Source organism: Athene noctua, chromosome Z (genome assembly GCF_965140245.1).
Source record: "Athene noctua chromosome Z, bAthNoc1.hap1.1, whole genome shotgun sequence".
NCBI lineage: Eukaryota > Metazoa > Chordata > Aves > Strigiformes > Strigidae > Athene > Athene noctua.
In genome coordinates this window covers 91,001,158-91,065,339 of record NC_134077.1, presented here as the reverse complement: position 1 = coordinate 91,065,339, position 64,182 = coordinate 91,001,158, and the positions used below count along the sequence as shown (strand labels likewise).

At 53.8% G+C, this 64,182-nt stretch overlaps 3 protein-coding genes across 6 annotated transcripts; 1 reads left to right on the top strand and 2 right to left on the bottom strand.

The window, feature by feature from the left end:
• Nucleotides 1-11,026: 11,026 nt before the first annotated feature.
• On the bottom strand, nt 11,027-27,725 carry POLR1E (RNA polymerase I subunit E). 2 transcript variants are annotated; one of them, XM_074932835.1, is made up of 12 exons: nt 27,597-27,725; nt 27,383-27,486; nt 24,719-24,795; nt 22,419-22,504; nt 20,779-20,834; nt 20,274-20,418; nt 17,962-18,069; nt 17,410-17,506; nt 16,612-16,745; nt 15,397-15,478; nt 13,929-14,060; nt 11,027-11,648 (listed from the first exon to the last, which is right to left on the bottom strand). In XM_074932835.1, the coding sequence occupies exons 1-12, from the start codon at nt 27,658-27,660 to the stop codon at nt 11,489-11,491; spliced, it is 1,245 nt and encodes a 414-aa protein (XP_074788936.1). In that variant the 5' UTR covers nt 27,661-27,725; the 3' UTR covers nt 11,027-11,488. The 2 variants fall into 2 exon arrangements, with proteins under 2 accessions (XP_074788936.1, XP_074788937.1); XM_074932836.1 differs by having other exon boundaries at nt 27,383-27,481; nt 27,597-27,684.
• Nucleotides 27,726-28,005: 280 nt separating this feature from the next.
• On the top strand, nt 28,006-41,721 carry ZBTB5 (zinc finger and BTB domain containing 5). Of its 3 annotated transcripts, none has more exons than XM_074932465.1 (2): nt 28,006-28,139; nt 36,915-41,721. In XM_074932465.1, the coding sequence occupies exon 2, from the start codon at nt 36,919-36,921 to the stop codon at nt 38,941-38,943; it is 2,025 nt and encodes a 674-aa protein (XP_074788566.1). In that variant the 5' UTR covers nt 28,006-28,139; nt 36,915-36,918; the 3' UTR covers nt 38,944-41,721. The 3 variants fall into 3 exon arrangements, with proteins under 3 accessions (XP_074788566.1, XP_074788567.1, XP_074788568.1); XM_074932466.1 differs by lacking the exon at nt 28,006-28,139 and adding an exon at nt 30,854-31,172; XM_074932467.1 differs by lacking the exon at nt 28,006-28,139 and adding an exon at nt 36,341-36,530.
• Nucleotides 41,722-49,302: 7,581 nt separating this feature from the next.
• On the bottom strand, nt 49,303-56,751 carry GRHPR (glyoxylate and hydroxypyruvate reductase). The gene is made up of 9 exons (XM_074932407.1): nt 56,644-56,751; nt 56,432-56,562; nt 56,035-56,107; nt 55,559-55,675; nt 55,001-55,089; nt 53,676-53,780; nt 52,760-52,895; nt 52,362-52,492; nt 49,303-49,560 (listed from the first exon to the last, which is right to left on the bottom strand). The coding sequence occupies exons 1-9, from the start codon at nt 56,706-56,708 to the stop codon at nt 49,439-49,441; spliced, it is 969 nt and encodes a 322-aa protein (XP_074788508.1). The 5' UTR covers nt 56,709-56,751; the 3' UTR covers nt 49,303-49,438.
• Nucleotides 56,752-64,182: the final 7,431 nt, after the last annotated feature.

Here is a 64,182-nt window from a genome sequence, read left to right as displayed (position 1 = left end):
AGTTGTGAATCTAGGAGTTGAAGATGTTTTGTCTACATTTGTACCAGAAGACTCAGAGACTGATAACATGTCCCATGTGGTCTGAGTCAGTTTCTGTTTGTGACCATTCCAACCTTGAAGGGGCAGGCAGATCCGTGCAGACAGACCTACACAGAGACAGACACACCTGCAGTGCGGGTCCTTTCAGCAACTGGGCTTGGACATTGCCCAGTACCAGCCCCTGGGTCCCAGTGTCCCCAGTTCCTGGCACCAGGACGTACGAGCCCCCAGAAGCTGCAGGCCCCACAACAGACAGACAGACAGAGTGCCTGGGCTCCCAGACCGTTTCGCCTCCTTGTTGGTAGCAGCCCCAGGCCAGTGCAGACCTCCCCCGCAATGCTGGCACCACACTGAAGGGAGAGCACACCTCCTTGGCCACCAGCCACCTGTTCACACACAACAGGCCACTTCTTATCCCTCTATTTCCCCACGTTTGTTGTCCCAAGTCACACTGATGCCTGTGTTTCCTCATGTGTGGTTCCTCCCCAGGACATCCTGTAACAACACTTGTGCAATTCCGGGATGCTCTTCCCCTGCACCCCGTAGTGTGTTCTGTACCCTGGCAGTGACCCTGGGTCTATGCGGTGCTCAGGAGGGGGTGGGTGTCCCCCAGCCCAGGGAGCTGAGATCCCCTGGACAGGGGGCGAGCTGGGCAGGGGCTCATGGCTCTGGGGGTGTCACTGGGGATCCCCCCCTGACCCCAGGGCTCTTGCTGTGGGGAGATGCAGGCCTGCACGCCCTGACCTTATGTGAACAGCTACCGGCTTCTGCCCTGTCACCCCCCCGCCTGGAGCTGGCCACTGTTCCCAGCTGGATTTTCTGTGCCGTTCACATAACAAGCTGTCCGCGCAGGTTTCTTCTCTGGTACAATCTGTTGCACTGTCTTGTGGCGTCTGTTACTTCTCCGCAGACTGATGCTGTAAGATGGAACAATCCACCTTTTTTTTTAAAAAAAGAAGTAGCATTTTCTGTAATTTCTAGCACAAATAAAATCCTATATTTTATAAGTTGTCTACATTTTAGTAACTGAGTTCCTACAACAGGGTGGAAGGCCTGTGGCTCCTGGCTGAGACACGCCCCCCCCGGCTGGTAACAGGGTGGTCGGGTTGATGGACCGTCCTGGAGCTGGGGTAGAGTCAAGCACTGGGGGCCGCAGCGGGAGGGTGATGCGCACGGCCATGCTGCCAGCACAAGGGTGAGCGGCAGGAGAGCCACGGCTGCGCAGGTTGGCAGCAGGGATGGGGCTGTGGGAAGCATGCGGGAACACACATTCAGGCTGCGGAGCAGGAAGCTGAAGTCCAGGCTCGGTGCAGCTGCCCCTGCAGTAGGGGCTGTCGCACGTCCCCGGGCATGTAGCCATGGCCTTGGCATGCGGGGTAGCACGGCTGTGGGGAACGTTTAGAGATGGAGACCAGGTGGAGGACGGGTGGGCAGTATAGCAGTCAGTGGGGAGCCAGCGGCCGGCTGAGGCAGGGCTCACGGCAGCGTGTTTAACATGGACGGTGCCAGGTGGCTGGCGCCCCACCAGAAGCACCTGGAAATGCTCAGTACTACCATGAAAATTCCTGTAGGGACTTAAGTGTCACAGCTGCAATAGATGTTGGAGCTCAGGCTGTTCCCAGAGGTGGTTCCCAGCACACAAGGGGCTGAACGGGCACATACGCCAAAGTCAATGCTGAAAACTTCAAAGATGGGGCCCGCAGTGGTAGTACAGGTTCTCCACCATTCCGAATCCCATCAGACAGACCCCGCAAAACCCAACAAAAAACACTGAGATTTGGGATCTTTACAGTGACTTTAATATCTTCTTAATTCTGTGCTTTTTGCACTTCGGAGCAGCAAAATGGCCCATGGGGGAGCCACACGCTGTCAAACAGACATACAGAAAATTGTTCACAAATCTGGGGAAGTAGTTTAACTCACTTCACATTGCAGAACGTGAGCAAGCTCTTAATTTCAATATATGGAGTAAGAGGTAACGTGATCAAGTATCCTGAAACTCTCCACAGGTTGAACTGGAAGTACAGAGTACAAATGTTGTCTTACAATATTAGTATTTGTACTATTAATCACTATGGAGAAATCAAATATTCATACTGGCTTCATCTTCACAAGGAAAGCAAAAATAAAGTTTGCTTTCCCCATTAATCTTTCAATTTTATGTTAAATATACTTGAGACCCTGACTGGTCAGTACAGTTGGGACTTTCAGACACAAAGTCAGAAAACAGAATCCTCCCCTTGTCTGGGGAGAATTCAGTGAGCATTCATTAATCAGTTTTCACTGGTGTTGCTTAATCACAGAATGTTTCATGTTCTTGCGTTAACGTGGATAGTTTCTAGAGCGTAACGGCAGCAGCATGGGGTGCTGCTGTACCGGTGCAAAGCCCAGTTCAAGTGCTTGTTGTGGCATGGTGGGTGTCTGTTGGGAGATAATGGACATGTGAGCAATCCTACACATGTGCACGCCTCGGCAAGGACATAGAACAAAGAACTCAGCAACCAACTCCAGGAGATGGGTTGGGTGGAGAAAGACAGTGAGTGTGGCACTTATCATCCAATCGTGAGAAGGCTTGAAGCGCATGGACAAAGCCAACTATCCAGTCATAAGGATTGTACCACATATCGTTCACGTGCACAAGAGAAACCTATGAAAAGGCTTGCTTACCTTCAATAAATGGGCATTGCTTGATCATACTGGTTGTGTGTGTGTCCATATCTCCTGCATCTGGCGCCCAAACAGGGACCCTCAAGATTGGCACGAGTCTTCGCTGAGGACTCTATGGAGGTGCAATCAAGGGTGGAAAGCTGGTCAAAACTGATACAGACTCTGCCCCGGGGTCTGAAGGTGAGAAGCAGTGCGCTGTAATTTGGGTTGAAGATCCGCGAAAAGAAGTGGCAGCCAGGGAGGAATGGGCTCTGTTTTCGGCAGGGACGAGCAAGAAGTGGTGAAGGTCCTCCAAGATATCCTCTCCATGAGAGGCATAAAATACGGTAAGTCCACCCTGAAAGGCTTGGTGAAATGGAGCTGGGAAAAAGGACTTATCTCCAGTGCAGGTCTCATATTTGAGATATCTACCTGGGAATCCATAGGAAAAAAGCTTTGGGACACGATCAGTGAGGGGGGAAGGTTGGCAGAAGAAGTGAGAGACTGTTCCGTGCTCTGGAAGCTGATCCGCGAGACAATAGAGGAGCTGGGCCACGACCATGCGGCTGGGGACTGCACGGCTGGGGACCGCGTGGCTGGTACTTCCGCCTTTGCAGTGGTAGAAGCAGCTTCTGGCTCTGATATGCTGCCTCCAGTGCCTGCGCCGCTGGCAGATCTCATCGTGTTATGTCAGCCGAAAAACCCGTTTGCTTCATCGGTCGCGCTGGTGGGGCCGCGGCAGGCAACAGGGGTTAGACCGGGAGCTGTGCAGGTGGGAGTGGGAGATGTCAGAAGTGCGCCTGGCGCCGTGCAAGAGGAGAGTGAGGGGAGAGCGGGGAAGTCACTGGAGCCCAGCGGGGGGCAGGGCGCGGATGGGAACGTGGGCAGAACCAATGTATCGCCGCCTGCGCCTTCCTCACAGGGAGAGAAAACCCCCACCTCACAAGTCAGCGTTTCAAACAAAGAAACTTACTCTTGCAACTTATAGACAAGCTTGAAAAACTGGCTGCAACATGGGAGGAGAAGATGGAGCACAGATCTATACCTTTTCATCTGGCACAGAACCGCAACCGTCTGCTCCTGATCCGCCACCTGACTATTCAGTTCCAGTACCTGCTTCTAATCCATTCTTGCTATCGTCACAGGCGGAGGCTGCGCTTCCTTCATCTCACCCTACAACTTCACATCTTTTTTCTTCACAGGTGCAGAGTGCCTCTGTGGCCACATGCCGATGGAAAGGGATTATTAGAGATGCTATAGTGGAGGGGTCTTTTATTCCTGAAAGCGTACAAACGTTTCCTGTTTCTATTAATAGTGTTAGTGGTACTAATGAATGGGATCCTTTAGACTGGAAATTGCTTGAAAAGGCTAGAGCTTCAGTAATGCAAAATGGTCTTCATCATCAATTAAAAAAACAAATTATTAATGATATTTTTTTCATCATCACTGTTAATTCCAAAAGATATTGATCAAATAGCAGCAGTTATATTAACTCCATCTCAAAAAATGTTGTTTGAAAGTGCATGGACTAAATTAGCTAATAATGAGCAAGCTCAGAATCAGGGACAGGAGGTGGTTTCCTGTCCAATCTCACCTCTGCCACAGCAGGGAGTGCTGGAGTGGACGTGGAAACAGCAGCAGACATCACAATACAAGATCAGAAGGTCCACTTAGTGGATAGTAATGTGAAAGGACAATTAGGATTTGGATTAAGTGCTTTCTCAATAGGGAGATCATCAACAACTTGCCAAGGCATTCAAGTATTATTGGGAGTAATTGATGCGGATTATACTGGTGTTGTAAAAATAATGTTCAAACCCTAACCCCACCTGTGCTTATTCCAAAAGGCAGCAGAATTGCCCAGCTTGTACCGTTTAAAGCCTGTGTTCCAAATATAGGAAAAGGTAATCGATGGACTGGTGGATTTGGATCAACTGGACAACCGCAAGTATATCTGTCTCTTGATATAAACCAAGGAAAACCAGAATGTGAAATGGTTATCCAATCCCTTGATGGGACTTGGAAAAAAATGAAAATGTTGGTAGATACAGGGGCTGACATTACAATTATATCAGCCCAACAATGGCCTGCTTCATGGCCTACCATTGCAGCGGCCACAGGAGTGTTTGGCATTGGGGGTTCCCAAGCCACCAGAATTAGTAAAAATCCCATTGTAATTAAATTCCCCAATGGAGCTCAAGTCACCATAAAACCTTATGTGATGCAAGTTCCTATCACATTACTTGGACGAGTACTGTCCTAAGCCAGGTCAGAACAACATTGGTTACACAGCCTTTTCAGTGATGGCCCTTGATGAGCAGCCTATACTCAAACTTAAATGGAAAACAGAAACACCTGTGTGGATAGATCAATGGCCATTGAAACAAGAAAGGCTGCAAATTATCCATCAGTTCGTTGAAGAACAATTGCAAGCAGGACATATCATTCCATCACAAGTGCCTGGAATACTCCAATTTTTGTTATTCCTAAAAGGAACAACAAATGGTGATTGTTACATGATTTAAGAGCGGTCAATGCAGTAATGGAGTCTATGGGATCTCTACAGCCAGGATTACCTTCTCCTTCCGTGATACCAGAGTCTTGGTCAATATTAATCATTGATCTAAAGGGTTGTTTTTTCACCATTCCACTTCATGATGATGGCAGGGAAAAGTTTGCATTCTCTGTACCATCTATAAATAAGGCTGAGCCAGCAAAATGGTATCATTGGGTAGTGTTACCTCAAGGGATGAAGAATTCCCCCACTATGTGTCAAATCTTTGTTGCCTGGGCATTGGATCCAGTCAGAAAAAGGTTTCCCCAACTAATTATTTACCATTACATGGATGATATATTAATAGCTGGGGAACACATGCAAGCAGAAGTTATATTAAATCATATGCAAAAGGAACTGTCCAATAGAGGTTTGAAAATAGCCCCTGAAAAGGTACAGTCTACCTCTCCTTGGAAGTATTTAGGGTGGACAATAACCAATGCCACTATTCGTTCACAGAAATTAAAAATTAACACAGAGGTTCACACATTAAATGATGTCCAAAATATCATTGGAGACATCCAATAGGTTAGAAATTTATGTGGTATTAACAATGATGATTTAAAGCCATTAATGCCATTATTGAACACTACTGTTCAAGCTGATAGTAAAAGAACCTTGACACAGGAACATAAAATTGCTTTGCAGAAAATTACAGATAAGATAGAGTCGTGTCATGCACAACGAATACATTTGGAACTCCCAGTGCAACTGATGATTATCAGTAGTGGAGGAAATAGACAATATCCATTAGCCATCATTATGCAATGGAACTCAGAACAAAGACAGCCATTGCGAATCCCAGAGTGGGTTTTTACAGCACATACCCCTAAGAAAACCATAACTACAAGAGCAGAATCAGTATCACAGTTAATTATGAAGGGCAGACACAGAATTATTGAAATTACAGGTACTGATCCTCAAACTATTATTGTTCCACTAATACAAGAGTATTTAGAATGGCTGCTTAGACATTCTGAGGCATTACAAGCTGCTCTTGAAGATTATACTGCCCAACTGTCTAATGTTTATCCAACACATCGATTACTACCGTTGTTAATGAACCAAGTAATCGAAATTTTCCCAATGCAATCAGAAGTGCCAGTTCAAGGGTTAACAGTTTTTACAGATGCCGGGAAAAAAAATCAAAGCAAGCTGCATGTACCTGGTTAGAAGGACAGGAATAGAAATATCACCTCATTCAAGGCCAAAGAGAAGATTCCTTGCAAACATTGGAACTCCAAGCAGTTTTGTGGGCATTTTTGTCCTGGCCAAATTTAGGATTAAATGTAGTGTCTGATTCACTCTATGTAGTAGCAGTAGTAAAAAGGATTGAACGAGGACAAGTAAAAGAAATAAAAAATAAACACTTAGGGAAACTGTTGCAACAACTAGTTCACACTCTTGATCAGAGAAGCGTTGTCTACTTTATTACATCAGAAGTCACCAATCCAAAGAAGGATTAGGGTATGTAAATGAACCAGCTGATCAATTGGTTGCTCCAGCCTGGTCTGGGCCCTCTCCAAATTTGTTTGGACAAGCTAGAGAATCTCACTATTTTTTGCATCAGTCAGCAAAAATGTTGCCTAAACAATTTAAAATTCCTCTTGCGGATGCGAAGGGCATTGTTGCCTCTTGCCCATCCTGTCAAAAAATAGGGTTTGGCCTGGGAACAGGAGTTAACCCACGGGGTCTATCACCTTTGCAATTATGGCAAATGGATGTTACTCACATAGCAGAATTTGGTAGGTTAAAATATGTACATGTTGTTATTGATACCTTCTCCATGACTATTTGGGCTACAGCTCAAGCTGGAGAGACAGCCAAACATGTTGAAAAACACTTACATAGTTCTTTTGCTGTACTTGGAGTGCCAAGAAAGATCAAAACAGACAATGGTCCAGAATATATTTCTGGACGCTTCCAACACTTCTGTATCTTATGGGGCATCAAACACTGCACAGGAATTCCACACTCTCCACTGGCCAAGCAATCATTGAACGGGCTCATCAAACTCTGAAGCAAATGCTTCAAAAACAAAAAGGGGCAATGTCAGGTATGATGCCAGCTGAACGATTATACAAAGTTTTATATGTTTTGAATTTTTTGAGGCTTACAGGAGAATGTCAGGAACCACCAATGATGATTTACAGTTTAGCAATAAAGGGTGATGCTGAACAATCTATGGGCACATAGCAACCATTAGTTATGTTCAAAAACTTAAATACTGGGCAATGGGAAGGAACTGTTAAAGTACAATTAACAGGCAGAGGTTATATGTGTTTGCTTACAGATCATGGCTTACAGTGGGTTCCATCTCGCTGGGTGAGGCCTTGGAAAGAAGGTCAAGCTCACAATCCTAAGCCTTGCAATGGTTCTGACAGTGATTAATGCTCATACATTCTGAATGTGTTTATTGAAATCCCTTCCAAACCAGTAGTGGCCCAAGTTACATAGGAAAGTTAACTATGTTCACCGGATAGTTGAAGAAGTTGTTACAAGGGGGAATTGTTGGAATTGTTGTAATTGTTATGTTTGTTATTATTTTGCCCTGCTTAGTTTGTTGCATTAACAATCGTTGCAAAAAAGCCCGCAAGGAATGTGGATTGCTCAAAAACAAAAAGAGGGATATGTTGGGAGATAATGGACATGTGAGCAATCCTACACGTGTGCACGCCTCGTCAAGGACATAGAACAAAGAACTCAGCAACCAGCTCCAGGAGATGGGTTGGGTGGAGAAAGACAGTGAGTGTGGCACTTATTATCCAATCGTGAGAAGGCTTGAAGCGCGTGGACAAAACCAACTATCCAATCATAAGGATTGTACCACGTACCGTTCGCGTGCACAAGAGAAACCTATAGAAGGGCTTGCTTACCTTCAATAAACGGGCATTGCTTGATCATACCGGTCGTGTGCGTGTCCATATCTCCCTCAGGTGTCAGCCCCCCAGCCCCCCTGACCCAGCAGCTTCCATGGCTTTTTCACCCCTTGGACACTGTGAAAAGCCAGGGTGCGTGTGTGCCCTGCACGGCCCCTGGCCACAGCACAGACCTCGGATTTCGTTTTGCTCAAAGAGCGCGTTTGTCTGCCTGTAAGTTAATTAGAGCTCGCCGTTTCCAGGAGGGCAGCGGTGGTGGAAGCAGAGTGCTGCTTCGCCTGTCCTGCCAGCACTGCTGGGCGAAGCTGACTCCAACCCAACGCCATCCTACACAGCCCCACGCTCTTCTGTGAGAGGGAGCCTGTGCCCAGCCTAATTCATGGAACCTTTTACCTGGTGGCAACACCTGACCAAGCGGACTGCGATGCTGTCAGTGTGAGAGCAAAGCACTGGAGTGATCTTGGGGCGGTGGCAGAGGAGCAGTGGGGAGAGCTTCTGCCCGCCGTCAAACCAGGCAGCCATGGGAGTCCCTGCTCCCATCGGACCCCCCAGAGATGATGCCACGGGTCCTGCCTCGTCCCCTGCGCTGGCCCATCCGTGATGGTGCTGCCCGGCTGCGGTTTGCACTCGCTATGGCAGTGCCTGTGGGCAGCGTTTCCACAGCCCGGGCTGTGAGCTGTCTGGTGGTGGCCCAAGGAAAGCCACAGCTGCAGCCCCCCTGCTTCCAGCCAGCCTGCCCCAGTCACCGGCCTCCACCCTGCAGCTGCTGTGCCCATGCCCCTCACGCAGGACAGCCCGCTCACAGCGTGGAACCGCGGGGTGGCTCCAGCCTCACCTGCACTCTCCTCGTCCAGGATGTGCTCCCAATAAAGGCAACCCCAGGAAGCTGAGCAAAGCGTTACTAAACCTCTCCGTTTCCAGCAAAGCATCTTTCTCCACTGCTGCTGGACTTCTCCTTTCAGCCCTTCCTGCTGTCTCCCAGGGACAGACCCCACCTCCTCACACCCCTCTGTGGTGCTTGACTGGGGGCTTGAAGTCCCTCCACTACCCACATCCTGCTGCTGCTCTCCTTTGGCAAGAGCAGCCCTGTCCTGCTCCCGTGGGGGCTGCCCGGGGTGGGGGGCATCTCTCTGGCTCCCAGGTGGGATCCCTAGTCCCACTCCCCCACTGCCACCTCCGTGCCTTGGCATCTCTTTCCACCTGGCCAAGAACTCCACCTTGTTACCGGCAAGGCAAAGAGCTGCTTTCCACGGTGCAGCAGCTAATAGTGAGGCACAGTGCCGATGAGTCATTCTCCCCTTTGGACTAAATTAACACTCATTTTCCCTGAATGGGGGGTGCTTCTCTCAGAGTGGTCAGAACAGCTTCTGCTGCACCCAGCGTGATGTCAAGAGAGGCAATTAACAGCCTCATCTCTGCTGCAAGCGGCTCCAAATCATGAAAAAGAGCATCACTTCTCACTTGGTTGGTTGGACAACCACCTCCGCTTTCTACTCTTGCTCGCCTCGACACACAGAATCAGCTTTATAACAGCAGTTAATTTTCTGTCCAAAACCCTGTGGCACTCTCAGGGCAACCCATGCCTGCCCCCTCCTCATGCCCCGTATCAACCATCTGAAGCACAGCAGCAACCAGCTAGAATCAGATCAAAGAGGATAAACTAATTACATATCTCAGAATAGAGCTCCGTGCCCGTCTGAGTCAGAGCTGCTGGCTCTGATATGCAGAAGACCGGATCCTAATGAGAATTTAGAAGAACCACAAAAAGTGATTTCAGGCAGAACTCCCTGGGCAAATTCACTGTACCGAGGACTCGAGAACAAGGCCACGGTCAGTCAGAGGCTTCCCAAGTTCAGTGTGGGGAGGTGCTGAGTCCTGCACCTGGGGAGCAGCAACCAGGACACGCCGGGGCTGCCCTGAGGGAAAACACCAGAAAGGACCTGGAGGTCCTGGCGGACACGGGGGTGACCCTGAGCTGCAGCAGCTGACGGTGTCCTGGGGGCATCAGGAGGATCATCCCCCCTCTCTGCTCAGCGCAGGCCATTGCTCAAGGCCCCCCAGCACAAGAGGATGGACACACGGGGCAGAGCGAGGGCCTGAAGGGGCTGGAGCTTCTGTGAGGAGTCTGAGCTGGGACGGCTTGGCCTGGGGATCTTATCCCCATCTACAAACTCCCGAAGGGAAGGACGAGCCAGGCTCTTCCCAGTGGTGCCAGCACTGGCACCACAGGCCTGGGCAGGCACAGAAACACGAGCAGGTCCCTCTGAAGATCAGGAAACACCCTGTTGGGGTGTGGTGACCTTGCCGCACAGGCTGCGAGGGACATTCAGAAGTCACCTGGACACGGTCCTGTATGAGGAGGGGGACTGGGCCAGGTGACCCCAGAGGTGCCTTCCAACCTCAACCACTCTGCATGAAATGATAAAAACATCCCTGTTTATTATCTGCAGCTTCTCACTCCCATGGCATTCATCATCCCCCACCTGGAAAAGATGACATTTGTGTCACTCTGAACGAGAGCTGAGCAATGGGCCACTGAGGTGAGTAAAGAGTTACCCTTAAATCCCAGATTGATGTTCTAAACCCAAACTACTACCAAAGCAATGACACCTCAAAGAGAAGACTGCTCTTGACATCCCGTGCTCCTGTCTCACATAAGCATTTTCTCTTGGAGGTGATCCTCAGCTTTTCATAAGCCCCAGATTCCCACAACCTTGCCTAACTGACACTGCAGTGAGGCTTACAGCCCAGGACTAGCGTGAAAATGCAGAGAAACTAGCCCAGAAGTTTCTCTCCCAAGGGCTGGGACACCACAGCTCCGGATTGAAACCCACTACCCTTTCCGATGATGACACCAGCTCGCAGACAGCTGAATTCTCCCTCCTCCAGACAAGCAGCCAGGCCAGGAGAAGCAGCAGGAAGATTTTATTCATGTTGCATCTTTATACCTTCTGAACACAGACTACACTGAAACTGTGGAGAAATAAGCACACACAGAGCCCAAAAGTTGTGTGTAAGTAATGCTTTGCTTAGTCTCTCTATTCTTATGCTTTCCACCCTGTGTGTCTGAAAAAGAAGCAAAACGGGCCATGAGCTGGCAGTTCGCTGCCAGGACCAACCGGAGTCCTCAGCGGAGGCCCCGTAGCTTCCAGCTGTGTTCTCTGGCTCCGGCACAGTCTGCATCTCTCTGCTCACACAGGGAATTTTTACACAAACACAAAAAAAGAAGCAGTTTAGTGAGGTAAACATCTGTTCCAATTCAGCCTGGATAGAGGGTTTCAGCGGGGTCCAGCAGCCCCCCGAGGCTCTGTGCACAGAACAGCAGCCGAGACAGGAACCGTTGCGCCTCTGCTTGGGCCTCTGAGACATTTTAGTTCATTTTCTTGCGCTTCTGACGGTTCCCTGATGCCTTCTGCGCAGGCAAGGGGAGGGAGAGAGTGCCCAGCTTGTGGTCGTGATTGTTCTCAAGTCCCGGCAGTCCCTTCGCCTTGGAGATCTTCAACCTCATGGCCCTGGCGATGTCCGTCATCCTGGAAAACACCAGAGACTCTGTCCATGCGGCACACGAGCCTCCCACACCGGGACCCTGCACTGGGGACCAGCAGCCTCTTGCCTCAGGGGAGAAGCTGGGAGGCAGCAGTGCATGACTCTGCAGCTCAGGGATACCAGGGACAGGAGTTGGAAGTATTCAACAACTGCAAGGTCATGCACAGCCTTTGTGGGGAGGCCAGAATGCTGCTGAGCTGTGCACCACCACCTCGGGGAGCATTATAAACCCAGGCTGCCCTACTCCACGGCCAGCTGACTGCAGAAGAAATGATGTTGCTCTCCACTTCCCTATGAAGAGGAGAACAGGCATCAGTGCACTCATCTCCCATGTTGGTACAATGAATGAGACCTGGCACAGCCAGAACACCTCCTCTTAGCCACCAAAATTCAGCATCCTGAACTGTAAGAAGAGGGGCCTGGCTGAGATCTGTAGTGTGAAGAGCTTGGGCACGACGATGCAAGCCACAACACACCTGGAGGCTCAAACAGAGGGAAGAAACCACATCTGAAGGGAAGCTGGCAGGGAAACAGGTGTCCCAGCCTCAGCGAGGGTCCCAAGGACACCGCTCCCAGAACTCTCCCAGCTGACTTTATATCTTTGAAATACAAACAGATTCAGTTGGGAAAGGTTCTTCAGTCAGGCCTCCCACTCCAAGCAAGGATCACACCATCAGGTGGCTCAGGGATATGTGTCCCTCCCCAGTTCCTCCAGCAGGTCCCAGCCTCCTCCACCCTTTTCTCATCCTGTGCCCTGTGTTCCCAGCTACGGTACAGCAGTTAAGAACAAAACCTGGGCGTCAGCTGTGAAAAACAACATGGATCCTTAATCCTCAAGCTTAGTTCGAAAAAGAAAAAAAAGGAAAGAAAAAAAGGCTGGAAACCAACAGCAAACACCGCTGCTAAATCCACCATCACCCGTCAGTGAATGAAGAGCGCAAATGGAGGCAAAATCAGAAGTAACTGCGTCAGGACTAATTAGGGAGCTTGCCAAACTAAGTGACTTAATTGCTCCGACAACCTCCATCACCACCAGACCATCCCATGACAGCCCTCAGCCAGAAATCCCGGGACAGCCGCGACGCTGCCCCCACTGCAGCGCAGGGTTTGTGTCCCCCCACAGGCCCCACCCTGCCCCTCGAGCACGGACCATCCCAGGCAGGAAGGACCGACGTGACCCAGTTAGGAAGCACATGTCCTCGGTGCCACATCCCCCCCCACAGGACAGGGGGGAGAGACACTATGGAGCGTGTCTGACCTAATGGCCCCCCCCCTTCCCCACAGCGATAACCAGCCGCCTGCGGAGCCGGTGTCTGTGCCCTGGCTGAGCACTTCCCATCAATTCTCCGTTTATCCCAGCGTGCCGGACGGATGGTGGGGGAAGAGCTCACGGAGCCGGAGGACGGGCAGCAGGCTCCGGCTGACACCTTCTGGGAAAAGCAGGTCTTGCAGCTACAGCAGGGGCACGACGCTCCTGTATTCCTCCCTGGAAAATTAGCCTAGGGAACAACTGCCCCCAGAGCTAACACAGCAAGGGTTGATTGCCCCCAAGGTTATTCTGTGAGCCGTTTTCTACCCGTTCCCCTTCACCAACCCTGATTTGGCACATCCTTATTTCAAATACTGTCGCCAGGAGTTCCGCCTAAAACCTCTCCCCTTTGCTGCAAAGTCCCCAAGTTCATCAGTATCTCAGAAACAATCTCCTCAGTGCCAAGCCCAGAGCGGGTAAATTTTAGGGGCCTGGGATACCTCCACGTAAACACTAACTACCTGCTCACAGTGTGACTGTGAGGAAAAAACCCCTGTTGCTAGTTCTCCTGTTGCAGTCAGCTGCAAACCTGCGCTTGCAGCCAGACTGGTGCTTGACAGGGATGGGGGCCCCGCAGGAAGAGGGGGCACAGAGGACAGGAAGGTGAAGAGGGATGGGATTTATCAGCCAAGGAACAGAGTGGGGCGGCAGTGGGCAGGGATATGCGCTGGGCGGCCGCTGCGGCACCACCTGCCCCCCTTCCCTCCCTGCAGAGCAGCTGAAGAGCTCTCCACGCACCCTCTTCGCAGCCAGTGTCCTTTCCAAGTCTGAGATACACATCCACCCTCCTTTCGCAGCACCAGGGCCTTGAATCAAAGCTTTAACACACTCATAACAGACAGAGTCCGATCACAGCAGAAGGGAGGGGCTGTCAGGGGTCACTGCACCACACCAGAGCACTCTGCTCTCTGCAGGGGCTCACTGCAGATCTCCAGGGTGAACAGACACCACTCACCTGCTCTCCTGGAGCTTCATGTCGTTCTGCAGGACGGTGAGGTCTGTTTGGAAGTTGTTGATGTGCAGAGCTAACACAATGACGTAGGCTGTGATTTTAGTCTTCATCGATGCAGAGATTAAATTCTGGACACTGCACGGCAAAAGGGAGAGCACATGAGATGTGGAGTGTGTGTACACACACAACACAACCTCTGTGAGGTGCAGACACAACTGTTCGACATGACTGACTTTTCCTAGACACCGAAAAGAGCTTAAAGCACCACAGGCCTCTGAACACAGGGTCCAACAGGCTCCTTTGTTGCTCTCACATGCCTATTTCTGTTCAGAAGTTCAGCCCCCTGAGGTTTTATGGCTACAAAGCCTTGACAAAACCAGGAACTCAGGGCAGTTCCATCGCTTTGGCATGCTGGTGCTTTGTGCAAGGAAAGCACAGGGAAGCTGTTTTGAGGGCATCTGGAGGTGCTAGTGGCACCTCAACACACAACCCACAGAGCTGGCAGCCCTCTGTGCGATCTGACTGCTCGTCACTGGTTCGGCCCTCAGACAGAAGCTGGCCTGTCTGGATTCTGTGCTCAGGCTGGATTCACAGCAGCAGTGCACAACCTGCACCGCACCCCTCCCAGGCCATGGGCTCCCCCAGCATGGGACGGTGCTGTGGCAGGGGCGAGGACTGTTCACTTCTGCCCGTAGTTTGGTGCCTCCCCTCAAAAGCACTGCTGAAAATGTTCCTCCAGATCTGCAGAGGTTTAGTTGAAGTGGCACCTACCCAAAGGCTGCAGTCAAGGGCCATGTGGTCAAGGCAGCCGGCTCTGACCCTGCCTGTGGCCAGGGGCCCTGCCCCACCTCCCCACGGCCCATCGCTGCAGGCAGGCAGGGCTGGGGCTCAGCCCAGGCACGACGAGGCGCGGGCCTCAGCACAGGGTGAGCTCACCACTGCAAAAGCTTTACAGACTTTTGTCTGCGGAGGTTTCAGCAGAGAATCCGAGCAAGTCACACGCACATTCTTTAAAAGCCCCATTAGCCAATTAGGCTACGTGGGTGTGAAAAAAGCACCGTTATTTGGCCACTGCACTACCCCTGTCCCGGCAGGCTCTGTGGTGGCAGAAGAGCAGGCACGTTCCTTGGACCCCTGCAGCCACCAGTGGCCAGCACTATCCTGCCCCCCGCCCAGAGACATCAGGCAGCTGCCTGCACACCCTGCCTGGTCACACGGGATGAACCTGCAGGCTCAGGCCTGCTCTGCACAACCACCCAGCTTCTCCCACCACACTTTAGACCTGCACTGTCTAAAATGGACCATCACCAGCCACCCCCAGCGTTCTACTGGGCTGGGGCTGCAAAGCAAGAGGAGCTCCTACTACTTTCCATTTTGGCAGGAGATTTCCCACTAACGTGTCTGTGGCCCTTCAAGCTGAACTCTGCCACGTCTCTGCCTCAAGAACGTCAAAGCACACACGGTTCCTTACCTGCCATTGTTGTAGGTCAGTGAAGTGAAATTCTTCATGAGTTTCCTGCTAATGATGTGTGGGCATTCAGGGCCCATTGGATCTAGGACAGAGAGGGGTTTGCAGTGGAAATGAGAAATGTGTTCTTCCTTGTACTGCCAACCTCCAGCCACCACAATACCACATTTATTAACACAACATTTATTGCCTCTTCCAGGAACACAGAGAACCTAAAAGGAGCCTGGGCACTTGATTTCTAGGTCTCAGAATTTTTCAGGTCTGAGAGAGGCTCCTAACAGCTTTGATTTTTTTACAAATGTGATCTCCCACTTCAGAACTACACAATCCACAACGTGTGCCTGTGCACCTACGCAGGTATTTAATATATTTCTGCCTTTTAACAGATGTTCCTGCCAGAAAATATTATTAAAACTGAAACCATGCTACCAAATTCCTACTAGCACTTTCACACCCTCCCTGACGGCAGTGTCTCCAGCAATGCAGGGTATTTCCAGCCAGCTTGCCCCTTCCTCCTACGTCACCCCCTGCCACTGGAAAGGCTGACAGTGGCTGTTTCAGCACTGACAAGGAGACCCAGACACACAGGTTCTATGAAAGGCGGCAAGTCTTGAAAATCTCAACCAAAGTATTTTGTGCAGTGCTTTTGAGAACAGCAGTTGCTGACATTTTAAAACCAAGAACCTGAATGAAGCAGAGGTATGATCACTGTGACCCACACCCTGAGCTAATAAGCCAAGGGTGATGGAAACATTCTCAAAAGCACAAGAAGAGCTCTAAAGGATGTATCATGTACTGTCTGTCTCTTGCACCTGGAATGTAGAGCCTAGAGAGAGGGAGAGACCTGACAGTTTCCAGCCTTTTGGCTTAGGACTAAAGTGTGAAAATACAAAACATATTTGTAAATGCAGAACTACTGATAAACTAGAAAGAATTTCAAAATTTCCAATCTAAGCTACCCTGTGTCCTACCAAAAGGATCTCACGGTGCCATCCTGATGCACAGCGGTTACGAAGAGATGGAAAAGGTTTGGACATACACCTCCCAGCAGACACACATCTAACAATCCTCAACAACACGGAGACCCTCAACCTCGGCACAAAACAGACCGAAAGCAAGTGCTGCAGCTGTTTGACCACACAGCTCTTTCTGGGCAGCTTTACCGTTTTCTACCACAGTCAGACAGCTTAAAAGTGGAGGAGCTGAAAAGTCTCTTACGCTTCTTCTTGATCACTTTCAGGTAGCTGAACTTAATAAGGGTGTCCAGGAGCCAGAGGCATCGGGCTTTGTGATCTCTGCTCTTCTCGTCAGTAGGCAAGAACTTCAGCTCCTCTAAAACAAAGGAGCAATGGCTGGAGGAGAGAGAGGGGAGGACGAGGAATGAGTTTACATCACCAGGAAGACAGAACACACCTCTGAGCTCAGCACTCAGCTGTTCAGAAGAGCTCCCTGGACACCCCTGGAGGACAGCCCAGGATGCTGCTTTGTAAGCACTTCCCTGCCAGTGCCCACCCCGTTCAGCCACCCCCCTCCAGCAAGCAGCTGCTAAGAAGGTCCCTGCACTGCAGCAGCTGTGGGCCCCGGGCGCAGCACATGGACGCTGCTGCTTCAGTAGAGGCAGACAGGAGGAGCCCAGGGTGAGGGCAGCTTGTGCCTTCCTGCTGCCTTCACCCCAGCACAAGGGCTGCACAGCCCTGAGCCAAGCTGCAGCACCCCCGTGCAGTCAGTGCCCAGCACGGCCCCACGCCCACCCTGCAGGCGCCCCCCTCAGACCCCGCTCTCGGTTTCTCCACACTCCTCCTCCGCCACCAGCTCCCCGCAGGAAACCTCCTTGCCCACACAGGGCTGCACCCGTGCTCCTCAGGGCAGCAGCTGCTCAGCCACACGCAGCCTAAACGCCCTCCCTCTGCTCTGGGGACAGCGGACATGGCAGCAGGAGCCGTCCTAAGCCACAGAAAAACTTCAGCTTCACAGGGCCCACCCCAACTACGACGAGGCTGTGTGCAGCAGTGTTACCTTTTATCTTCCGTTTTCTTGGCAATTTCCTCTGCAGTGATGTTAACAAAGGCTGCGGCTGGCGCCTGCAATGCCTCATACTCTGCTGGTGACAAAACTGGAAGGGTTTTAAGGAAAAGAACAAGAATGTCTCTGCTCTCCCTTCTGGCCTGAAGAGCCCGCAGCAAGATGAGCTCCATCCACTCTCACTTCAGGACGTGTGGGGCAGGGAGCGAAATTATAAGTGGGCAGGACGTAACGACAGGGCGTGGGAGCCGGCTGGTACCGCAGGTGTTCGAAGGACTGTGGCTCAACCACAAGCACTTCCCCCGCACAGCTGACCATGTCGCTGTCCCATCAAACCGCTGCACCCTGCTCTCCGCAGGAAACAGGCAGTATACAGGACTTGCAGTCACCAAAACCTCCATACAGCACGTTCCTGCTCTCAGTTTTCAGCCTGGGAGGGGAGTAGGGTCGGCTCAATCACACACCCAGCAGCGCTTGCTCTCATGTGCCAGAGCACTGACATCAAGGCTTGCAGGTGTGGGAAACCACTCTGCCAGAAAAAGATACTGTCCTCAAACTTGTAAACATCTTCTGGTTTGTCAGCATCTTCATTACATGGTGGGAGGATGGTGGAGACATTCTGTACATCATCTTGGGCCACATCCTGGATCAAAGCTTTGGAGGGAAGCAGGAGAGAGTATATGGACCATGCAAACAAAACGACAAAGAACATGACACATCCCAAATCCTTCCTTTAAACACAAGTCTACTCAGTGGTGGTTCTTGAGTCAACACCAGTTTTAAAGCTTTAAAACCCCGTTCAGTTTATCTCACATAGGAGAGCAGTAAGGAAAACACTACAGCTCTTCCCTATTCCGTTTTGTTACTGCCCCATGCGGGTGCTGACTGCACAGAAAGTGTTCCAGCAGGCACAGAACAGCCAACAGCTTCTGATAAGCCTGCTACGTGTTCGGCATGCTGGGTTCTGGACCGGTGTCGTCATTTCTGCTGAGAATTTTCTGCTCCTTAAAATTTAGAAAAGCCACTCCAGACTAGACTAAAATCTAGGAAAGAAGAGCACCAAGACAAACTGGTTGCTGCTGCACCTCTTGCCTGCAGGGGGGCAGGAGGTGGTTCTGGCGCCCTGGGTTCCCTTGGACCTGGCACAAAGCAGCTTGAGAGCACAGTAAATACCCAACCTGGAACAGACAGGTCTGTAGTTGTCCTGGTGTCAGCTGGGATTGAGCTAATTCTTTCTTCTTAGTAGCTAGAACAGCGCTGTGTTTTGGATTCATCATGGGACTTGGCCTGAGAAGGATGCTGGTAACACACTGATGGTGTCAGGTGTTGCTGAGAAATCCAGGACTTTCCAACTCCCCGTGTCCTGCCCATGTGCGGGTGCACACGAAGCTGGGGGGGCACGGTCAGAGCAGTGGGCCTGGACTGGCCGAGGGCATGTTCCAGATCACGCAATGTCACGATCAGTGTGTAGAGGAGGGTGATCTGGGAAGCTCGCTCTTTCCTGGAATTGCAGTTTTGGGATTTTCTCTCCTCTGGTATCACTAACTGGGAACGGGCTGGGTGTCAGAGGGCAGGTGGCGAGCAACTGCACTGTGCATCACTATTTCTATATGCTATTATTACTATTAAGATTGTAATTATTATTTAATTCTATTTCAATTATGAAATTGTTTTTATCTCAATCTACGAGTCTCCCTTTACCTGTCCAAATATACTCCCGCCCCAGGGGCACAGGAGGTGAGCGACTGGCTGTGTGGTTTGGCTGCTGCCTGGGTTTAAAAAACAACAGTGAACAGACATCTCTCCCACTCATAGCCACTGAAACTCAGAATCCCAGAAGTGCTGGTGGAACAAAGCCCTGGAGGTCCCCTGTGCAGCCTCCTGCTTGGAATAGAACTGTCTGCAGGAGTGGATCAGGGCAGGCCTGGCTCTGTCCTGCCAAGGCCTGGAAACCCCCAAGGATGGAGACCCTGCGCTGCTCTGTGGCCTGTCCCAGGGCTGCGCCACCCTCCAAGGCAAGAAGGGTCCTCCCAGGGCGTAGGGACCACTGCAGCTTGTGCCCTTGGCCCTCGCTGGCACTGCTGAGGGGGGTCTGGCTCCAAGTGCCCTTCGGCAGCTGCAGGCTGCCCTCAGATCCTCCCTGGCCTCCTCTCTGCCTCTCCTTGTCAGCCATGTGCTCCAGGCCCTGCCCATTCCTGCTGCCCTGCCCTGACTCCTCTGTCATTTCTCCACCTCCTTCTTGGTCAGGGCAGGGGAGTAGGGGGGTGGCACAGGCTGGACAATGGAATACAGACACGCCCAGTAGCGGGGTTATCAACTCTCCTTAAACATCACCTCAGCGTGATGCTTTGATAATGAAGGTTCCCCACAGCAGGGACAGCAGCTGAGGCCAGGGCAGACTCCCTTTGCTGTGGGTTCCTCCACAGCAGAAGCCAGAGGCCATGAGCCTGGCAGCACGAGGGGGGCACTCGTTGGGGCTGTGACCTGCTTTCAGGCACAGGCCGTTTCCTGCAGACGTGAAGCAAGGTGTGGCTCCTCTTAAAGAACGTTCAGCGCCTCGGTTCAGATTGGGTGAATGTTCTGTCTTTACCCCAGTAAACTGGTATCCAGGGACTCCTGGGAGAGCTCCCAGCCACAGGCAGGGAAGGACACTGGCATCACAGGGACCTGCCCTCACTCAGGCAACTCCCACACAAGCAGTTCCTCTCCCAGCAGACAGATCTGAGAGTTCCTCCTCTCAGAGCAGGTGCTGCCTCTGTCAAAGAAACCCCTTTCTTTTTCCTACCCTACTTGGCAAGGAGCAGTCAGAAAAAGGCACTTCTGGTTGCCTCCATTAAACCCCGAGACAGCGTTCTTACCTGCCACTCCCTTGGCATCTATAACGTCCGCTGCTGCTTTGGTCACAGCCGTGTTCAGGGTATCGCTGCCCACGGCGTTCATGCGCCGGGAGTTCAGAGCTCGCTTCTGCTTGCTGGTGCCAAAGGCCTCAATGCACAAATCCATCTGCAAAAGATAAATTAAATTAAACCATTGTGCTGAGCCGAAGTCACCCCACACTCAGCTAACCACCGCCTGCTCCACATCCACGTTCTCTGAGAAAACTTCAAACATTTCACTGGCCACGACCCAACCAGGCAACAAGCACTGATCTGCCAGGGGGAGGGAAGCAAGCCTAAAATAATTACGAAAATACTGCCAAGTTAGGCACTACTAACACACTGTCTCCTAGAGGTCCAAGGCACAGGGAGTGCTGAGCCCGCTCAGGCTTACCCTGTGTAAGCCAGACATCAGTCTTAGACAAGCACCATCTACCACTGTTAGCTGGACAATCACAGCAGAATATGATATGGGGCTTAACCTTACCTTCTCCCTGAAGGATCTCTTCTGATAATCCTTCATGTCATCAGGTTTTGAGTTATCTATAAAAGAACAAAAGTTAAGTGTGTTTGGCTCGCAGCAGCCAGGACAGCACAGGTATTTGGTATCGCTTTGGCTCTGATCAGTTACCGAAGGACTCGGCACATCACTGCAAGTTCTCCTCCACAGGACTTTGTCAGTTAAAGAACACACTGAATATGAGCGTATGTACCTAGAACAAAAAAAGAGAAGGCTGGCCACTTTTTGCTATAAAGGCTATGAGCACCTATAGACTGTGGCAACACCCAGATACTGCTGCACAGGGAAAACATTTGCTCCCCTAAGACTGAATTCTTCAAGCTATCCTCCTGTGTCCAGCAACAAAAAGCCGTTCCTTTGAAGAAAAGGGGTTTTGGTTGTCAGTGATACAGTCCCTTGACCTGACAATCTCTAGGCTTCCCTCTGCATAACACACCTTGGCAAGGCTGCACTCACTCTGGACAGTGACGACATCGTTACCGACTGGGCTGTTCTGGGTCAGAATGTGGTGGGTTTTGGTAACGGGGGACAGGGCTACCCGAGAGAAGCTTCTGGAAGCTCCCCCGGCCCCGAGTCAGAGCTGCCTCTGGGCGAGGCCGAGCCGATGGGCGGCCGCGCCTCTGGAATAACGTATTTCAGACGGGGAACCTGGGAGGAAGAGCAGGAGCTGTGAGGGAGACGCCTCTGCAAACCCCGAGGGCAGTGGGAGAAGCAGGGGGAGCTGTGCCAGAGCAGAGCCCCCCCAGCCCGTGGGGCGAGAGCAGGCTGTCCCTGCGCCCATGGAGGGCACCGGGGGGGCAGATGCCCTCCTGCAGCCTGGGCAGGGCCCCGCACCGGAGCAGTTCGGGAGGAGCGGCAGCCCCTGGGAAGGACTCGTGTCAGAGGAGTCCATGGAGGGCTGTCTGCTGCGGGAGGGAGCCCACGCTGGAGCAGGGGAGAGTGTGAGGAGTCCTCCCCCGAGGAGGAAGGAGCAGTGGGACTGACCACAACCCCATCCCCTGCCCCCCTGCGGGGACGGAGGGAGAGAAATGGGGAGCAGAGCTGAGCTGGGGAAGAGGGGAGGGGTGGGAAGGTGTTTTCACGACCTGGTAACGCTCTCCCTGTCCTGCTCTGTCTGTTAAGTGGTGGTGGTGGTGTTTGAATTAAATTGATGTTCTTTTTCTTCCCCTAATGAGCCTGTCTGTTGCCCGTGACCAAAATAGGAGTCTCATGCCTCCCCTCCTCATCTTCGTTCCTCAGTCTTTTGTGTTATTTCCTCCTTCCCATTTCTGAGGGGGAAGGGTGAGTGAATGGCTGGTGGTGCTTGGTTGCCCTCTGGGCTCAAACCAGGACACTCCAGCACTTCCACCCTCTCACCTGTAAAGCCCTCCACTTAACCTCTACCCTAAATTTCACCTTGCTTCCTTCTCCCTCTGTTTTTCACCTCACACAGTGCTTTGGAAGGAGAGTGTAATGTATCCTTCCTCCTCCAGACTGAGGAGTAAGGCAGAAAAAAGGGAGAAAAAGCAGCCAGGGAGACAACAGAGAACACTGCTGTCAGCCACCGGGCAGTCAGCAGCTGAACACAAAGGCTGACACTGGTGCTGGGGGACACAGCGTCTTCCTACCTGCCAGCAGGGGCTGCAGGTTGAATATTTCAGCGTTATAGACTTCCATCTGCCCAGAGTCCTTGTCTAACACACCAACAAAGTACCTGTGAAGAACAGGAGCACATGATTAGTGAAAGAGTCCAGCGGAAGTGGTGGTTTAGAATATACAGTGCAGAGCCACGTGTATCCCCTGTCCCCTGCCTCTAAAACAGGACAATTCCTCGCAGATAAATTCCTCTGCATTCCACATTTCAGAAGGGGAAGCCCAAATGGTTTGTGCTGCTCCTCACCGTGTCTCGTGACCCACCAGGCAGTGGTGGGTGCTGATGAAGGTGTCACTGCACCAGTTTCTTACCCAGCCAGACCCCTTCTGACCGGTGCCTGCCTTGCTCTGCTGTTACACATCTTCATAAAGCTCAGGACACACCTTCTGAAGACAGAACCCACTCGTACAAAGGGCTGCCAGTTGCAGCTGGAGCAACAGTCTCTATGCAACCGCCCTCAGATTTGCTGCTCGAGTATAGTGGGAGTCACAGCACCTCCCTGGCCATACAGGATCTCTGGGCAGCTCCTGCTATCCCAGGAAGCCCGGATTCACTGACTTTCCACTCAGAATAACCTGGGCTGTTTGCTCAGAGGTGGCTTCTGCCCCGTTTTACCCACATTAGCAGTTGCCAATGCACAGTTTTAGGCTGACAGCTGCCTAGAGCTATGGGAATGGATCCACTGGAGGAAATCCTCATGCACGCAGCTGTAGCAGATGTGGGAGGAAAGGGACAGAAGGATGGGGTGGGAAAGCTTGAAAGAAGAGCAAGAAATTACTTAATTGATTCTTGCCTGCATAGCTGAGGATCTTGAGGCATGTGCACACCGAATGCAGAACCAACACCTGAAGCCAAGCATGTACCAGCAGTCAGCTTGCCTGCGTTTCTGTGGCTCAGAACCTCCTGGGGTGCAGGCAAGAACCGCTTAAGCCCCTAAAATCATCTCTTAATCAGTGTTCAGAGGAAGAACGCTAAATCTGCCTAGAAAAAATACTGCATCAACAACTGTATCATACACATTCACTAAACTAAATTTATGTCTCCAAACTCAAGCAGCAAAAGCCCCTTGGTGCCTTTCTTCAGTGACAGCATCCTAAACTCTTATACCTGAACGTCCAGCTCTCCTGGTTTCACTTCTCAGAGATAAGAACTGAAATAGAATATTTCAGTTGCAAGGGGCCTACAACTATCGTGTAGTCCAACTGCCTGACCAATTCAGGGCTGACCAGAAGTTCAAGCACGTTATTAAGGGCCTTGACCAAATGCCTCTCCAACACCAACAGGCCCAGGGCACTGACCCCCTCTCCAGGAAGGCTGTTCCAGGGGCTGATCATCCCATCTCTGAAGAAATGCTTCCTAATGTCAACGTTATCCAGAACACACCAGGGCACTGATGTCTGAAAGCACCTCCTCTCCCTGACAGTTTTACACAACTCTGCTCTTTGCTCCCTCACCCCATCTGCACTTTTAACTAGTCAGATACGACCAGGTCAGTGCAGTCCAATTAGAGATGAGCTATGTGAGCAAAGTGTGCGGGGCAGCTGGAGGGGCTCTGCAGAGCAGAGGGCTTGGAAGCAGGAGCCCCCCCACACACACCACAGGCACTTCAGTGCTGTATAGGCCAGGAGGAGTCGTCACAGGTACCGAAGCAGAAAAGAAACACCTTTGGGTATAACAAGGCAAGATTATTTCACATTGGCTCTCCACCCATTTGGTGGTTCTCCTGTCAGAGAAGGAGAAAGATCTCACCTACAGAATGATAATTAGGAGGCCACTGAGATCTGCCCAAGGCCACAGAGGTCACACTCTTAAAGTGGGACAGATAAAGGCTGGCGATTCCACCAGCGCTTCTTCTTCCAGCCTGTGAGCAGCATGACGCCATGGCCCAGAAGTCAGACGATGATCAATGACCCAGAGACTTCCTTGGCAGCAGATGATGATCTTGGTCACTCCCTAATGTTACCTTGTTAGAAACAAAGCTGTTACTCCTAGGTTTCAGCTACATTGAGTCATCTCCTCAACCCCTTTCTTCACAAGACTGTTTCAGACACACCCTGTTTCCACATAATACCACAACTTCCAAAGGGATGCAGCGTGCACAAACGATGCAGCTGCTGGGTGCTGGAGCCTCCTGCCAAAATCCTCCTGGTTCAAATTGCAGCCTCTGTGGGAACTTCTGAGACAGCACTGAGAAAGGCTATTGGGAACTTCATGTCTGGGCAGCTCCTCTGCTGCCACCTCTACATTCCTGCCCCTGTTTTGCCAGCACCATACCTGCATAAGGTGTCAGATGCAGGAACTCCACTGCTGAAGTTATCCCCCACATATGAAAGTCTTTCAGTTTCTGAGACCTGAAAAACAAAGAAAAATTACTTGAATACAGGGCTGTGAATAACCTTCTCTGCCTCTGCTTTATTTTCCCCACAATGCTCTAAATTCCCAGGTATCAGAAACTAGTCATGTGTAGAAAAACTTCACTTTGCTTATTTTGGGTATATTTTGCATCAGGTCAGAAATCTTTAAAAGACGGACATTTCCTGAAGCTGAAACTACCCAGGATATATACTTCTACCTCAGCTTTCACTGGGCTGGAAGATGAGGAACCACTGCAAAGAAATCATGGGAATAGTAATTTTAATTTAGAGTTTATCAGTGTGCAAACTCATGGATGTCACTGCAGCTAAAACGCATCGCTGCATTGACTGTCCCACTTTAATCCAGAAGCAACAATTTGTGAAAGAAACCAGGTTTACACACAAAGCCACTAGTGAAGAGAGATCAGGCCTCTCTGCCAGTCCATTTCAGATACTCTTTCCAAGCTCTAGTACTGCCAAGTGACTGCAACTTACCGACTGAAAAAGAGCTAGCACTACCAGGAAAGGCTCAACCTCCTAAATGTATTTTGAAATCTTTGTGTTTCTACCATACTGTAGTGTATTTCTACAGAAGATTTTGGCTGAAAAGTCATTTATTCCTTGAGTGAATCGTGCATGTAAGAAGCTGTAAAACTTAGCAATGGCAGCAGAAAGCACCTTCTGACTTAAATCTTGGTTCTCTCTACTAAAAGAAAGAGGAATCTCCTTATATGTAATTTAACAACAAAAAGAAAAAAATTTTGTTAAAGAATTCACTGTGTCAACACAACACAACACAACAGATTTTGTGATCAAATGGACCCGACTAGTGGTTAAGTAACAGATTTTAACTTTTGAACATTATTTCCCTTCAGGTTATTAAAATAAATCATGAACACACAGAGCGTCAGTACGTCAACCTTTGCCTGAGAACACACAGCCATGTATCCATCAAATTTTCCAAATAAGTGTGTATTCAGTGCTGATGGAGAGGCTATTAACTCTCACAAGTCACTCTCAATACCACGAATCAAAATGTGCCATTATTCTGGTTCCTTTCTGCTCCAAGAGTCAGCCCTCAGCGCCAAGCCTGAGGGGGCCTGGTCTGATCCCGACCCGCTCTGCAGAGACCGCAGTGTCCGGACATGCAGCGCAGCTGCAGGACCCCTGCCCGCCTCTCCGGAGCCCAAGGACACCCCGGGTCCCTGCAGAGGTGCAGGCAGCCCTGGCCAGGCGCCTGGCTTCTTGGCACAGGTTGAGGAAGGGCTCTCCCTGCCCACTGCTCCCTCGACCACCCCACTCCTCTTCTGCCGCCCCCCATCTCGCCCAGCCCCAAGGTGGCAGCCCATCTAAGATACAGAACTTCCTCTGAAATCCCAGAGGTCCTGTGAAGTTTGGAGAACAGTTTTCTCTCTCACACAGGCTGGGGCTAAACTCTGATTATATTTTTTTAAATTTGCTATAGAGCAAAGCTCCATTCAGCTTTTCCAAGCCTTGCTTGGCACACAGTAACAAAGCTGGCAGGGGAGCAGGGCAGTGGGCAAGAGGTGGAGAGGAACAGCTGCCTCCCCAAGACGGGACATGGGGACCGTGTGTCTGAGCAAGGCTTCCAGCTCCTACTCACAGGGGCTGCCATGACCACAGCTGTAAGGGCAAAAAAAGGTGAAAAACTGTAACTACCTGCTACTGTGGAATTACTCGTGTGTCCTTGGCCAGGGTCTGGGGGCTGCCCTCGCCCTGATCGCCAACAGCCTCGCGGCCTCCCAGAGCGCTGGTCCCTGCAATCCTGCCCAGGCTGCACCAGGGCAGCCCCAGTTATGCAGCGACCCACGGGGGGTGGATGGTGCCGGGGTGGCAGCTCCTGCTCCCGCAGCCACCCCGACCAGAGCCGCCAGCACTGCTGAGAGTGGGTCAGTGCCGCCATGCAGCCACCCACCTGAACACACCCGGGACAGACACTGAGTTTATCCAGGCCTGGGCACTCGGGGGGCTTCTCCACAAATCAAGCACCCAACAGCAGGTTTTCATGCTCCTTTTATACACAAAAATCAGAGGTTAGTGCTTTTCCAAACACACCTGTTAGACACTGATTGGTTAGTGACTAACGTACAGTTATAACAAGTTACCTAATGCTGCTACCGCTGTGCCTGCTCAGGGGAAGGGACTTCACCCGGGCAAGGGGCTTCTTGACCCCTGGGTGTGGGTTTTAGTATTACAGTGAGGGTAGTTCACTGTCAGGCCACTCAACAGTCCCTTTCACTGCCAAGTCAATTAATCGAACAGTCCCTGTGCCGGGTTGCCAAAGAACTCTTCCTCAACACAACCCCAGACATTCTCTTTACAGTCCAGAACGTTCTGCTTATTTTCTGTGGTTTGGAGATCAAAGTCCATCCTTGATGAACTTCTTATCACTAAACAGGGTCATCTTGACCAGGCTTCAAAGTCTCGACCAAGCCTCAAGACCTCGCGACCGCCCCCACATGAGCGGCAACTCCGGCTACATGCAGTTACTGACTGCGGCTACTACCAAAGGCCAAGCCGCGAGGGGCGGCGGCGGGAACGCGCCCGCCGGGGGGACCCTTACCAGGATCCTCCGGTGCTTCCTCCGGGGGTGGGCCACGTCCTTGTTCCGGTAGACGGCGAAGCGCATGGAGCCGGGCCGCTGCAGCCTGCCGTTGGAGAACTGCACTGCAAGGCGGCGGGAGAGCCCGTGAGCGCGGGCGGCGGCGACCCCGACTCCGACCCCAGACCCAGACCCAGACCCCGGCCCTGTTCCCCGTTCCCGGCCGCCACCTCACCCAGCACCGCCGACTGCTCCGCCTCGGGGTCGGCGCGATAGCGCCATGTGGCTGCGGCCGCCATGACAGGGACGGCGGGGGAAGGAGGGTTCCCCCCGTGAAAGCCCCGCCTCTCCGCCCGCCTCCCCGAGCGCTCCGCGGGCCCGCCTGGCCGGCAGGGGGCGTCCCTCAGCTCCCCCCCGCCAATCACGGCTGTGCTTGTTGCCGAGTCTCAGGGAAGAGAAGGCGGGCGACGACGGCGTCGCTCGTCAGTAATAAGCCCGCTCATTGGCTGGCGGCCGGGTGGGCGGGCCCGCGCAGCCGCCCCTCCCGCCAGGGCCGTGTGGGCCGCTGCGCGAAGGCGTCACTTCCGGCCGCCGGCGCGGCCGCCGCAGCGCAGGGCCCGTGGGGGCGGAGCCGCGGGCGCGGGGGACGGGGCCGCAGGGCCGAGGACGACGGGCGCGTCCGGCCCTCCCCTCCCCTCCCCTCCCGGCCGCCGTCCCGGCCCGCCGCCGCCCGGCCCGCCCGGGGAGCAGAGGCAGCGGGGGGGGGCGGGCACCGCAGGTGAGCGGGGCGGGGGCGCGCGGCGGGTGACGTGGACGACCGGGCCGGGCCGGGCGGGGCGCGCGCGCCTGCTGCTGCCGGCGGCCGCCGCTTCCCGCCCCCCCCTCGCGCTGACCTCCCGGGGCTGCCGGAGGCCCCCCGGGAGGGCGGAGACCTGGGGGGCGGCGGGGAGCGCAGGAGAGCGGGACGCCGGGGCGGCGGGGCGGGGCGGGCGGCTCCGCCGTGCTGGAGGGAAGCCCGCAGGGCGGCACCGGGCCCCCCGCCGCCCGTGTCTGTGGGCCGGGTCCCGGCGGCCGGCGGGACGGAGCCGGCGCTGGGCCCCGGGAGTGCCCGGACGGCGCTTGGCCCCGGCCTGGTCCGGGCGCACGGAGCGGGGTGGGGTCGGCCGGGGGAGGCTGGAGGGCGCATTGTGCACGCGGGGGTGACCGTAGGTCACACGGTCACATCCGCGGGTGCGTTTCTGCCTGTCGGTGACGCAGGGGCGAGGTGTAGACACTGTCTTGGGAGGGACGTAAAACTTGGATGTTCTGGAAGATGTAAAAAAAAAAAAAAAAGAAAAAAGGCACGACTCTGCTTGAGGCTGGCGCATTCAGGAGCACGCACAGCGACAGCAGCCCTCCTGCCTGCCAGTTCGGTTAACGTTCTGCAATTTTCAAATCCCCGTATCCTCAGCTGACATGTTACACATTGGGTTTTACTTTCCTGCGCTGGGTGTAGCCGTGGCGTCGCGCCTCGTGGCGGGCAGCACGCGGGGCACAGAAGGTGCGCTCACGGGCCTTGCTGCTCCGGAGGGCGCGTGTTGTGTCACCCCCGCGACGCCCACCGCGCCGGCCCGACAGTTTTCCCGACGGCTGCGCCCAGGAAGGCGGCGCTGGAGCTGGCAGCCGCGTGGTGCGGTGACCCCGTATGTTACAAAGGAAAGGGAAATCTGGGGGTGTCGTGCGGAAGCAGCAGGCAACTACAGTCTTTCAGCTGGCAAAGGCTGCTCAATTTCTTCCTCCTTTCAAAAATTACGCAGAAGGACTGCAGGTAATTCAGTGTAACACGTTCAAGTCATGTAAACTGTTACTCTCCAGGGTGGCTTTTAAACAGTGATTGAGACCATGTGTTCTGAATTCTTCATTCGAACGTGCTCGTACTGGGCTTCTTGGCAGTTTTGGCAGCTGCAGGGGAGGTTCTGTGAGGAGACACCAGCCCCGTGGCACGAGGGGCTCTGGGACGGACCCACCGCTGGCCGTGGTTGAGCTGGTCACAGTGGTGGAGAAAGGTGGAAAACACTGTGCAACAGTGACTGGGAGAGAGGAGTGAGGAAACGTGAGAGAACAGCCCGGCAGACACGGGTCAGCAAGGAAGGAGGGGAGGAGTTGCTGCAGGCTCCCCCACGGTGGGGCGGCTGTCCCTGTGCCCGCCGAGGTCAGCGCGGGGCAGGCATGAGCCCGACGGGGCTGGGGCTCTGGAGAGCTGGCGCTGGAGCAGCCTGTTCATGAAGGACGGTGCTGGAGAGGTTCGTGAAGCACTGTCTCTGTGAGAGGGACCCCGCGGTGGAGCGGGGGAAAAGTGTGAGAAGGAGGAGGAGGGAGCAGCAGAGTCGAAGCATCTCCAACTGACCGCAACCTCCATTGCCCATCCCCCTGTGCTGCTCGTGGGAGCAGGTGGGAGAGGTGGGAGTGAGGGTGAGCCTGGGAAGAAGGGTGGGGAGAAGATGTTTTTAGTTCTGTTTTTCTTTTTTTTTCTATCCTACTCTGTTGTTTACTGGCTATAAATTAAATTAATCTTCCCCAGGTTGAGTGTTTTGGATGGTGATTGGTGAATGGTCTCCCTGTCCTTACCTCAACCCACAATTTCCATCTTACTTTCTCCCCCACCTTGCTGAGGAGGGGGAGTGAGGGAGCAGCTGGGCGAGTGTCTGCTCAACACACCACCGTGCCAGAATAGACAGAGCTGTGCGGTGCATCTGTGTAGATTTTTTTGCCCTCTGAAGGTAAAAGGATGATGTTAGAAGATGAGTTTTTGAAATGAGTTTGGGAAGACTGCTTGCAGATAATTCAGCAGTTCTCATTTGAAAGACAGTAGTTATCAGTTGAACCAGGTACGTGGATATAGTTATTTGTTTAGGCTGAAGATGTGCAATACTAATGAATCCATTGTGATGCTGGCAAACCAGTATTTGTTACTTTGTTCTAAACAATTTCCGGGCAAAAGTAGATTTATTCATTATGCACTTAACCCTGGTTCCATTGGGGTTAAAAGCTTAGGCAAAGGAATCGCCAGGAAAGGTGGTTGGACGGGGCTGTTTAAAATTCTTGAATCTCTGGTGAATAGTGAAGTTGAAGTGCTCAGTTCAGAAATGATTGCCATGTTGAGCAGGAAGACATCGTGCTGGTGCCGAGCTGTCTGTGGCTGCCCTTTCCTTGTGGGATCCTCGCCTGGACCTTTGGTTCTGCGAAGTGGTGGTGGTTAGATCCATGGGCTGGGGGTGATGGCGGGCGGGAGAAGCTGGCAGTTCTTGTGAGAGGAAGGTGGCAGTGATGGAGGCTGCCGTGGAACTGTGAACCTCAGGGGAGTTTTACTGAACTGAAAACGTACCTGTGAGTTTAGATCAATCCACATTGATGGTGGTTTGTCTTCCCACACCCTTAAATGGCTCTACTGGCAGTAGAGCAGTGTTCTCTGCTTTTCCCTTTATAGATAAATCAGATGGTGGTGCTGCCCAAACTGCTTTCTTCAGGTGTTTCACTGCGCAGTGCCCCAAAAACCGTTGTGCTCTTAGGAACAGCCATTTCCTCACATGTAGATACAGTTTTTTAGCTTCCTAAGATCAAGAACAGAATCCGTGATCTTCTTTTCCTATTTTTATTGATGCATCGAAAACACCATGCTTTCGTAGGTTGACCAGAAAAGCATCCGTCAACTGTTTTGACAGTAATGCCCATGAAAGCTGCAGTGCTGACCTCGAAGCCCAGACGATGGAGCGGTTAGCCAGGAATTACAAGGAAACAGCGTTTGGTCTGTTCAGAATACCCAGCAGCACAGGTGTGTTAAATAGTGGGATTACAACAAAGAAACAACAGCCCAGGTGACAAGCTGAGGCTGCACATCAAGATGTCGTGTTTCAGTCTCCTCCTGCGAGTCTTGCTGTGAAGCATCACGCTGGCTGCAGGATCCAGGGGCTGAGAGAGGCATCGGGGGGTGGGAGGAGGTGGGTGAAGCGTCGGGCAGCAGGAGGATGGCCTGCCACGGGTAGTGCCCCTTTCTCCAGATAACTGAGAGTGCCTAGGAGAAACCTAGCCTTTTCTTAGGAAGCTTTTTGCAGCTTCTTTCAAAGGTGCTGTTTGCAGCTGGCAAGCTGTGCTGTTTGTTAATGAGTTGGTGTTGCCGTGGGTTGAACTGGATCTGCAGCACCTTTCAGATGACGAGCAAGCACTAAGCCATACGCTAATCTCTTACTCTTCTCTGGAGGCACCCAGCAGCAGCGCTGGCAGTGCAGTTCATCCTGTCTGATTCTTAGACAAGTTGTAACTCATCCTCCCTGACAATAGGGAGATAAACCCTGTGAGTTGAACTATATATGAAAGCTGGCTCAGGAAGCACCTGAAATGAGATGCTGTAAGCTCAGCTGTCAGTCACTAGTCGCAGGTACTTGTCAGACACAGGCACACAAAATGCCTTCCATTGCTGCTGCTCACTGCCTTGTGGCGACACGAAACCCGTGTAACACTGGAGTCTACTGCTGTGGGGTGAGTCCAGAAATCATTTTAACTACTGCTAACTAAAATTCCTCCGTGTGTTCAGTTTGAAGACACTCTCAGAGCAGGGAGTGCATGCCCTCCGTGTTTCAAAGTGACAGAACTTGCCGAAGATGTTAAAGAAAGTGAAGGCTTCCATTTCTCTCTGCCTCTCCTGTCCCACTGACCTGCTGACTTGTTAAAAAAACAACATAACTGGCAGCAGAAAGTGTCTAAAATGACACTTGTATCACTGACTCCTATCTAGATTTATGTTTGTATTTCAGGCTTTAGGGGAGCTTTTTATGAGATGTATTATTTCAAGCACAGTGGTTAAGCACAGTACAAGCATATTGTAATGTTTTGTAAAATGTAATTTAAGCTAAATGGAAAACAGTTATTAATATTCTATTGGCATGCTCTCAGGTTTTGGCTATATGCCAGGGATTCCTGCAGGCTTGGTATCTAGAATATCAAATGCATTTAAATACAGATTGCTGGGAATGGGGTTTGAGGTGCAAGTAATAAATTGCCCTTCGTTTATCTGATAAGGAAAAAACCAAGTACCTAGTCTAAAGTCTTCAGTAGTGTATTTGTGTGTGAGATCTCTTCTGATAGTGTTCTACTCAATGGTACAGTAGAGGCAGCTTTTGTTAGTTTTAGTAGTACAAAATTAGTTACTTCACAGACTTTAAAAGCTTCTTTAGGGGGAACTTGAGGTTGGTTTGGGTTTTTTGTTCGTGTATGTTTGGCTTCTTGTCAATGGCTCAGGATTGCAATGTAATCTGAACTGTGTCCTTTAGTGCTGGACATAGCAACAAAATTTAAAATAGATCATTATTCAGGTTGGTATTTTTCACACTATTTTATAGTGAGTCAATTTTAACTTTTTTTGTAAAGAAGCGAGAGAAAAGATTTTGATTCTGCAGTAGTTTCAGTGCAAGTGTACTTAAGTACTTGCCTTGTTCCATCTTGGTGCAGCTTAAGTGTTAGAGCAGAGGGATCTGATGGGAAGAGGGGCTGTAAGTCTACTTATTGTTATTAGTGCTGATAGTTTGAGAAATAGAAAGAAACCTCATCAAGAAATTATTACAAGTAGTAGAAGTATGTGCGAATGAAACCTGAATTCCTGTGGAAAAATCTACAGTGTCCCTTCTGCTGTTGCGTGACTGTTAGGAGCTGCCCCTGGTGCCCCCCTGCCGACGGGGGGGGCTGCGCCAGCGCCGCGCTCGTGGCCGTGTCTGGGGATGGGCCAGCTGCTGCTGTGGTGTCTGCTGGTGGGAGAATAAGAGGATTGATTATGACTCTCTGAGAAGTACTCCTTGTAAATTTGGCTGCTTCTCTAACCAGACGCCACCTTCAACAAAAAATGTGGGAATTCAGTATCTAATCTCCTCCTTGTTAAATTGGGTTGGAGTTGACAGAGGGACTCTGAAGTTAATAGCTAATGGGAAATTAATAAAGAGTCTGTCTAAGTGTGAATTGTAGCTCGCTCCCTAGAATTTCAAAACACTTGCACGTCACATTCCCAGTTGGGTATTTTTAATCCTGATGCTTTCTTAACATGGAAGGCTTAGCTGAAGCAATGTAAGCCTTATTTATCTTCATCCACATATCTGAAGGATCGTTTACCATGCTGCCGTGAACGCTGGGTTATGGATCGTGCTCCTCTGTACCGCTCTGGGGCAGCCTGGAGAGGGAATGCGGGGGGGGGGGGGGGGGGGGGGGGGGGGCGGGGAGGAGCCCAAAGAGTACCCCGTGGGGCTGCTCCAGACCCAGCCCTGGAGCTAGCCCATCACAGCCCCGTCCCCACGGACCCGGGGGAGCGCAAGGCACAAGTGGGAACCCAAATCAGGGACCCCAGAAAGGTGCACCCTGTCCAGGCCCCGGCCAGTGCTCCCAGCAGAGCCTCTGCCAGTGTCCCCTCGTAGCAGGGGGTTGTGCCTGGGAAAAGCAGCTGGGGATCCCACAGGACTTGTGAGGGGTGTGCATGGGGGGAACCGAACGTGGGGCAAAGGAGGAGGTCAGGGGACTTGGGGAGGAGCAAGTGTGGAAGTGGAGGGGTGAGGGGATGAAAAGGGCTGGTGAGGTGAGGCAGTGGGCTGGCCACTGCTCGCCTGGCTGTGCCCTTGGCCTGCCCTGCCCTTGGCCTGCCCTGCCCCCCTCCCGGCTGCCCCCTGGGTGAGGGTCTCTGATCCGTGTGACTGCAGTGAGGGGTCCCCGCTGAGGACCAGCCGAGATCATCCTGGACAAGCAGGTGAAGCGGGCTGGGAGCGAGGGGCTGTGTGGGTACCTGAGGGCAGCACTGGGTGGGAGAGCGCCCGTGACGCGGTGGTGGGTCCCTCTCCAACCCCTGCACGTGTGTTCTGGCGGTGGGCTTCACCCCGGCCGGCTGGGAGGGCAGTGGGACGTGGCCTCTGGTGCTGCCCATGCATGTGTCTCTCAACATTCACATGTGTGCAGTGCCTCGGTGCCCGCTGGGGCCTGGGGCCCTTGGCTCTGCCCTGGTGTTTGCCTCTAGCAGTGAAGAGGCAAGTTAAGTACTTAAACACCTACTAAGCACACGTTTTATTCAGTGGTTAACGATCTTTCTAAACGTATCATAAGAATGCTAGGGAGAAAATGCTTCCTTACTCATTTTTTCCAAATCAATCTTACATTAAAAAAAATCTGTAGTTCTCCTAAAACTGTTACTGTTTGTTGTTACATTACGTCAGTTCGCCACCTCTACTGGCATGAGTTCAGATCTCTTCGCCGACTGTGCTACCGACTCCCTTAATTCTGTGCAGCCCAATGCTAGTCCCAGTGCAGCACAAGCCACAACCTTGAGCAGGTCCCTTTGTTTGTCCAGGTTGCCCCTCAGGGATTTCGTAAGCCTGGGAACCAGACAGTGGTAGCTGTTCACCATACTGTAGTAGCAGCCTTGAGACAGGCTGAAGACGGAGTGTCTGCATCTCAGGCCTCCCTGCTGATGGCTGGCTGTCATCTCCTGTCCCTGACAAGGCAGCACCTTTCATGAGAAGTGTGGCAAAGTGTGATTACTCTGCCCATCCCTTCCATCGCTGGTGAAGACATGGGTGAGTTTTGACAGAGGAGACGAGGGTTTTAAGCCCAGCACAACTTAGAGCTGTGGGCCTAATAGAAAAGGGGAGGCCTGGCTTTGTACCCTTGCTGGGTGGAGAGCCCAGCCCGGGTTCAGCTCGTGCCTGTGGATGGTGTGAGTGGGAAACCTCACTCAGGCCCAGTCTGGGCTTCCTCCGGGCTCTGGGAGGACTTGGTCTGACAGGGCGCAGGGTGGTTGTGTGGGGAGTGAGGGCACGCAGAGCCGGTGTTAACTTCGTTCCTAATGAGAAAATTAATCTCACGCTGCATGCAGAATAACTCCTGAACTAGTTCAAAAGAAATGTATTCTTTAGAAAAGGGGCTCAAGGAACCCTTCCACTCCCCCGTGACCTGCTAGTGGTGATGATCCGCGGCTGGGGCATGTTGCAGATGCTCTGCCCTAGTTGGAGCCGAGGTGCTGCTGGAAGCCCGCAGGTGTCTCTGGTTCTACAGCTGCCTGCTGGTGTGTGCGTGTCCATCGGTGTCCCACTGTTGCTCGGCTTTCTGCCCTTCCCCACTGCATTTGTCGTGGTGGTGGCCATCCCCAGGCCACCATGCCTCGCAGCTGCAGGGAAGGAGGCCAAGTGCGTCGCGGTGGCAGGGGAGCCTTCCTGCCCTCCTGCTGCTGCTCCCCACTGCTGCCCCGGGACTTGCTCTTTGTCTCTCTGAGGTTCTGCTTGTTCTGATGATCTTTCCAAGTCAACAGTTAATCTGTGTTGGTCCAGGTGAATAAAACAGCAAAGAAACCAATCTGCATCGACAGCTGCACCTGTTTTCCTCTGAATGAATGAATGAGTGTGCTTGGCCTTGGCCTGAGCATACCTTCTGAGCAGCATCAGGGGAAGAGTCTGGAATACAAATATCCTGTCTGAGCAGACTTCACTGGTCAGACGTGACTTTAGGAAGCTTCGTACGCAATTTACTCAGATGGCTCGTGACTCTGCAACAGATGCAAATGCGGCACGTGGTCTGGTCACAAAGTGTGCACTTGAGGGCAAAGTTTCTAAATCGGCAGACTCACATTTGGTCCTTCTTCAAGAGTATAATTCTGCGTGACCTTTTATTTTAGCTGCTTTACAGTCTTGTGTCACATGATACCATAGTATTGCTATTGAAAAACAAACGTGAACACAAAACTGTGTGTATGCCTGCCCCATACACAGAACCTTTCTGTTCCCCAAATCTTACACTTGGTTGATTTGTCATGAGAAAAAGCAGAGGTATCACTGAAAGTCACCTATTTAGTCTTTAGGTGAGTCTACAAAGATTTGTCTTAATGTTCTGTTAATGGAGATTTAAGGAACAAACACCCCTGAGTTTGTCCAGTGGTTTGCTGAGTAGAGCCTCCTTTTGTCAAAAGCTTCCTGTAACTCCCTCATGGACCGAGGTTCCTCGGGAATGGCAAGTACAGGTGGCTCCTGGTGCTAGCAGACTTTCCTGTCTTACTACCATTTTATTTATTTTGTGGGAAAAACAGAGGACTTTCAGTGCTTCCCAGCTGATGGAACTACAGCGAGTAAGGAAGTTGTGTTGCACTTCTGGTCGCTAAAGGTGGCAGTTTGAGGTAAGAGCCGACCACTTGTTCCAGTGCAAAAGTGTGTCCCTTCTTTTCCGTTAAGTCTCTTCTTGTGTTTCTGTGCTGAAAGTAGATACTTGAAGGACAGTTCTGCTCTGCAGCTGAGTAACTGCAGAAAGGCATTTGCTGGATTAAATGAGGAGAGAATTGAAGTTTAGACTTTGCAGTCTAACAGCGTGAGCGATTTGTCAGAGGTTGCAGTAGGTTTTTCACAGACAGTTTCGATGTGGTACCAATGTGGCCTTGGTAAATTCAGATCAGTTATTGTTCATCTTTCAGCGGCCATCTTGAACTTTCCAACCCTAGTTTCACTGTGGTCTGAATAGGACTTCAGCCATTTTTAATACTAGTTTCTTCTGTTTTGTTTCATAGGATCATGGATTTTCCAGGACACTTTGAGCAAATCTTTCAGCAGCTCAACTACCAGAGGCTTCATGGCCAGCTCTGTGACTGTGTCATCGTGGTGGGGAACAGGCACTTCAAAGCCCATCGCTCGGTTTTGGCAGCATGTAGCACACATTTCCGAGCTCTCTTTACTGTAGCAGAAGGAGATCAGACCATGAATATGATTCAGCTGGACAGCGAGGTGGTGACGGCGGAAGCATTTGCTGCGCTGATAGACATGATGTATACTTCCACACTAATGCTCGGGGAGAGCAATGTTATGGATGTCTTGCTGGCTGCTTCTCACTTACATTTGAACTCTGTGGTTAAGGCATGCAAACACTACCTTACTACCAGGACGCTGCCCATGTCTCCTCCCAGCGATCGAGTTCAGGAGCAAAACGCGCGCATGCAGAGGTCTTTCATGCTGCAGCAGCTTGGCCTGAGCATCGTGAGCTCTGCCTTGAACTCCACTCAGAGCACGGAGGAACAGCCAAATGCTATGAGCTCCTCGATGAGAACTAACATGGAGCAGCGCACTACTTTCCCTATCCGTCGCCTCCACAAACGCAAACAGTCTTCTGAGGAGCGGGCCAGGCAGCGCATCAGGCCCGCCATGGACGAGTCCGTGTCCGAGGTGGCTGCAGAGAGTGGGCAGTCAGTTGTTCATTCACGGGAAGATTTCTTCTCGCCAGACTCACTGAAGATTGTGGACAACTCCAAGGCCGATGCTGTTGTTGACAACCAGGAGGACAATGCTATTATGTTCGATCAGTCTTTCAGTGCTCAGGAGGATGCTCAAGTGCCCAGCCAGTCCGATAACAGCGGAGGAAACATTTCGCAGATGTCCATGGCATCCCAGGCCACCCAGGTGGAAACCAGCTTTGATCAGGAGGCTGCTTCTGAGAAGAACAACTTCCCGTGCGAGAATCCCGAGGTCAGCCTGAATGAGAAGGAGCACATGAGGGTGGTGGTGAAGTCTGAGCCCCTGAGCTCCCCCGAGCCTCAGGACGAGGTAAGCGACGTCACTTCCCAGGCGGAGGGCAGCGAGTCTGTTGAAGTGGAGGGAGGAGTTGTGAGCGCGGAGAAGATAGAGCTGAGCCCCGAGAGCAGTGACCGTAGCTTTTCTGACCCGCAGTCCAGTACTGACAGGGTGGGAGACATCCATATTATGGAGGTGTCAAACAACCTGGAACACAAGTCTACTTTCAGCATCTCGAATTTTCTAAATAAAAGCAGAGGTGGTGGCTTCAGTGCTAGTCAAAACAGTGATGACAACATTCCAAACACCACCAGTGACTGCAGAATGGACAGTGACACCTCTTACCTGATGAGTCCGGAGTCGGGGCCTGCTGGCAGCCATTCATCCGCAGCTGTCTCCCATGTCGAGAATCCCTTCAGTGAGCCCGCAGACTCCCATTTTGTTAGGCCGATGCAAGACGTGATGGGTCTCCCCTGCGTGCAGACCTCTGGGTACCGGGCAGCGGAACAGTTCAGCATGGATTTTCCACGCTCAGGCCTGGGTTTGCACTCCCTGTCGAGGGCAATGATGGGCTCGGTCAGAGGTGGAGCCAGCAGCTTCCCCGGCTACCGCCGCATAGCCCCCAAAATGCCTGTGGTGACCTCTGTCAGGAGCTCCCAGCTGCAGGACAACTCATCCAGCTCCCAGCTGATCATGAATGGGACCACGTCTTTTGAAAACGGGCACCCATCGCAGCCCGGCCCGCCGCAGCTGACGAGGGCGTCGGCAGATGTCCTCTCCAAGTGCAAGAAGGCCTTGTCGGAGCACAATGTCTTGGTGGTGGAGGGCGCCCGCAAGTATGCCTGCAAGATCTGCTGCAAGACCTTCCTGACCTTGACGGACTGCAAGAAGCACATCCGCGTGCACACGGGGGAGAAGCCGTATGCCTGCCTCAAGTGTGGCAAGCGGTTCAGCCAGTCCAGCCACCTGTACAAACACTCCAAGACCACCTGCCTGCGGTGGCAGAGCAGCAATCTGCCCAGCACTTTGCTCTAACCCCCCCGCGACCCAGGGAGGTGCCGCTGCAGGCGCCGCGGGAGCCTCCACACTCTGGTCTTGAAGGCTGCAGGCTCGGGGGCTGCTCTGCTCAGCGAACCTTGGGTGTGATTGTGCCACACACACAAAATTCTTGGTTCTGTCACTTGGGGATATTACTGTACCTACCTCACAGGGGTGTTGTGAGGCTTAAACAGCTGCAGGCAGAGAGCGTGGAGAATCTGGAAGTGGCGCTGTGGGGGTGTGAGGCGTCACCGCGAGGCGCGCTCGGGCCTTGAGCTGATGGGGATATGGTCCTGAGGGCTGAGCGGTTCCTTGCAGGGCAGAGGGGTGAGACCCTAGTTATCTCATGAAGTAGCACGTTTCAAGAATGAGAAACTCAAGTGCAAATTTACTCTTTTTTTTTTTTTCTAAAGTATTTTGTAAAAGTGAAAGCATTTAAATAAATGACCTGTAAAACAAGTTGCTGCATTATGTATGGACAGTATTGCAAGAGCTGCTTACTGTAACTAATGCAGGCTGCAATCTTCAAAAGAGATAAAACAACTTTGGATGTCTAACATAATGCTTTATAATATGCTAATTATAAAAATAGTTCTAGGGTTATGAGTGTATGTTTGGCTGTTTTGTAGTAAAGGACACTGTGTCATGAAGGTGCTTAAATTAAATCCCAGACAAGTAACTTTTGGACTGCCAGGTGTACGTATACTTTGAACACAGCAAGATCTGGATGCTTGACTGATTTTTTTCTGTAGAAACTTGTATTAAGTGATAAGTGAAGTACTGTTTCTTGTTCGTGCTCTTCTTAGCAGTATTTTAACCAATTTGTATCTCCTATGTTAAAATTCTGTATACACCGAAGTCTGAAAACAGCTTGTCTTTGTCTGCTTTGTTATTTTGAAGGAGAGATAATTTGTGATGGCTTTTTTTACTGTGTAAGATGGTCTCTTGCTGTTTCCAGGTGCTGATAGTCAATCTGATCCCCGTTACTGCCTAAGCATGTTGCTCTTTTCTGACACTCTTCAGGCTTTATTTTCCTCCTGTCCATGCACTCACTTTCCTTCACAACTGTGGATTGTTCCTCAGATCAAACCAGTCAGGAATGATCCTCATTTGCCGTATATATGTCTCTCTAAAAAATGTAGTTGTCAAATCCAGTCCTTCCACTGAAAGTAGTGTCATAAATGTATGTTTCCACATAAATTTAAAAAATCTACATAGGTTTAATTTAAAAACATAGCACTGAACAACTTTGTATAGCAGAAATTCAGTGATCATTATTCTTCAAGTGAATCGTGTAAATCTTGTTTTAATTTCCTCTTCTTTGATACCACTGTAACTGTCTGCAGTCTCTTTTTTTCCTTTGTTAAAGGTGCACATGAACTAACTACTGGCCTTCAGCATATTAGGTTTCCAAATAAAATTTTGGAGCACTCCTGCTGATAAGCGTTGCTCTACCATACAGGAGCTGGGTCAGGGCTACAGCGTGTCCCTTCTGCTTAGGAGAGATGGAGGATTTGTGTTTCCTGGTATCTCAGTCGCAGAGCAACAGCTTTCCGTTAATATAAAAAAAAATTTGTAAACCTTCCCCTCTTTATTTTATTCTGTATGTGTCCTGTGTGATGATATTCAGTAGTTTAATGATTTTTGCTACCTGAAAATGAAATCTTGATCCACAGTCCTGTAGGTCATTTGACAGAATGAACTGTCAAAACTCCTGAAGTGCAGAGACCACAGAGTCATGGTCAGACCGAAGGGAACATGGAAATCTTCCTTTGCTGGGCTTCATGTGAAACACTACTCTGCTGATGAAGAAATGTGTCCTCATCTCTAATTACACGGCTTCACGCTGAAAAAAAAAAAAAGCCAAATGTCTGTCAGTGTGTCGTTTGCACCTTGAGCATCCAAGGTAAACAGAAACATGGTGAATGCTTGGATTGATTCCTTTAAAATGTTAAGATTTTGTCATAGGCATTATTTAATGGTTGTATTTCTAGCTCTTGATTTTACAAGCATTAAGAAAATGTGCTGCTTTTTTTTAAAGCCTTAGGATATGCCACATTTTGTGTGATAATTTTGGTATCAGGGGACTAACAGCATTGAGCTATACTAAATAATCTCACTGAAACATCAATAAAATCCAGTATTTTGTACTTTAATATTCTCTTGTGTTGCCTTATTAGTAACGTTCTGATTGTTTCCTCTTCCTTGCATTTCTAGTGTTTTGTTTTAAAAATAGGGGTTTTTTACATTTTCTGTATGTTCCCAATAGCACATCTGAATTCCTTGAATTCTTAGGTGTGTAGGGATAAAGCATCTGTGTGAGGAAGGAGATTAGAGTAATTAAGAACTAACGAGCAGATAAACATATTTAACTGTACTTTTGATCTGTTTTTATAAAAATTTTAATGTCAGTGTGGAATACCAGACCTTGTGCAGGAGGACTTCTGTCTTCTTTCTTTAAGAAAAAATTCAACTCAGAGCATTTTTGGAAGCAGCAACTTTAAGTTTCATTATTGAACAACATCTCGTGCATCCGGAGGAGCACACTGCAACCCCGGAGCCTGTTGCTTTCCTCGTCTTCCAGTACGAAGCAATATCTCAGAAGGGTGTCTCCACTGAGCCATCCCCCGTCTTATGTCAAAGCCTGGTGACACTGTCAAAGAGCTTATTGCCCTGGTTTCTGTTGAAAATTTAACTTTACAAATGCTACAGTGAGGTCTCATGTGAAGATGTCAGTATGTTGGTATTATGAAACATCTGAAAATAAACCCTACGTTTTTGTGCTGCTGTGTCTGACCTGATTTGCTTGTGTATGTTATCCTGGTGTCTGCCAGCAGCAGCTGGTGGATCGACTGAACACGCAGCACTCGGGCACTGGTCGGGCTCAGCGTCCCTGGGTCACGCAGCGTGAACTCCTCCCGCGGATCTGGAGGCGTTTGTGCCTGGCGGGTGCTGCCCCTGGCTGGGCTCCTGCTCCACGCTGAGGCTCTGCCCGATTCCAGAGGACACGTGAGGCCCAGCCGGCCAGAAGCGGATCTGTATTTGAGCCAGGACCGAGTCCCGAAGTTCGGCCTCGTCCTGTCGAGGCTCCATGGGCTGGGCTGGGACTGCAGCGCGGCTGCCGTGGGCCCAGATGGTTTGGTGTCTCCCGGAGCCCCTCGGCGCAGGGCTCTCCTCTGCCTCGCTCTGCGCTGAAGACATTCCATGCAGGTCGCTCGAGATACCCCGCGGGTGCTGACCCCCCTGCAGGGATTCTTGCTGCTGCCGCAGCTGTGAGGGTAGGGGCGCCTTGCCCGCCTCTCCCTCACCCGGGGAAGGCTGGGAGCATCCCCACTGCTGCATGAAAATTATGGACATTTTTTTCAGCTATGAGTTCCCCGCTGAGTTCGCTGCGGCTGCGCAGGTGCTCGTGCTGGCAAGGGAGCTAGGGTAAGTGTCTGGGTAATGCGGTGATTATTTTTGGTAGCAACATCTGACTGCCCACCAGTGACCTTCCAGGTCTGCAGCACAGGGCAGGTTGGGGACTTGCTTAATGAAATGTGTTAGTGCTGATGAGGGTGAACTGCGTGACTCGATGGCACAACTCATGTCTTGAATGGACATCAGGGCAGTCAGACAGGTCTTGAAAAGGCATAAAAGACACAGTCTGTAATTTAAATGCCATATTTCTTAGTTTTTCTTAATAATATATGAAAATAAGTCTGGAGCTTCTTATAAAAAGGAAACGAGTGAACTAATGTCAGACGTTTGCCTGTGTTAACACCTGCTTAACTATGTGTTTGTAGAAGCACACGCTCACGCTTAGCTGAAGCCTGAAGTTCACTTACACTGTGGAACCACTTTTGAGGGCTGCTTGTTCCTGCCAGAGGAAACAACCAGACTCGGAAACTCCTGGAAACAAGATCCAGCGAGACCCTCGGCCTGGCCGGAGGGAGGGTGCTGGCGGCGTCATCCCCGCCGTGCTTCGCGCTCTTCCTCCCGCTGCCGACGCGGCCAAGGGAGACGCGGCTCTGCTGGTGCCAAACGCTGCTGCTGCCTCCGCAGCAAGCGAGCGCCCGTCTCTGCATCTGCATTGGCACCGCCAGCCAAAAAAACCACCAGAACAGGCCACTCGAAGGGCCCCTTGCCAAGGGATTATTACTCTTTATGCCAGCCTGTAAAGAAATACTTGTTCTGAGCAAAAACTGAGCATAAAATCCTACACCACGCAGTAACAGTTTTGTTCCTAGTGGAATATACTCTCCATAAGAGCTTACTATTATGCTTTTTTTTGCAATAACGTTAGTATCTATGTGATACCTGTAAAATCAGTAACCTGTTGTCATTCTTGCTCTCTGACTCCCTTGTGAGAAGATGCTGGTGCCGTGACCGGGAGGCCCAGTACAGCTCCTCTGCCCCGGGGGTGCTGCAGCTCACCATGCTCTGCAGCTGTTCTGCTGCTGGTGGCGCAAAGTTTTCACTAGTACCTGTTGGTGTGGAGCGTGCCCAGGACTGACTGAGCAGGAAATCCCATGGAGAGGTGTTTGCCCTCAGACGCAGACCTGGCAAGGCTTACTTGTGCTTTGCTGTCAGTCGGTTCAGCTCAGACTTGCCTAAAAACCTGCAGGTTCTTTTAACCAGGGGCAGAGATGAGGTTAACATTTTACCATTTACATTTTTTAAGCATTTATAGAAAGCAGAATCTTTCAGTAAGGGCATACTGATGATTTATGTGGCTAGCAGAGCAAAGTGATCGGCAGCTGTGGAAGGTACTTTCTTGAAGAGACTCCAAGGTGTGACGCCTGAAATGTGCTTTGGTCACTTTGTCAGCCTTATTTACAAGCTTGTGTCTACCTCTTAACATGCTTGGGGAATCTAATACAAGTGCTCAGACACCAGTTCATTTACACTTAATTATTGCTCACATCATTAGGGGTCACAATAAACCTCTCAAATACTTGGTCAACGTCCTTCAGTAACTTCACCAATACCAGAACCTTTAGTGTCAAAACCCCGATGTCACAGACCAGCAAACGAAGCTGCTGGACTTGCGCTGATGTGATACAGCCAAGGTTTTCATACCAGAGTAAATGCCTCTCATTTCTGTTACATCAACTGGAAGCTTTCCAGCCGGTTGAGATACTCGGGAGCCCGCTCGTTCCTGTCTACCACCACGGCTACAAACCTTCCCTCGGTCAGCAGCGCTCTCATTAGACACTTCCCGAGCACTTCCCGCCTCTGATGGGCAGGCGTACAGTAATCACCAAGGCTTGTGAATCAAAACATATTGATAAGCATGTCAGATACTCTCTGAGGCATGAAGCAAACGTCTTCCTCTAACTAGCCAGCATCAATAACTAATTAATGAACATCTTCCAATAGCTATCGCTATCAGAGTATGCTTCATTTAACATCACGAGAAATTCAAGCAGAGAATTCAGCATGAAGAACACTTGCCGTGGGACAGAAAGAACTTTAACTCATCAGCCCAGACTTTTCTCTGTATGTTTCAGCTCCCTCCCAGCACCAGCTTACGCCACCACCAGCTGCTGCCCTCCCCTGTCATCTCTTAGGAAACATTCTGGTGTGTTACTCAGCGCCCCGCGCGGCTTTTATATGAGATGAGAGTTGGAAAAACCATAACGCTGCTGCTCTCCACAGCGTGGGCTCATGCACTTTCTTTTTTCACCCTTGGCAGAAGCCTACCCATGCTGTGCCATAATGAACAGTGAATCGAGCGCTTCGGGCACGGTGTGGCCGGCCGCTCTCCTGGGCTTTCCTCCAGAGCCTGTTCCCTGTCCATCTGTCCGGCTGCAGCACCGCGCTCGCTGCCCCCAGGCTCGGCCTCCCTGCTCGCAGCCCTTGCACTGTGCCTCCTCACTGGGGGGAGGCCGGTGGAGCCGTCTGGGGGTGCCTGGGCAGGCTGCAGCCTCCCTGCGGGAGGAAGCACAAGGCTCTTCCTCCTCCTGGCCCATGGGTGCCAACAGGCCCTCTGCAGCGCCCAGTGGAGAGGGGCTGTGGTGGGAGCACCGTCCACAACGACTGAGCTGTGAATGAGACGTGCTCTCCTGCAGCCCCCTCTCCCGCCAGCCTTGTGCCATCATTTCAGAAAAGCACCAGGTTTGTGTCTGTCCACCTCATGAGGCTTTGTGTCATGTCTCTCTTTTTCAGCAGGATTTCTGCTGGCCTGAGCAGCTCTCACCGAGCACTGGAGCATAGTGGGTGCATTGGGGCCACTCAAGGAACTTCCCTCCCTGTGTTTTCTGAAAAGCGGGTTCGTGGCCCGGGGTGCAACGGGCCAACAGCCGCACCCTGCAGAGACGTCGCTTGTTTGTTTTAGGGCTGCCCAAGCCTGGGTGCTCAGTGCTCTCCCACAAATCGAGCACACCAGCGGGACTTTCTGTGCTGTCTTTATGCACAGAACTTGCAGAGTCAGTGATTTTCCATGTCCCTCCTCTCTAGGATGACTGATTGGTAAATTACATACAATTATAATACACTGGCTGGCAGACACTTCCACCACTGTGCGTGCTGAGGGGAAGGGTCTTTCCCCGGGCAGGGTCTTCCTGACCTACAGGCATGATGTTTAGGTAACCACGAGGGCAGTTCAGCGGAGGACACACGCACCCTGAGTTTGCTGGCCCCGCGGGCGCTGCGCCCTCCTCCGGGTCCAACGGCTCCGGGAGGTCCTTGCTCCGAGAAGGCAATCTCCTTGTGGTGCTGGCGGGGGATGCCTTTGGCTCTAGCACAGACAGGGCACATCTTGCTTCAGGGAACCGCAACGGTGCTGCCTGGCTCTCAAAGTTCAACCTTCATCCCCTGGGCGCAGGGGCTCTGCCTGGGCGCAGCAGGGAGGTGAGTCCCAGACCGCCCGCAGTGTCCAGCACCTTCCCCAGTCACTGTAAGGGCGGGCGGCGAGCTGGTGGGGAGGGCAGCTCTGGTGCCTGAACCCTGTCCCTGGTCTGTCCCTGCAGGCAGGATGCAGAGGGGTGTCTGGGTGGGTGAGGCTGACGCTGCACCCTCAGCTGCTGGGCTGATCTCGGCCTGGGACCGGGCCCTGGTGCAAACACGGCCCTGGGCCGGGCAAGCAGCTGCTCCTGCCAGTGACCACCCTGGGCGTCACCCTGGGAGCTCAGTGTCCTCCTGCACCAGCCGGGCTGCCACGGGTAGGGTCACCGGCTCAGCCCCACGCAGAGTGCGAGCGCCGAACAGCAGAATGAGCCTTGACGAGGGCGACAGGCCCGGGCTGGCTCCAGCCCACGCGCTCCCCCTGGCAGTGGGGCACCCCCGGCACGGAGACAGCGGAGTCTCCCGCTCTGTGTCACAACTCTGGAGCTTGTCCTGCAATTCTCGTGCATTCCTTTATCCCTCTGCTAAATCAATCCAGTGTGACATCAACTGTCTGCAGAGAAGTAAATCTGGTATTAAGCACCGAACCCTCCTCATGTGGAGTGTCTGAAGAACATGCTCAGAGGCCGGGGGACAAGTGAGAACACTGGTGGGACACCGCAGGGTGTGCAGGTTACGAGGGGGTGAATCGTTCTACCTCCCTGGGAGCCTGCTTGTGGGTGGACGAGCCACAGGGTGGGCTGAGTCATGGGGAACAATTATGCTGCTAACTTTATTAACTGACAACTTTAGGGAGTGAACAGAGACAACTTGGCAACAATCAGCCGATAACTTTGAGGGAACAAATAATGGCACTTTGGTGATGAGACTGTTCTCACAACCCATCAGTGATCAGCTGATCACAAGTGGTACAAAACATGTACACATGAATATAGGTAAGAAGGAGAGAGCAGAATGAGGAAAGATCAGAGAGAGGAAGGGACAGGAAAAGGGGAATCATGGCCCTTGGATCCCACGTTGTCATGGAGTAACCAGCTTGGTCTGTAGGCAGTGGGTCGACAAAGACACAGGTGGGTGCTGTCTGCATATAATCTTCCTTTCGCATGTGCAGTCGCTTGTTCCAGAAGCTTCTCATTTCCTCTGGCTTGGACCTGTTCAGTGAGGCAAGTTCTGTCTCTGGGCAACATCAGGAGGGAGGGGAGAGAAATGTCCCACTGCCCCCCTCCGCAGAGCTCGCTCTGCTTCCCCCCCGCCAGGGCATCCCACCCAACGTGTCTGGGACACCCTCTTCACCAACAGTTTCTTTTTTAAGACCAATTTGTGACACAGAGTGCTGGTGCCCACCCCCCCCCCCCCCCCGCACCAAGCAGGAATCCCAGTGCTTCCCCCCAGACAAGGACAGCTTTTCAACCTTTCCTCAAGCTGCCAGGCACCCTCTGCCATTACGCTTAACCTCGACCGAAGGTGGGTCCTGATGCCATCAGTTCCTGCGTTGGGTTCTCGTGTTGTGCTTTGGAGCATGCGGGGGGTTTGGTGCCCGCAAGGCCAGCAGGGCTGCTCCAGGTGATGTAGGGTGGAAATGAGCTGGTGGCAGCCCCTGGCTGGTGCAGACACTCTGATGCCGGCTGAGCTCATCACTGCTCAGTGGCTTCCCCTGCCCTGAGTGCCCCAGCGTGCTTTGTGTTCTGTGTCTGTTGGGCAGATTCCCCTGGGCTCATGTAAACTGAAATGTTCCCTCACCTCCTCCTCCTCTCTGCACCCCCCACAGCCCTGGAGACACGGATTTGCTTCCTACGCTGCTCTGAATGCTGAAACCTGGGGGGATGAGTGAGGAGCTGGGAGAGGAGGATGGCCGATGGAGAGCCGCTGCTCACGGGGAACCCAGATCCAGGCTGGGTTTTCGCCGCATTCCTCTGTGCCAGAATGGGAGCGCACGGAGCTGAGGGGAGGCTGATTTTAAAGTGGTGTGAGGGATCTCCAGCTCTCCACGCCATGCGGGAGCACCCAGGGGCTGTGAACAAATGGATCCTCCACATAGGGCTGTCCCACCCGCCCAGTGCTCAAAGGGACTGGGAGGGGACAAGGCCCCCCGCCACCCTGCAGAGGCAGAACTGGAAAGAACTGAACTGGCTTCCTCCCTACACCAGTGCTCGTACTGGGAACACCAGCTGACAACTCACAGAGTGTCCAGCTGTGGCAGCGCTGCTGCCGCAGGACCCTGTGGGCAGAGGACAAGACTCTGGTAGAACTCCAGTGAAGTAATGTGACTGTGCTTCTTTAACACACTTTGCTATTGATTTCAAATTAAACCATCCTCTACATCTAATCGTTCCCTTTTGTTCTGAAAATCCCAGTTATTTTCCTTTGCAGTGTAGTGACCTTTCCAGAACTGTTCCCCCAGCACTGGCTGCACCGGAGGATGGGGAAATTGCTGGTGTAGACCGTGAAGCTGCGACCGTGTCTCCCAAGCAGAGAAGATCCTGGGGGCCCCTGAAGGTCTCGGTTCCAATCTGAGGAAGAGGAGGCCGCTGACAGGGGCTTGCTTACAGCAGGCTGGAAAAGACTGCCGCATCCATGGGGGACTCCAAGGAAAGCTGCCCCTTTCCAGCTCCCAGCAGAAGTGGGGTAACACTGGGGTAACCCTGGGAAAGGGGCTCCCTCACTCCTTATTCCTGGGAAGGACACCAAGCCCCCCTGATGAAGGCAGCGAGGAAGGAGCTGCTCCTGCCCCCATGGGTGCTGCAGCGCCGGGCAGGCTCCTGCTGCCGATGGCTTACGGGGGTTTAAACCCCGACGGAAACGTCCTTGGTGACCCCTCCCCAGCCCTGCAGCGGGAAGGCGCTTGGGGATGACACCCAACACGAGCACATTCAGAGCAGAATTTCTGACAAGCTTTAAGCGTGTTGTCAAACTCCTCCCGCCGCCACAGCGCAATGTGGGCGCCCTTCTCTGTGCTTAGGGAACGGTGTGAGCAGCTCCAGGAGCAATCCCAGCTGCGAGCGCCCCACCGCCGGGAGCAGAGGCTGCCACGGGGGCTGGCAGGGGGAGATGGATTCCAGCCCCAGGTACAGAAGTGGGACAGAGGCTGCAGAACAGACAGAACCCCCCGAGCCCCTGAAACGCGCTGATCCCGGCCTCCCGCAGCAGCTGGGGCCTTGGCGCCCGCTCAACTCCTCCCACATGTCCAGGAAAACGGTGACATGGGGAGTGGGGCTGAGGTCGGAGCTGGCAGGGGGCTGAGAACCTCCCCGTGCCAATTCCAGCTGGCCTCAGAGCCCAGCCTGGAGTCACAGACACAGGAGGCAGCACTGGAGGTGCCAGGGCAGCCCCCCAAGGTCTGTTTGCTTTTCTGTCGACACCTGAAGGACGGAGACATCACGCCTTAGGCTGGGCAGCGGCTCCCGTGGCAGCAGCGGACGCAGCAACTCCTCCCCCCCTTCCTGGCTGTGAGTGGAACTGCCCGGCCTCTGCCCGTGACCCCCAGAGCCCTGCGGGCACCCCGCTCTCAAACGAAACGAGCACCACACATTCACTGCTTCTCTTTAATGGCTACGGAGCTGTTCCCCCGCCGCGGCACCGCGGGCACTGCAGCAGAGGTGAGGGGGGTGCGGGGGGACGGCGCAGCGAGGCTTCTGCGGGGGGAAGCACCGCCCAGCTGCGCCCATCACAGCAGCAGCTCGTGGGGCATGGGCTCCCCGCGCAGCCCGGCCAGCAGGTTGTTGGCTGCCAGCACGGCCATGGTGGTCCTCGTGGCGTACGTGGCACTCCCGATGTGCGGCAGAATCACTGGAGGGGAACAGGGAGGGTTACTTGCTCGTTTCTTACCTTCGCCAACCTCTCGCAGCCTCTTTCTGGGGTCTTCCCATGGCGGGACAATTGCGCCTGCACCAGCCATGGCTCCATCAGGAGATGACATCAGACACGGAGCATGAAACAAAACCATCAGCTGCTGGGGACTGGGAAAGACGTCCGACCGACAGCTAGAACTGAGCTGTTCTTCAAGTCCTCCAGGCCAAAGACAGGCGTCCAGAAGTGGATCCTCCTTTCTGCATTCAGGCGTGGTCCCACCATCCCGCACAGCCCCAGTCGGTGACGGATGGGAAACACTATTCCTGCGGCAGATGGAGGCGCAGGGAAATCCGTGCACTGCTGCCTGATGGCCACCCAGCTTCAGGGGGATTTGACAGGCACCAACCAACACCCACCGGGGCAAGAGCCTGGGGGCTGTTGTGGAACACTGTGTTCTAGAGACCCCTGGTTCACCGGAGAGGCACATACAGAGGCAAACAGCCCCTGCTGAACAGAGCTGCCACGGCGCAGCACGGTCAGGGCACGGATTTTTACCCTCCCGCGTGAAAAGGCTCCTACGCAACACAGAGGAACGAGCCAGAGCTGCTCTGGTGGTACATTATGATAATGTTAATGGAGTGTGCTTGCCCAAGGTACAGATCAGAGCCTGCACCGCAACCTCTCTTGGTTTTACAACAGGGAGTACCTATGTGCAGTACAGGAGCCTCAACACCCGCCACACTGCTGTCCCGGCGGGAGGAGGCTCTGCCAAGGCTGCGGGGCCACACAGGTCCCTTCTGCCCTGTCGAGAACCAGCCCGGGCTCCTTGTTCGCTGTGACAGTCGTGTCAACACTCCTTCCTCCTCTACTTAAACCATGTTCCTCCAGCTACTGAAACTGTTTGGTAATTTGGGGTAAAATCTGTGAATAGTCTCAGAATCAAAGCCTCACTCCTGTGAAAATAAATACATTATGTATTTATTTATTTATTTATTTTTATCTTGCTTGGTGTGGCTTCAGAGCTCTAAGATCTCTGAAGTCCTGCAAGTATTTCCAGAAAGTCTCTGCTTTTATCATTTCTCACACTGTCTACTAGGGGAACCAAAGCAAACAAAAAATAATCGATTTTAGCCACAAGACAATCAAATCAACAACTTGTATTCCAGAAATAGACATGCAGTCATGGGCAGCTCCAAATTTTCATGGATGTCTCTATGGTTTCTTTTAAAACAGACCCTTCCTTCCCCAAAAACCTCACCCTGGGGAGGACAGGCTGCTGCCACCTGTGCAGCTGCTGCGGTGCTCTGCCCCGGACCGGTCAGCCAAGGCCTCGAGGATGCCGGAGGAAGTGGCGCTGGCCTGGCTTGTGCCTGCAGCTCCTGGCAGGGCTGGCCACGCTGGAGAAGCCGAGCGCTCAGGTGGGAACAGGCACCACCCGGCTGTGGCGCCAGGCGTAGGGTCACGGGCCACCGCAGAGGTTTATTTTCTAACCAGAAAGCAGAGCCTCCTCCATGTCCCATTTCTGTCTGTTCTGCCTCGAGGGGTACAAGTGAGCCGGCCTGGCTCACGTCCCAGTAAGTCCTGCCCAGGAACTGGCCTGACCGACGTGCTCCCTGTGCAGAGGAGGCGAGGGAAGCTCCTGGCTGAGTTCCTCACTGCAGGGCAGACAGGGAAGGCAGAGACAGGCCAGGAGCTGTCCCGAACTCCTGCCAGGCCCGTGGGGATGGAGCTGCGCCGGTGCATGGCAAGGCCGTGGGAACAGTGAGGATCTCAGAAAAACACGCAGGGCCGCCAACATCGCCCAGCCCCATGGGACAGCTCCAGCCTTCTGGAGGGCACCGATAAAACAAGAGCGTTCGTCTCCTGCTGCAGGCTGCAGGCGCTCCCGCCCCTGCTCCAGCAGCCGGGCCACACTGAAGCGCCGGAGGAGCCAAGCGAGCCGCTTCCAGCCAGCCTTCCTCACCCGACCTAACCTCCTCCGGAGGAGATACGCGCTTAGTCCCGGGACCAGCACCCTCCTACCTGCCTGACACCCATTAATACCCAAACACAGACTGCCTGAGCTGGCCGGGCTCCACCTCCCCCGTGGCAGTTGCCTTGGGCCGTCCAGGGGATGCGGTGAGACCATCTGCAAAGAACCCTCTGCTCATCCTGCAGGGCCAGCACTTGCCGGACCCTTCAGCTCGGGGCTGTCTGATTTCGGGGAATGCAGAAGCCAGGACAGGGTCGGCTCTCAAACGAGCTGTGTGACACACTGAACCTGTGCTTGGCAGCCCAGCGTGCAGGGATGGGCTGGCTGGCGAGCGCTGCTGTGGCTGCAGCTCTCCCGAGGCCAAGATTGCTCCAGGCAGACTCAGCACTCAGGTTTTACCCAAACAGGAAGCTTTTCTAGCAGAATATATGCCCAGGAGCTTACACCAGACCTTGGCAGGGCATGAGCAGGGATTTAGTTTCCCATCCAGGCACCTGCTGGTATCAGAATTTCACCCCATGCCTTGGCCCGTAGAGTGGAGATCCACCAGGAAGGTGCTAAAAACAGAGCCGATTTCAACTGCCTACAGGAGAATTAAAATACCTCCCCCCACACTTGTTTTACATCACCACCTTCTAGCACTCCCGCATCACACATTGGCTACCTACAGTCGGCTTAACTATACCTGACTGCACTGTCCTTCCATGTTCCAGTGCCTGTTTGCCCCGCAGGCTCACAGGGAGGGGGACTCCTTGCCACAGCCCCCGCGGGTCCCCGCTGTGCGCATGGGAGCTCCCTGAGGCTCAGCCACCCCACGGACACTCACCACAGTTCTTGAGGGAGAGCAGGGGGTGGTCAGTGGGCAGTGGCTCCGGCGTCGTGACGTCCAGGCCCGCCGCGGCGATCCGGCTGTGGGCCAGCGCATCATACAGGTCCTCCTGGTTCACCACGGCCCCCCTGGCAAAGGCAGAGGGAGAGGCCTGTGGCGCTGCCAAGCGGCCCCGTGGGCTCCAGGGGTGCGCACCCAGGGCACGGGCCACGTGGCACAGGCTGGGTGGTGGCACCTGCGTCCCTGGGCTGCCGGAGCGGAGCTGGGACCCTCCTCCAGTCCAAGGAGCTGCCACTGCTCCCCTCCAGTGCTGGCCACGTGGGGAGAGCGAGAGGTCCCAGCCGGGCCAGACAGGTTCTTCCCCTGCCCTGTGCGGGGGACGGGGCTGCGGTTACCTGCTCGTGTTGACGAACACAGAGGTCTTCTTCATTTTGCTGAAGAAATCCTTGTTGCACATTCCCTCGGTGGCCGGAGTCAAAGCACATGTCACCACAATGAAGTCCGACTCCTGGGCCAGCCTAGTGAGTGGGACTGAGCGGGGAGCACAGGTCACAGCTCTGCTGGGGGCCTCCCCAACACACCTCAGACACCCCCTGGTCCTCAGGGCAGAGACCCGGCCAAGGAGGCACAAGGACCAGCAAACACCCAATGGGAACCACGCTCACTCCTACAGACACCACTGTGGCCTTTTCTACCACTTTTGAAATAAAATCAAGCCAAGGAGAATCCAGCAATGCTTCAGCCGTCTGTCCCAGAGGAGGCTCTGGTATGTATTTTGTGTTTAGAGAGCGTAATATGGCGGCAGCAGTCTATGCCAGCATTAAATCCCTCTGTAAGGTACCTACAGGCAACGACTTGTGCCACTTTCACTCCTGGAGGTGAGAGGAACGTACAAAGCACAGGACAAGTTCTGCCAGTGACTTTGTGTAAAAATGTGCTGGCTTTGGAGTGAAAAATTAGCATTTGGTGGAAGTCTTGGGACTGTAACAGGGCCCCAGAAAAGTCCCACTGAGCAGCTAAGAGACATTCCCAGGCCGGGCTGGGCGGTGACGTCCCTTTCAAAGCAGGAGGCTGAAGCTGATGCTTGTTCCCAGCAGCCAAGTCTTCCCCCAGTGAAAATCTGCACCGGCCCCAGCCCACCCCCTGCTCCCCGCAGGACATCTCAAGGCCGTTGCCGCTTCCCCCTCCCTCCCTGTAAGGATCCCCTTCCCCCTGGGAGAGAAACAAGCTGGGAACCGCACACGGATGGACAGGGAGGACGCGCCAGCTGCAGGCGCCTCGCCATGCCCCGCAGAGCCCGCCACCACTCACCAAACTCGGCCCCGAACTCCGCAGCAGCCTCTGGTTTGGGGTGGCTGCCAGCGTACAGAAACCTCCTGACCCCGAATGGCTTCAGGCGGCGGGCGACGGCCTGTCCTAGGGGTGAGAGGGAAGCCTGCGTGTACGCAGAGACCAGTGCCAGGCCGCGGGGTCCGTTGGGACCCCCGGGCGCTCCGTCCTCCCACACGCTCCGCTCAGCGCGGCCGGTCCCTGCCAGGATGGCCCCTCCAGGCTGCCCCGGGGGGCGGGTGTCTGCTGCTCCTCCTGAAATCCCCGACAGGGAAACTGCCCAAGGGAGCTGCGGGGCGCGGGACCTGCGGCCAGCCTGGGGAGCAAAGCGGTGAGTGAGGAGGGAAACGGCCATCCGCTGACAAAGTCCACTGCGGGACAGGAGAGCAGCGCGTCACCCTGGACTTTGTCAGGGCACCTGTTCAACTGCAGACGGGAGGACGACGTCCAGTCTGCTGCAGCACTCGGACACAGTGGATGTGTTTAAACTCTCTTGTAGAAGAATTTTAAATGTAACCTTAGTTATATTTGAAATAAATAGATTTTAAGGCCTGGTGAAATGTGTTCGGGACTGAGCAATGTTGTGATACGACCAAGGCAACCAGAACGCTGCTCAACAGGCCTGGAAAGTGTCCTTAGCCTGCTGCTTGTATAGCGCCAGCCCAAGGCTGGTTTAAAACCCAGTCAAGCTAATCCTAGAGAGGCAGTTTTAACAAAGGATGATTAATGGACTAGACACAGGTGCTTTGCTAGATCAAGAGAATTTAGTATATAGAAACTGCTTGTTCTACCTAGGCTTTTATTAGAACATCTTGAGTTCTTTCTCAGAAGTCTAAAGGTGAGTTATGTTGAAGATTGTTTAGGAAGATAAGTAACTGTGATGACGCAAGACTGCATCAGTGAGCAGTGGTGTCAGAAGAATTGAAACAGAACAGTGAGAACTAGCTGAAGCTGTGGAATATGGTCGACTTTTGAAATTGATGAAGAATTAAGAACTGAGAGTTTCTGGGAAAACACCAAAGACTGTTTGTAAATGTTATGCAGAATCAGAGGGTGCTTTTTGTCAGCCACTGCCACCCACTGAGGCGATGGCCCAACTCTGAGCTGTCAATAAAGCCAGCCCAGAGGTACCCACAGTCTGGCGAAATTAATGATGAGTCCAGACCCTGTTCAGAGAGGCTCTGCACAGCTCTGCTGCTTCTTCTCGTTTTACAGAGGTGAGCACCGGGGACATCACCTCGACCAAAGCCCCGAACCCACCTGCCACCGCTGGGGACGCACCAACCCGGCGCCTGACCTGCACTTACCGATCCTGCCCAGGCCTATGATGCCCACTGTGCTATCCGACAGGCCATAGCCACACATCCACAAGGGCTTCCACGTCGTCCAGCCGCCGCTAGCAGAGAGCCAGACAGGAGCAGGCATCAGGCAACAGCAGGGGAGAGCTCGTAGCCCAGCCTGGCATTTGGGCAAGCTCTCCAGAGAGCACAGCGCCCCACAGACCATCTCACAGTCCCCTCCCCTCGGCTCTGAGCCACCTCGGTGGTGTCCAGCAGGAACCCACCCGGGCCTCGCGTGCGCAGCAGCGGCTGCCCTGGGACTGGTTGAGATCAGGCGCCGCTTGGCACAGCCCCAGTGCCGCTGCCAGCCCCCGCGCGCCGGCTGGGCCCTCCTCACATGCCCCCTCGGGGGGTCTCGGCAGCTTGGCGTGCCCCCTCCCATGGGTGCTCCTCCTCGCGCAGCCGGGGCAGCGCTGCCGCTCTCGCAGCCCCCCGGAGTGTGGGGACCCCACTGCGGCCTGAGAGACAGGGAAGCCGGGTGAGGCTGTGGGGGCCGGACCCTGCTCCATCTGCCGCCGTACTCACGTCTTGACCTGCTCGGCCGCCTCGGGCAGGCGCCGGCAGGCAGCCAGCAGCAAAGCCACGGAGAGTTCCGCGGTGGCGTCGGTCAGGACGTCGGGGGTGTACCCCACGCGGATCCCTCTGCAAGGCAACCACAGGCCCCTGGGGCAACGCCGCGGCCCCGGGGTGCCACCGCAAGATTCCCGGGCGAAGTGCTGATGCTGCACCTCGCCTGGGTGCAGAAGGACACCCTCGCAGGGTCCTCAGCCCCCCGCCAGGGGCTCCTCCCAGCGCGGCTGCGGGGGGGTCACCCCGGCCGAGCCAAGGGCTCCTCTGGCCCCGGTGGGGCTGGGGGTGGCCCCGGGCACGCCCCAGCAGGTGGGAGGCGGGTCACAAACCCCATCCAGCCCCCCCGGTCCACCCGCCGTGCCCCTCCCGGAGTGAGCTGGATGAGCCCCGGGCTGCTCCCACTGCCGCCGCCCCGTCCCCGGCGCCGTTACCGCTTCTTGATCTCGTCCAGGGCCAGGTGGTCGAACCCCACGGACATGGTGCTGATGACTTTCAGGCCGGGCCCTGCAAGACACCACCAGTATCTGGCTGCTCGGGGGGAGGGACGGGGAATGGAGGGGAGGGACCCGGAGGGGACCGGGAATGGACGGGAGGGGACAGGAGGGGACTGGGAATGGACGAAAGGGGACGGGAAATGGACGGGAGGGGACGGGAGTGGACAGGAGGGACCGGGAGGGAACCTGGATGGACAGGAGGGACTGGGACCGGGAATGGACGGGAGGGGACGGGAATGGACAGGAGGGACCAGGAGGGGACGGGAGGGACCGGGAATGGACGGGAGGGGACGGGGAGGGACCGTGAGGGGCCGGGGCCGCAGCCCGCACCCACCGGCGGCCTCCAGCACCTCGCGGTCGATGCGGTCGGAGAGGAGGCAGAGCAGCCCGCGCGTCCCCGCCACCCCCGACAGCAGCTCGGCCCGCGGCACCGGCTCCTCCGAGTCCCACAGCTGGACGCGGCACCTGCGGCGGGAGCGCGGCCCGTCACCGCCGGCCCCGGCCCGGCCCCGGGACCCGCCGGGCGCGGCCCGGCCCCGCGCTCACCCGCCGGCCTGTGACAGCGCTCGCAGACCCTCGGCCGGGATCCGCCGCGTCACGAACACCGACATGGCCGCGCCGACCCGCCGGGACCCGCCCCGCCCACCGCGCGGCTCCGCCCCGACCCCGCCCACTCCCCGCCCCGCCCGTCCCCGCCCCTCCGGCGCGGCCGTTCGTGCCCCGGGGCCGCGCACACGGGAGGTCGCGGGCGGGGGCGCGGCAGCCTCCGCCCCGTGCCGAGGCGCTGCCGGGGCCTCCCCCAAGGCAGCCCCCTCACTCGCAGCCGCCCTCCCCCGACTGCACGGGGCCCGGGGCCCGGGGCCGGTCCGTGGGTACCCGGAGTTTGCGGGAGGACACGTGAGGATCCCGGAGTCACGGCATCACGGAATGGGCGGGGTTGGGGCGGACCCTGCCCCGGGCAGGGCCACCTTCCACCAGCCCAGGTTGCCCAAAGCCCCGTCCAGCCTGGCCTTGAACCCTTCCAGGGAGGGGGCAGCCACAGCTGCTCTGGGCAGCCTGTGCCAGGGCCTCACCCCCCGCACAGGGAAGGATTTCTGCCTTACAGCTAATCTACATCTGCCCTCTTTCAATTTAAACCGTTCCCCCTTGTCCTATCCCTCCCCCTGATGACGAGTCCCCCCCCTTTCCCGCAGCCCCTTTCAGCCCTGGGGGGCCGCTCTAAGGTCTCCCCGGAGCCTTCTCTCCTACAGCTGAACCCCCCAACTCTCCCAGCCTGTCCTCCCAGGGGGGGCTCCAGCCCCCCCCAGCATCTCCGTGGCTCCTCTGGCCCCGCTCCAGCAGGTCCGTGTCCTTCTGATGTTGGTGCCCCCAGAGCTGGACCCAGCCCTGCAGGGGGGTCTCCCAGAGCGGAGCAGAGGGGGAGAATCCCCCCCTCACCCTGCTCTGGGTGCAGCCCAGCACACGGGGGCCTTTCTGGGCTGCCAGCGCACGGTGCTGGCTCACGGGCAGTTTCCACCCCCTGACCCCCCCGAGTCCTTCTCCTGGGGGCTGCTCTCCAGCCCCTTCTTGCCCAGCCTGGGTTTGTGCTGGGGATTGCCCTGGCCCATGGGCAGGACCTTGCCCTTGGCCTTGCTGAACTCCATGAGGTTTGCCTGTCCCCTCCACAGCCTGCCCAGGTCCTTGTGGATGGCCTGTCCCTCCCCTCAGCGTGTCCCCGCGCACACAGCTCGGTGTCGGGGGGAACTTGCTGAGTGTGCCTGGGTGGTGTGGGCAGTCACACACACATGCACACATATACTCACATATGTTGATGTGGGTTTCTTCTGACTTGTTTTCAAATTCCTCACACCATCAGCATGTTATCACGGTATCTTCTCCAGACCCAGAGGAGGGGCTGTTGCCAAATATTTCACACTATGACCCTGAACTCTGTCCATCACTGCGGCGGTACTGTCATACCTCTGAACCAGCTGTAGTGCTACAACGTGTAATGCCAGGCAATACCATCACCACTCACAGGTCACACAATCACAGAATCGTCTTGGTTGGAAAAGCCCTTGAAGCTCCTCCAGTCCAACATGAACCTCACTCTGACCATTCCCAACACCTCCAGATCCCTCAGCGCTACCTGACTGAGGGCCTGGCAATCCGGGAGCTACATCAACCAGCTTTTAGACGTGGCTTTGTGCCGATGTCCCTAAAGCTGGGCTGGCCATGACCCATGCCGCTCTTGCTGGGAGTTGGTGGGTTTCTGGACCAGCGTGCAGCGTGATGGGTCCTCCCAGATTTTGCTGTGGTGTGGCCACCCAAGCTGATCCCTGAGCTGTTTTCTGCACTCCAATCGCTTTCACTTCTATCCTCTGAGGCACCATTTAAGCACTTTTCTTTCTGCTGGGGGAGCAGGTTCAGAGGAGCCTCAGTGATGCTCCCTGATGTGACCCAGCCTGTATCCCTGAGCACCTCTGAAGCCCTGAGGATTGAACAATAGGTCCAAACCAGAGTTCACCTATAGATGAGTCCTGTGTATTTTATAACTGTTAACCATTGTGCTAACAGGTGTTATACTAAGTTATAACCAACCACCTATTCTGATGTAAAAAGTGGAAGTATTGAAGCCTGAACAACAGGCCCTGAGCCGAAGCTGCTCACTCAGTATGTCATCGTTAGTGAAATATGTATGGAAGATGTAGCTCTCATGAATGTATATTTATCTTTCTTTGTGTGTGGATAAAATAACCGGGTCGTGGAGACCGTAGTCTGGCCCTGTGCCTAATCCACCTGGGTAAGCAGAGGAACTCCCTTAGCTTCTCTCCTGAGCCCTGGCCAGGCTCTGGGGGAATCTAATGTGAGATTGAAACCAGATATTTCCGCTCCAAACCAAGGTGCCAGCTCTTCTGGCTTGCCGATTTTGGGGTATAGAAGGGTGGACCCGCTCACAGCGGCTTTGGAGGCTTCAGCTACGGGTGGACGCACCGCGTAGGGTTTCCCACTTGCCGGGAAAGGCTCTGCAAACCCTCGCTGGAACCAGGGCTGCCTGCGGGTCTGGGTGATGGCAACGGGTGCAGGTGCTGAGGGATCTGTCTTAATGGCTGTTCTCTCTCTCTCAGGTAGGATTTGATGCATTACCCTGTTATTTTCCTATTTGTGTGAGTGCACTAATCTGTCTTTTCTTACTGCATGTTTTCTGTATTCTTCTGTTATATTATTTAGTTATTTCTAGTAAAATGCACCTGCTCCTTTCACTCTGGTGTCTGAGTTTAACTGCTATCCCCAATCAGCAAAACATGCTCACACCCACTCCAGAGCAAGGTGAGAAGGTGCCAGCCAGGAGGAAAAGCCAGCTGGGCTCCAGGAACAGCATCTGCCTCCTCAGGGTCCCTGTTCAGGACTCACGCCCCATTCTGGCCTGAGGGTTGAGGCCAAGCTGGTTGCTGAGGCTTCACCGATGGAGAAGGATCACCACGTCTAGCCTGAAATCGATGCTACAGGAGTTGGGCAGCATTTTAGGATGAGAGCTTCCACCTCGGAGCCTCCCGTGCCTGCCTGGGGAGGTTTCTGAAGGGCAGAGATAGACAGGGTAAAGCCCCTCCCAGTGCTAAGCAGACTTCGCTTTTAAAATTTAAATTTAGATTTAAATTTGCTGGAGACCTGATCTGAATCTGCTTTATGATCACAAAATGAACACCGTGGGGGCAGGGGAGACATCAGAAGAAGACACGATCTTGTCTAGGAAAGCGGGCAAAACCGGAGCGCCTGTTAAGAAAACAAACTGTGTGTCCGGTACTGGGCGGCTTCCTCCTCATCGCCCGAGGGAAGAACCTCTGAGATCTGATGGGAGCTTAACAAGAGGGCCGGAGAGAGTCGGAGTGCACAATCCTCTGATTTTAGCAGGAGTTCCAAGGTGAACTTGCAGGCCAGGGACTCAGAGTGCTTTTCTCTGGCACAGTCATCGGCGCTGTGTGAGGTACCAGCTCATGTAACGGAGCTGTACTCTGCCATGGGATTTCCCTTTATCGGGATGCGGCCTGCTCCCACCGTCAGTGTGTTGTCAGATTATGCCAGCATAATCCGTTTTATTTTTTCGTAATTGCTTGAAAGTTTATTTTATTTTATTGAGCTGGGTTATCATTAGAGCTGACATCTTATCTCCCTCCCTGATCACGTGAGGATTTGTGTCAGGAGTATCTGCTCTCCACCATGACATATCTGTGCTAATCTCACAGTGCAGCCGCTGCAAGGGTTTTCCTTCTCCCTCCCCTGTGCCCTCCCCGGCTTGTCCAGGTGGATGCAGTGGGGCTGCTCGTTCACAGAATCACAGAATCCTCTGTGATCTTCAAGGTTGGAAAAGCCCCTGAAGCTCCTCCAGCCCAACCATGACCCTCCCCCTGACTGGTCCCAACCCCACCAGATCCCTCAGCGCTGGCTCAGCCCGACTCTTCAACCCATCCAGGGATCCCGGGGACTCCCCCCTTCCCTGGGCAGCCCATTCCAACGCCCAACAGCCCCTTCTGCACAGAAATCCTTCCTCAGAGCCAGCCTGACCCTGCCCTGGGCAGCTTGAGGCCATTCCCTCAGGGCCTGGCGCTGGGGCCTTGGCTCCAGAGACTCATCCCCCCTCTCTGCACCCTCCTGTCAGGGAGCTGTAGAGGGCGATGAGGTCTCCCCTCAGCCTCCTCTTCTCCAGACTGAACCCCCCCAGTTCCCCCAGCCGCTCCCCAGCAGACCTGTGCTCCAGACCCTGCCCCAACTCCGTTGCCCTTCTCTGGCCACGCTCGAGTCATTCAATGGCCTTTTTGGGGTGAGGGGCCCAAAACTGAACCCAGGAATCGAGGGGCGGCCTCATCAGTGCCAAGCCCAGGGCTCAGATCCCTTCCCTGTCCCTGTGGCCACGCCAGTGCTGACACAAGCCAGGATGCCATTGGCCTCCTTGGCCCCCTGGGCACACTCTGGCTCATTCTCAACCCCCCCAGTCCCTCTCTGACCGGCAGCTCTCCAGCCACTCCTCCCCAGGCCTGTAGCCCTGGTGGCCCAAGGGCAGTGTTCCGGAGAACTGCGTTGGCCCCGTGTTGCCGGAGCCATCACAGAGCGGGCAGTGAATGCCCAGCCAGTCCCTCCAGTATGAGCAAAGTGGAACCCCCAGAGAGGATTTATTTACAAAACAAAACTCATGGTGCTGACAAAAGTGCAGTTCTACTCATACACTTTTGTGCACAGAGCACCTATGAACTGTCTCTCTGGCTGCATGGCTTTCGGTTCCAAGTCTTTACTACAGATGTGCAAACCCCTTTCCTGGAGCGCCTGGGCTTGCCACCACCCTCCTGGGCCACTGGCCACAGGCACTAAGGACCAGCTCAGCAAATGCACCCTGCAGAAAATCACAGGGGCAAAAAGCTTGTGACACCACCATCTGGGAAAGGATGAGATCCGTGTGCTTCCTGGCACATGCTGGCAGCCAGCTCTGATAGGAAAAATCCCTCCTCTCACGCTGGGCTCGAGGATGTTTTGCTGGCAGAGTCTGCCTTATTCCTTCAGATCATGTCACTCATGCAATCTGGTGACAAAACCCTCCTGCATCACACCAGCTGCCCCCCAGGCCAACGAGAAACCTGGCTGCCTCTGGGGAAGGTGGCAGCTCCTCCGTGCCCCTGGGGCAAGGTCACCGCCGGTGCTGTGCTCTGGCACTGCGTCTTACAGGTGTCCTGTGTGCAGGGTGCAGCCCAAAGCCACGGGGTCCGCGAGGATGGAGGCTCCTTGTCCAAGCCCTGCTCAAAGCGGGGTCACCCAAGAGCCCGGGGCTGTGTCCAGCCGGGACTGGGGACTCTCTGTGGATGGAGGCTCCGGTTTCAGTGTTCAGCCACCCAGAGAGTGAAAAAGCATTTTTTGTCCATTTCAGTGGAATGTTCCATGTCTCAGTGTGTGCCCATCGCCTTGCTGCTGGGCGCTGCTGAGAAGAGCCTGGTACACCCCCACCAGGTATTTATACACAGGGATGAGACCCACTGAGCCTTCTCTGTCCTCAGCTCCTGCACTGCTCAAACCTGTGTTGTCCTGGCAGGCTGGAATGGGATTGCACCCGAGCCCGCTCCTAATGCCCATCTTCTTCCCCCGGACTACCCCACCTCAAGCACAAATCAGAGCCTGGCTTTGTGTGTTTGGTTTGGAAAGGGCAATGGTGTCATGGGCAGGGGAACGAATGGCGCTGAATTCCCCATGAGTTTCTGCCTTGTGGGAGACTGGTTCGGTGTTGGAGGAGGTGCACGTCTGGCTGGGGTGTCCTGGGGAGGAGGACGGAGGGGTGAAGACACTGACCAGGTGTCCTGTGAGACTCGAGTGTGACGTCATCACAGCTCCACAGAACGCTGGCGAGGTCCCGGCCCTCTGCACATCCACTTTCACACCAATGGCTGTGGAAATGCGTCTCACATCCCCAGACACGCAGCGCGAATCAAAGGGGTCCAACTTTTCCAGACCCTCATGATTTTTGAGCCTGCAAGTTGGAGGTGGAGGGAGGAGAGAGTGCCTGATGACTTTCCTGTGAGGTAGGGGGTGCAGTGTTAGTACCCTCTGGGGTGTCCAGAGTGCCTGCTGACACCCCCCTTCCCTGCAGGGATGGGGGTTGTAATGTCTGCTCACCTCTGTTGCCTCTTCCCAAATGTGCACAAAGCCTCCATCCACTTTCTTCCCAGCCTGGCAGCAGTCCCACTAGCCCCGGCCGGGCAGGAGGGGGGAGATCAGGGTCAGGGCCCCTGTGAGGGATGGGGGATGCTGGCCTGCAGCCACTGCCACTACTGCTGGTGCTACTGGTGCTGCTGCTGTGGTATGTCCAACCTGCCCATCGCAGGAGCACCCAGAGCACCCGCCAGCACTGTGGATGTAGGAAGAATCTGGGAGCGCTGTGGGAGAACTGGAGAGATGGGGGCAAGGCCGTGAAGCAGAGTCTGGGGGAAGGGGAGGGGGGTTGCATGGGGATGGCTGCTGGGAGGTGGGGAAGTCTATAGGGGATCAGCAGGAGACCCTACTCACGGCTGTGGGGACCGGAGCGCTCTGGAGCCATGGCCGGGTGGGCAGAGCTGCTTGTCCCTTGAGGGCAGAGAGCAGCACCTCGGTTGCTGCACACCACCCCCTGCCCAGCCTGCTCCCAGCCCGCCGCCCGCTCCCCCAGCTGGGCTGTCCCCGGCCTCTCAGAACCACGCCAGAGATAACCCCCGTGGATAGCATCTCACCTGCAGAACACAGGCATGACCACTTCTAACTGGAACGGTCTTTGAGTGCCAAGTTCCGTCTGTCCGTGACCCCCGTGTCCTGGCTCCAGGACACGCCGCAGCCATCAGCAGAGGAGAAGCCGTTTCTTCTCCTCTCTGACACTGGACGTCGTTCAACTTAACGTTCTCTGCTGCTCGTCCCATGGGACAAACTGCACAGCAATTTCTCGTTTCCCATTTTGGTGTTTTACAGATATTAGATACCCATGTGTGTACACAACCACACACACACACACACAGAAAGGCATAATTCACATTTAATATGTTCTGCATTTCCACTAATTCCCTTCTTGGGGTGAAATGCCAGCCCGCGCTGTCTCTCCGCAGCACCCCATGCCCAGCTCCCCGCTCCTCTGTGCATGTTGGGAAGATGGGTACCTCGGGCTGAGCCCTCACACTGTTCCCAGTCCACCTTTTCCTTCTGAATCATTTTCTGGCCATGTCTGAGCCGTCCCTTCCTCGGCTGACAGCATGAGTGGCTGCAGGGGCCAGCACCGCCATCCCGCCACTGTCTCCGTCCACCCACCCATCTTCGCTGGGTCCTTCCGAAATGCCACTCGGTGCCCGTCACGCTGCATGGCCTGCGGGTGCCTTGCAGCTTTTCCTTGCTCTACCACACCTTCCTTCATGCCAGAGTTTCAGATCATTGAAGTAATTAATCGGTCTCTCATCAGTGACACCTGTTGTCTGGTCACCCTGGTGAAACCCAAGCTGTACATTCTGTCTTCACTGTCGGTTTGGGGTTTCTTTCAGGCAGAGCGGCAGACCATTGCACCCTTGGGAAACTTTTCAGAGCTCTGCCAAACCTTTCTGAAAGCTGGAA

Coding starts and splice junctions, on each gene's coding strand:
- GRHPR (XM_074932407.1), bottom strand. CDS start 56,708: ATGTCGGTGTTCGTGACGCGGCGGATCCCGGCCGAGGGTCTGCGAGCG. Junction 56,108..56,431: donor CGAGGTGCTGGAGGCCGCCG/GTGGGTGCGGGC, acceptor GGTGTCTTGCAG/GGCCCGGCCTGAAAGTCATC. Junction 52,493..52,759: donor GTGTTCGTCAACACGAGCAG/GTAACCGCAGCC, acceptor TGCCTTTGCCAG/GGGGGCCGTGGTGAACCAGG.
- POLR1E (XM_074932835.1), bottom strand. CDS start 27,660: ATGGCGGCCGCAGCCACATGGCGCTATCGCGCCGACCCCGAGGCGGAG. Junction 22,505..24,718: donor GCATCTGACACCTTATGCAG/GTATGGTGCTGG, acceptor TGTTCTTCACAG/GTACTTTGTTGGTGTGTTAG. Junction 15,479..16,611: donor GAAAGTGATCAAGAAGAAGC/GTAAGAGACTTT, acceptor TCTCTGTCCTAG/ATCCAATGGGCCCTGAATGC.
- ZBTB5 (XM_074932465.1), top strand. CDS start 36,919: ATGGATTTTCCAGGACACTTTGAGCAAATCTTTCAGCAGCTCAACTAC.